The sequence below is a fragment of the Trichomycterus rosablanca genome, chromosome 20 (assembly GCF_030014385.1).
Source record: "Trichomycterus rosablanca isolate fTriRos1 chromosome 20, fTriRos1.hap1, whole genome shotgun sequence".
NCBI classification, from domain to species: domain Eukaryota; kingdom Metazoa; phylum Chordata; class Actinopteri; order Siluriformes; family Trichomycteridae; genus Trichomycterus; species Trichomycterus rosablanca.
In genome coordinates, this window is record NC_086007.1 from 7,500,503 (window position 1) to 7,567,500 (window position 66,998).

The 66,998-nt window shown below is 37.8% G+C and overlaps 1 protein-coding gene and 1 long non-coding RNA gene across 3 annotated transcripts; one reads left to right on the forward strand and one right to left on the reverse strand.

Moving 5' to 3' along the window:
• Window positions 1-29,434: 29,434 nt before the first annotated feature.
• Window positions 29,435-39,391, reverse strand: lhx1a (LIM homeobox 1a). Its single transcript, XM_063016853.1, has 5 exons — window positions 39,127-39,391; window positions 37,476-37,699; window positions 36,230-36,507; window positions 32,863-33,028; window positions 29,435-31,190 (listed from the first exon to the last, which is right to left on the reverse strand). Exons 1-5 carry the CDS (start codon window positions 39,294-39,296, stop codon window positions 30,811-30,813), a joined length of 1,218 nt encoding a protein of 405 aa, XP_062872923.1. The 5' UTR covers window positions 39,297-39,391; the 3' UTR covers window positions 29,435-30,810.
• A 713-nt stretch (window positions 39,392-40,104) lies between these two features.
• LOC134334682 (uncharacterized) lies at window positions 40,105-45,943 on the forward strand. 2 transcript variants are annotated; one of them, XR_010015508.1, is made up of 3 exons: window positions 40,105-40,212; window positions 40,582-40,622; window positions 45,702-45,943. It is a non-coding gene; the product is annotated as an uncharacterized LOC134334682 (long non-coding RNA). The 2 variants fall into 2 exon arrangements; XR_010015509.1 differs by having other exon boundaries at window positions 45,718-45,943.
• Window positions 45,944-66,998: the final 21,055 nt, after the last annotated feature.

Sequence of the window (66,998 nt, forward strand, 5' to 3'; positions counted from 1 at the left end):
TGGGTATAATATTTCCAAGACATTAAATCCCAAGTTTTTTTTGCATAGAAACAGATCCTGTATCCTTTTCTAGTGAAGAACTGAGAAATTATTCTGTTCATGTTCAGCCTGACCATTGCGTAAGCATTTGAATTTTAAGTAATAGTTAAATAGTTAAAGTGTCTATTGTAGTGCAATTTGTCTTGATTGTAATACTCTTGCTGAATCTTACTTTATAAGGTCTAGGGTTTCTTAAAAGCCTCAAACAATTTAGTGATAATAAGAATGTTTGCAAGCAATAAGAATTTAAATCTTAGTGTCTTTATTTTGGGAGGGGTAAGAGCGTTTTGTCCACATCTATGTGATAAACAGCGTACATCAACCCTGAGTAATTCCAGTAGGTCAGAGCCAGCAGTGAATGCTTGACGTTAGTGAGCAATGGCAATCAGATAAGAAGAGATGGAGGGTTGAGGAGCAGGTCAATAGCATTGTGGAGTCAGAAGCATGTCTGATCAAAGTTATTAATCTGCTTCTCTCTAACCATCATGCTTTGCATCGCTCTAGTCAGTGGTGGTGAGTAACTTCCACCTCTCATCTAAAGGACCTCTTTAAAGGCTCTGTGAAATAGAAAGAGGGTTCACAGTGGGTACCATGCACAAATTTTATTCACACCATGGTATAGTTTGTAGAATTTTTCCCCTCCACAGTGCAGTCTGCAGTTTAAAATTCGATATTGTTTTTAAGGCAGCTTTATCTGATGCTTTAAGGACACATTGGCTTCTTAGCATTTAAGCCATCTGAATACGCCTCTGTGGTACAAAGATGCTATAAAAGCTAAATTAATGGCGCTAAATATTCACAAACATTTGGTGTGCTGTAAATAGATGGATATTGAGCCTGCTCTCCCACGGAGGAAAGATACATTCCTACTCATACAGTGGTTATAAAAAGAAAAGAAAAAAAAGATACTAAGATAAACTTAAATTGCTTATCATTAGAACCACGACCACGAGTTTACTTTAGTAAACTGGATACAGTCGACCCCTGGGTTACGAATGGTTTACCATACGAACATTTCGGGTTACGAACGATCTTTTTCAACTTAACGTACGAACAAATTTCGGATTACGAACCGAAATTCGGGAAACACATGACGTCACGAACACATTCACTCCGAGCGTCTCTCTCTCTCTGTATATATACAGTGAGTGAACACTCGCACAGCGGACGGTGTTTTCAATATTAAAATGTCCCCAAATAAGGTGCAGAGAAAGCACAGAGCATTTGTTGTTGTATAATTACTCCTGCCAGTAGGTGTCACGATGTATCAGACAGAGGGGCAGGAAAACCTGTACACCTACAAAATACAACACTACTGAAATAAAGAAGGAAAGAATAGAGAAATATGAGAGTTATTGTTGTTTATGGTAGATAAAGTTTATATAAAAAGAAGGAAATGTATTATGGTGTATTATGTGGAGCATTTATTAGGAATGCATACCCTATTAGCACCTGGTATAGGTGCATAATTCGAGATTACAACTTTTTTTTCAGACACAAAGTATGTTGATCTCCCTTTAGCTTTTATTTTTTGGGCAAATTTCTTTTCACATTATGATGTCCTTATTGTTTTGGCTGGGACACGAGTACAAGTACAACACACTACCATTATTAGCACGTGGCATTGCAGTGCTGAGAATGGTCTACCACCCAAACAACATCTGGTCATTGGGGGTTCCATGGGAGTCTCTTGATTGGTAAATGGAGTATAGAGGAAGGGCAACAGTGCAACAGATTGGTTACAATTAGTAATTGTATACCTACAAAGTTTATCTGAACAGTAGTTGTAGCTTCCCAGATGTGTACTTAATAAAGTGCTCAGTGGGTGTATTGTGGAAAACTAATTATTTTGAAAAAACAAAAGCTTATTACTAAAAAAAAAACAAAAAACCAATATTTATTTTAGAAATTGTAATTAAAGTCTAGAAAAATGGTGTGGAAAGCAAGGGCAGATGTTCTGATAAACAGAGCACACACTCTATAGTAAGACAGAGGAGCTATTACAGTCACATAATGCTAAATGGGTTCATGCTGAACTTTTACCTTCGCAGCTGAAGGAACTGAGTGCGTGTTGCCACTCTATCTTTTCATTGCTTGCTGAGTTGCATTTAAAAAATCAATTAAAGAGGAAAACGAGAACACTGCCTCTGACCTTTCAGATGGCAAAATTAAAAGAGCAATTCTTGCTCATGGGAACAGGAGCAGAATGTTCCTCCTCACGCTGAATGGCAGCGCACAAGTTTTAATTATACGTACAGGGACTCCTCTGGAGCTGCCGCTGATTGAATGCAGCTACTAAATGAACTTGACTTGTTTACTCTGTACAGATGCACTGCATTCAGCTGCAGTCTATGAACTGTAATAATAGCCATTCATTTTCCACTCAGGAAAACATGGTCGATGGGTCAATGTGTTGTTTACGTGATGTATGGTGAATATATTGGTAAAACGTGTATGGCTGGTCAGTTGAACTGACACGAAAGCTTAGATGGAAATAGCAAACAGTAAAGTAAAGCATTCTGATATTTTTCCTATGGTTGGCATCTTGGGTTATTATTGTTATTTAAGGGGTTCTGTTGTCTTGTGACTATAATTTATTATGCTGTCAGTAAAGAATTACATGCAATCTGTAGCTGTTACATCAGTTACAGTAACGCCAGTTTTTTAATGGACACCTTAAAGGACGTTCTCTTAAGCATTTCATCATTAATTTTAATGGTTTTGTAAGACAATTAATAAGCAGTCACACTAGGGGTGGCCCAGTGGGTAGCATTGTTGCCTCACGGCAAGAAGGTCATGGGTTTGATCCCCAGGTGGGGCGGTCCGGGTCCTTTCTGTGTTGAGTTTGCATGTTCTCCCTGTGTCTGTGTGGGTTTCCTCTGGGATCTCCGGTTTCCTCCCACAGTCCAAAGACATGCAAGTGAGATGAATTGGAAATTCAAAATTGTCCGTGTCTGTGTTTGACATTAAACTTGTGAACTGATGAACCTTGTGTAATGAGTAACTACCGTTTCTGTCATGAATGTAACCAAAGTGTAAAACATGATGTTAAAGTCTTAATAAATAAATAATAAGTAAATCTAACTGTATTTGTGGTTGTCTTTGCATCTTTCTTGTCTCACATTTTCATGATATTAGATATTAGATGAGCTATGTAGAAGTGGTCGCGCAGGGAGATTTTAGGGGGCATATCTGCCATGACTCTGCGCAGGAAGAAGCGTTTAGTGAAAATGAATGAATTAATAAATGAATGAAGGACTCAAACAAAAGATGTCTCCTCCCACATGACTAATTAGTTTGCTTTGACACAATATTAAAAGCAAGTGCATTGTGTTTGATTTACAAAGAGATGCTAATGATTTTATCTTGCAGCTAATTTATTTTCCAGTGGATGTTAAGTATGGGAGTCTATAAAACAAGTTCAGTGTAGTGGCAAAGCTTGCACCGTTGATTTATTTAACAGGAGTGACGCCTCCTCCACGTACGTACGCGATACACTGACATCAGCTAATAATTTGTGAGTGAACAATCTGAAATCTCATCAGTCTTCAGGGTTAGCTTTAAAACCTGAAGGAGTTGGCAGCCTGATGTAATTCCAAATGGCAGAAAAGCTATTCCATGAGTAAAGCCCATTTCCTCTCTCACTCCCTCTCCCTGTCCCCTGTAGTTTCCTTAGTCTAATGTCCCCAAAGAATGAAGGTTTATTATCAGCAGAACGCTTTTCCTCTGCCATGTTTATCTGACCTACTACCAAAATCTCTCTAGCAGCCAATCTATCAGTTTATCACTGCTACTTCATCACCGTCACTCATGGCAGCTAAATACAAGCTCCAAATCTGCCACTACACACATCTGCGCCGTTGTCAAACCCGCACGGCAGGTTTGCCTAAGGCTAAACACAATATAGCTCGCCCTTCACCTACAGCCTGACTCATGATTTCCTGCAGGGACCACGGCACAATCACTGACGTGTTTTACCCATGGACTTAACTACATATAGATGGTTAAAAATTTCACATGGTAAAAAATAATAGGCACAAGTGCTGAATCAAAGTTCTGCCGTGGTTTGTGTCCGCTTGTTCCTTGAATAAAGAGTCACCGCAAATCAGTACAGATTCGTTCTAACACTCGACATTTATTCTTGTTGTAATTATGTACTCACTTGCATTTAAACAAACCATTTGTTTATTCATCTGTTCATTAAAACTTTACCAACCACTTGGGCTGGTAACTGGTCCGGTACATATTTACATCCTGATGTAAATCTTCTCACATGGAGTGACTGGAAGTGAGAATTGAACCCACTTCCTCAGGACACATGTTTCTGTGCTGCACCTTCTCAGCCTGCTGCGTTAACATGTTAAATTAAATCGGTTACTGTATATGGAAGAATTTATGTTTCCAACTTGACAAAGTGTGGTGAAAGTTTGGGGAAGGCCCCTGTTCCAGTATGACTGTTCTCCTGTGCTAAAGGTAAGATCCATAAAGATATGGTCTAAGGAAGTTGGTGTGGGGGTATTGTAATGAAGATGGCTTGGTGGGTAGCACTGTTGCCTCACAGCAAGAAGGTCCTGTGATTAAATCCCAGGTAGGAGGAGTCTGGGTCCTTTCTGTGTGGAGTTTGCATGTTCTTTCTGTGTCTGTTCTTTCTTTCTGTGACCAAGTACTCCGGTTGCCATGCAATCAGGTTAACTGGAGGTACAAAATTGTGTTAGCTATAAGTGTGTGTGAATGTGTGTATGTGTGTTTGGCCTGTAATGGACTGGCAACTTGTCTAGGGTGTTTTCTACCTTTTGCCTAGTGAATTGGACCAACAGCAACCCCTAACAAGATAAAGCGCTGGTAAAACATACAATGAATGAATGAATGGAACTATATATATATTAATTTTATGAATTACACTTATTTATACAGTTTATGAATTTATAAATTCACACTCGGGTGTTGCAGCAGACTACTGCACTAGCACGCTACTGCTGAGATTCTAATCTAAGCTGTGCTATAGACAGGCCAGGTGCCCACACAGACATGACTGGTCGTGTCTTGTAGGGTCAAACAGGTTCCTAGTTGCTGCTGCAATCGTGGCCTCTGCTTGGTGCTCAATTACCCCTTTTCCACCGGAAAAAAGAGGTTCCAGACAGCGAACTAGCGGGCCAATCTGGCACCACAGAATACTTGGTTTTTCAGCCCGAATCGTGTCGTCACCTGTGTGTGTGTCATGTTGTACAGCATAGCGACAGCAACAATGGCGTCAGCTGGTGTCTCGTATGGAACTTAATGCTGCATTTTTATCTTTTAAAGTTCACCTGATTAAATTTTGAGCCAGTTTGCCGCTGATATTTTCAAAGCACCTTTAAAAAGATGAACTGTGTGATGTGACGTAAAAGTGACCCGGACAGAACGAACACCGCTTAACGTGAAAAATAAAGCGTGAAGCTTTTTCAACTCCCCGAGCTGCATAAACACACATGAAGTAAATCCAGTTAAACACAAATACATGTTGTATTTTAGAGTGGGTTTGATGGTTATTTCACACAGATGGATGTTCGTGTTGTGGAACTTTAGTGATGTTTCACCGCTCGAGTCGAGCGCTGAGCAAATCGGTTATTTGCGCCGAGAGTCGCGGTGAAAGCGAAGCGCAAAACGCTTCTCACGTCAATGAACTAAAGAAAACAACAACTGAGACAAACACGTCTACATCTTCTTATCACCGATAGTTAGATCGCTGCTTTTTGCATAAAAACAAACATCTGTAACAACACAAATGCTCGCACATAATCTACACACTCCACCATGATAATACTACTCTTAACTTCGTTAAGTAACGCCCATCGTTAATGACGCTGCTTGGTTCTCAAAAACTGGTGGAAATGCGCGTCGGTTCTCTACAGAACACCAAGGTTCAGAGAAACCTGAACAGAACCGGTTCAAGAACCATGGTTTTTTTGGTGGAAAAGGGGTAAAAGTGCCAGTGTGAAAACGGGAAATTTTACAGATAGTAGTATATGACTCTTCGTACATGATACTGTGGTTAATGAGACCCCAGCTCTGGCAGGGGAAAAGAAGTGGACGGTGACTGTGTGTGTGTTGAAGGATGTGCATCTTAACTTGGTTGTGGTGGGGGTGTGCAGAAGCAAAGAAAGTTACAACCAATAACCTGAGAGTGACAATTAGAAAAAGGGGGAAATGCAAAAAACACAATAAAAAAATAATAAATAAATAATAGTATTTCACAATTGTGGTGGATGGAACTGTTCTGGTTTTGGGTTGGGTTTGAGAAACACTGTGGGTGTGGCTGCTCTCAATTTCAGCCAAATCTTTTTGTGAGTTTCTCCAAACACAAATATCTTTGAGAGTTATGGCTGGCCTTGTGAGTCTACATCCTTTGTTACGTGACTTTTACGCCAGATGTCGGATGGTGTGAATCCATTAAATATTAAAAACGCAAATAAGGTGAAATTTTGGGTTTGAAAAGGTTGAAATAGTGGACTAGTGATGAAAAAGTCAGAGGAAGTGCGTGGAAGAAAGAGAATGCCTGGCAGCGCTGCAGCTGTCTAGAGTGCGGCGAGAAGCAGCGTGTGGCATGGCTGGCAGACACTGGCTAAGTGATTAGGGAGTGCCAGGCTAACCCAGTGCCATATTTAGCTTCAGCAGGGGGTGCTCCTTCAGGGCCCTTCCAGATGTTAGAAACTGCTGTGGAGCGCGCGGAGAAGCACGTCAGCAGCAGTAAACACAGCAAGCCTGCCATCAGTTCGGAATCTGACTGCTTACACTGTTTCCACAAAACGCACACACATAAGTACACAGACTTTCAGCGCTCTCACAGCAGATGCTATGCTAACAAGTGTGCCCCCTACATATCTGAGAGCTCCTCTCCTCCTCCTCTTCACTTTGCTGGGACGTTCCGCAGGGGGTAGCCCGGATAAAGTTTTGACTGGCATGACCATTTGTTTTAATCAGGTGTTTGAAGCCACTTGTCTGACCTCCATTAGTTGAAATTTTAATTGAAATTAACCCCCACTACTACCCCAATTAACCCACTCCCCCTGCGTCACACTCCCGGCATCTGTTCAGAGGGTAGCAGGGCACCGGGAGAGCCAGTTACCACCAGGGGAACAGGACTGTACCTACACATACATACGGTAACTTCTGGCACCTACTAAATACAGACTTGTTATGGCTCTAGGCAGCAAAGATCTAGACAGAAAGATGTATGTATACTGAACTTGCATTTCCGTGCCTTCCGAGGTTGATTTATAACGCGCCCAATGGCTCACTGGCCGGAGCTTTCCGAGCATGGTGCCACCAAAGGTCCATTCAACCCCCTCTAATCCCCTTTGCGCACACACACATCACATCATGGCGTGAGGCTCGGCCAGCTGGGCACGGGGTTGAAAGATGTATCCGATACCCTCGATGAGGACAGAATGGCACAGTCCCAAGTCTGACACAGAACCATCCCTCATGTGGACGTCCTCCTTTTGCTGCTCGCACTCCAACACTCACCAGAGCTCGGCTCTGATCTAGAGGGTCTCACTAGAGGGTCAGAAGTACGAGTCCTGGTGGGCTAATGCCCTTGAGCAAGGGGTAAGCTGGCAAACGTAACCAAATATCATAGACCCTTCATAATGTGCAGAAACCCTTGTAGCACATAACAGGTTATAGCCTTTAAATTAAATGTCTGAAGTTCGAAGACAAAATCACAGCCTCAGTTTCTTGACCAACATCAGTGCCTAGCCATACAAACACTCTTTAGACTAATGGGCACAAATTCCCACAGGCATATTTTAAAGTCTCATGAGAGCATTTTCAGAAATGTGGCTATTACAGCCGATCATGTCGAGGTCAGTCTATTTTAATACCATTCGTTTTTGAAATAAGATGTGTAACATGCTCATGATCAGGTGTCCAATTACTTTTGCCCATATAGTGTATGTACATTTTGGGGGAACATACAGTAGTGTTCAAAAAAATAGCAGTGATTTTAAAAAAGTGAATAAAGCACAAAATCATTATAATAACTTTTATTTCCATAAATGCAAATGCACTGAAAATACTACACTTTTAATTCTAAATCAAAACATTAACAACATTTAGCCAGTTTTTGTTAATCCTTTACAGAAAGTTAAGAAAAATTAATATTAGGCTGTTCAAAATAATAGCAGTGCAGCATTTTTCTTTAAAAACTCAAAAAATGTATCTATAAACTGAAAATGTTTGAGGTTTCACTTTACTTTAAATTACTGAACTAATATTTAGTGGCATAACAATTGTTTCCAAGATCTGTGTTGCATGGCGTCGACCAACTTCTGGCACCTCTGAACAGGTATTCCAGTCCAGGATGATCAGACTACATTCCACAGTTCTTCTGCAATTTTGGGTTTTGCCTCAAAAAAACGTGTTTCAGACGTCAGCCCACAAGTTCTCTATGGGATTGAAGTCAGGGGATTGGGCTGGTCACTCTATTACCTCAATCTTGTTTGTCTGTAACCAAGATGTTTTGGGTCATTGTCATGTTAAAACACCCATTTTAAGGACATTTCTTCTTCGACATTGGGCAACATGATCTCCTCAAGTATTCTGATATATTTAAACTGATCCATGATCCCTCGTATGTGATAAATAGACGTAACACCATGGTATGAAAAACATCCTCATATCATAGTTTTGTACCACCGTGCTTTACTGTCTTCACAGTGAACTTTGGCTTGAATTTAGTGCTCGGGGGTCGTCTGACATACTGTCTATGGCCACTTGACCCAAAAAGAACAATTTTGCTTTCACCAGTCCACAAAATGTTGAGCCATTTCTCTTTGGACCGGTCAATGTGTTCTTTGGGAAATTTGAACCCATTCAGGACGTCTTTTTCTTAACAACGGGACTTTGCAAGGAGTTCTTGCTGGTAACTTGGCTTCACTTTATCATCTTCTGTACTCATTGGGAACTTCAGATGTTTCTTGATCTTTCTGGAGGTGATCACTGGCTGAACCTTTGCCATTCTGGCTATTCTTTGATCCATTCAAACAGTAGTTCCACGCTTCCTTCTGCGTCTTTCAGGTTTTGGTTGTCACTTTAAGGCATTTGAGATCATTTTAACTGAGCAGCCTATCATTTGCTGCACTTCTCTGTATGTTTTTTCCCTCTAAAATCAACTTTTTAATCAAAGTATGCTATTCATCAGAACAATGTCTGGAACAACTCATTTTACCCAGTATTTCAGAAGGAAATGCGCTATGACCAACCTGTGCAACATTTGCCACCCTCCTACCTTAAATAAGGGCCAAAATTGACACCCGTTCTTCTGCAGAATGAATGACTTCACCAATTGAACTCCTCACTGCTATTATTTTGAACAACCCCCTTTCAATCAATGCTTCGATTACTCAGAATGAGTGGCATGCATGTCCTAATTGTTGGGTTTGTTTTGTTTTCAATACTCTACTACACTTTCAAGTTAATTTTTTGCTATGTAGAAATAGCATTTCTACTAAAAACTTTGATTTATCAAGTTAATGGTGTTGGACTGCTATTTTTTTGAACATCACAGTATGCTGCCATCTAAATGATGTCTTTTCCGGGGATGTACCTGCTTGTTTCAGCAAAAAAAATGCCACATTCTGCATGTATTACAACAGTGGGACTTTAGAGGAGGAAAATGAAGCTGCTAGACTGGCCTGTCTGCAGTTCAGATCCAGTGAAAACAGAACTGGATTTTTGTTAAGCATCTGAAGCTGAACCTCAGACACCAAAGCAAATGCTGAGGGCCAGTTTGTAACCAAAGATGTCTTTTCTTTGGTTAAAACTAGATGCAATGCAAGAAAAAAATGTTGAAATGCCACAAGGAGTCTCAAACAAATGCACAAAAGCAAGCGTAGAAAACTTAAGGTGTGAATTGTTAATTTTGTTTAGCTTATATACAAATTATACAGTGATGAGGAATAAATGAACATTGTAATATTGTGCTGTAATTCTCCTACAGCACCATCATTGTCTGTGGTTGTAAAGTAAAATGAAGTCCTCTGTATGGTTTGTGTTGTAAGTCTGTAAATAAACCAGCTTGCAAAATACACTAAACTACCTGCAAATTCCTTCATTCATAAAAGCAGCCGGGAGCTTAGTGTGTGGGGATACATCTGCTGGGAACAAATTACCACCCGGATTAGGATTGGGATGAATAACCCAGTGTTTTATCAGTGAGGCCATGTTCGTCTGGCTTATATTTCAGGTAAACATAGCCCTGATGCTGCTGGTTGGGTGCAGATTCAATTAAGATACAGGACAACTTTGTTAATGCAGCCATATCTTAATACCCCTGCTGCAAGTGGTAATGAATCTGGCACCGAGAGCAGTGAGGAAGAGGAGTCAGGACAGGACTGTAAGTCTGCTGAAGAGTCCAGAAAATTGCCTCTTGCCTGGGATGGTGGGGTAAAAAAGAGCCAGACAGAATAATGTGGTGGATAACTATCTATCTTGTTATTTTACTTAAATTTAGATTGTGTGATATTATTGACAATTTGCTTTTCCAAGCTTGGCATAGTTATTTTATCCTGGTCAACACTATGCTAAATTCTTAATGTCATTCTTTAATAATGTACCATCTTTTAGTTTGTTCATTAAAGGTGTAGCAACAGACAAGACAAACTGACAGCCAAAAAAAAAAAAAAAAAAAAAGTGAAACATGGTGAAATGTGTCCTACATATACTTTCATACATATGGTCTGTATCTGCTGTAACTCTCAGCAAGAGTCTCTATTCTGTTATTTTGGGGAATGGTACCACAATGCCAGTATTGTCTTCAAGAAGCTATGGGTTGGTAACAGTGCTGGCCGAACCATTTTGTTTCATATTGAAACCATTCATTTATGCATTTTCTCACATTTTTCTCCTGATTTAGCATAGTCAATTTGTCTTCCGTGCCTGGGAATCCCTGATTTCATTCGAGGAAGGTATATGTCCTGCTCACGCCTCCTCTGACCCGTGCTCAGTCCTTAGCGGACCCTTTCTTTCTTCACTCGAGGACTTTGCACAGACGCCTCTATCTGCTAATCAGAGTCCTTGCACAGCATTAGAAGACCCCACCCACATAGTTCGGTCATCCCGCTTTAGCAGACACAGTTGCCAATTTGTGTCTGCTGCAAGCACTGTCAATTATGCCCACTAGATGGCGCCCAGCCGACCTGTGGCAACGCCGAATTTCGAACCGAGGAGTTCAGAAAAACTTTTGACTATCTTAACACATGAGCCACAATAGCTACTAAAATTTGCTTCATTAGTACAATGTGTTTTGTATTTTGTGATTTTCAGATATTTAATATTTTATTGTTATTGTTACTTCTCTCCTGGATGGCCAACTGTAGAAAGGTTTAACATTATGCCAAGCTTCTTCCATTTCAAAATGTGAGGGCACTGCAGTCCTGGGTCACCCAAAGCCCAAGATATTGTTTTATATCCTTGCCCTGATCTGTGCCCTGCACCAGTTTAATCACAGATCCGCAGACAGTTCCTTGGACTGCATGACTTAACTTTAGTCCTGACAATGTAATCTAAATTTGGGGGTTTTATAGACCCGGTGCCTTATAATGCCCCTCCAAACTATGTCCAATCAATTCAAATGGCAACAGGTGGACTTCAATTTAAATTGTTACACAGCCTCAGGGATCTGGATCTAATCTGGGCTTAATGTTCACTGTCCTTGTTTTTGGTGTCTGTTTTTTCTCCTCCAGGTATTATGCTTTATTTTTACCTCCCAAGAAACATGGTATGGTGGAGGTTAATGAAAACCTGTGGATGGCAGATAGCAAGAGCGAGCAGCAGAGACTCCACAGATTCAACACACAATGCTAACACCCCAACACACAGTGACAGCACACAGACAGAAAAGTGCTATACAGGGGAAAGAGATTTTAAGATTTATATAAATCCTATTTCCAGAAAAGTTAAGAACCAGGTTAAAACAATAGTCTATTTTTTGTTAATTACCTTGAATCTTTATTGAACTGCAGCAGATATACAGTATATATATAAACAAAAACGTGTACATAATACAGGAAGTATAAGGACAATGTTTATAATGTTAGTTTAATAAAATTATTGTAGACATTCTAATTCACTTAAATCTTGAGTTTTTTAACAAAACAATCAAACAAACAAAAAAACAGCAAATTTATGTACTGGACTAATAGGAAGGAACCAGAATAGCTAAATATTTTAGAAGCAAAAAATTTTATTATAGAGGATTGGATTTAGCAATACGTTCATTGTTCTATAATAAATACTGCATAGAATAAATGGCTTTCTCTTTCAATAAGTTCAGATTTAATTTCTTGTTGCAGTGCGGGACTGTGTTAAGTGACAATGTTTTTCAAAGTACTTCTGACCCTACATGCCTATATTTATCACTGTAGCATTTTCTCATGTGAAGTTGTGGTCTTATGGTAGTATGGTCCTACCAAATCCATGTAAGTTTCATTTAGGTCTGCATAGACATTCCTGTAGATGGTTTGAATAGATTAAATTACTCATAAAGAGAGTATGAACAGGTTAGTGTACAATGTGTTTTGATAGAATGGTATTGTCTTTATATTTTATTCCTGCCGTTCACACAGTGTTCTGACTGTGACCCCAACTCAACCCCTCTATGACCCTTATAAGAATAAAGCAGTTAGTAAAGATTAAACAAATGAAAGAATTATACATTTTTTCCTGAGTATTAACTGGGCGTACTTCCAATCCATTCCACTCCAAGCTTGCCCTTCATTAGTTTTGGTGGTACACATCTACACTGAGGCATGGTGAAAGTTAATGAAAGCTTGTGGATGGGGTTTTGGGGGGGGGGGGTAATCTACTATCCTAGATAGCAACAGGAAGCAGCAGAGGCTCTACGGTGCACTGACAGCATGCAGATAGAGAGGGTACAGGGGACCGAGATACATAGATAGATGGAGAGAGCGGAGAAAGTGTTCGGCTACAAATAAAAAGAGAATACAGATATGCAGCGAGGCTGCGGGGAGGGGTGGAGAGGTTGCTGTAACAATAATTCATTATTTGTCTTGTTTTACAAATGGTGTTTCTCCAGACATTCAATTTATTCAGACGCACAGAACGGCTCGTCTCGATGCGAGGAGATGTCAGCACCATGGAGAGAGCTCGTGTCTCCCTGTGTGACAGCACTCCAGCACCCGAGAGGGAGCCGTCAGCGGGGGGGCACCCACCCACACACACACACACACACACACACACACACACACACAAGGATGACAAATCGTGGATGGAGTGGGGGGCAACCTGTGTTCAACAGGGTCCCCCTCTTTACTAAACTCCACCCTTTTAAGTTTAAACCCAGAGAGGAATTCATTAAAATCCAAGTCCTGCTGAACTGCACCCGTAATCCGACAGATGAATGGCAGAGCATGAAATCTGCAGTTTACATTGACAAAAGTTACAAGTTGGGGGAGGGTCAGTGAGGCCTGCAGTGGATTAAACCGCGTAGCCCTTAATTCCGCAATAATATGATGTAGCTGCCAATTTGCTGCACACGCACTCCCCGGCACAAATCCCTCTTTCCATACACTTTGGTGGAAGTTTGTTGGGAGTGAGTGATGTTTTTGCAGACAACCAGACGCCTGTTCTAGTTACAAACTGCAATTCTCACACTTTACATGTACTGGTAAAAATAAAAAAGTGGTCATTTAAAATCTATTAAAAACAAAAGCATGTGTACATAATGTGCTTCAGGAAGCATGAGGACAATGTTCATAGTTTTAGTTGAATATAAACAGTGTAGCCACCTTAATTTAGTACAAGTGTTGTTTCCTAATTTTTAGTCTGTCTTCAGCAGAAACGAAAACATAAAATATATATACTGGACTAATAGGAGGAAAACAAAATATCTAAATAAGTTAGTGTAAAAAGGATAGAATTTATTAATAATTAATTGTTGTATAATAAATAAAACGTATGTCCTGCTATTGTCCTACATGACTGCAAAAGCAAAACCCAATATTCAGAATTATTGCTGCAATTAACCAACATTTTTAAAAGCCCTAGGTCTTCAAATTTCACTTAACAAATTGAGCTTAACCAGTAAAACGGAAGGATGGACTTTGCTGTCTGCTATATTGCTATATTTTAATTTGTGTAGCAATATAACATAAATAGAATTCTGCTACTTTTTAAAAATAATACTACTACTACTAATAATAACGATAATAATAATAGCCCTGGCGACCTGTCCAGGGTGTTTCCTACCTTTTGCCTAGTGAAATGCACCCACCACCACCACCCTGACCAGAATAAAGCGGTGGTAAAACAATAATTGAATGGATGAATGAATAATAATAATAATAATGATAATGTGTTATTGTCATACTCATCTTGTGGCAAGTTGGTTTTGTTAGTTTCTCTAAACTGGTTTTTAAGCTAGTTTGTTTCTTTAGGAACCAGAGACACTGAAACATTGTCTTCACTGCATATAGTGATCATCATGCTCAACACAGTACTAAATATTTACACTTTGAGCCTACATTATTTAGCCATTTTTAGAGAGGACATCGAGACCTGGGTTTGATCCCTACCTGAGGTCACCATATGTAAAGAGTTTTGTATGTAGGAAGTGACTTGGCTGCTCTTAATTGCCAACATTTACGAGTGAGTAAGTGAGAGTGTGGGTGCTTGTTGCTCTGTAATCGGTTTTTGTTCTTTTCAGGGGTGGCAAAATGTTTTTTTTTTTTTTTTTTTTGAGGAACTGCAATGCCTTGCTTCACCTGGCCCGGTTTTCTGTCTGAGCAAATGTCGGCACTCATTATCTTTTTTCCAGGCATCTCAATCTTAGTTGCAGCACTCTTGGTAGTCAGAACAGAACTGCCCTGAACAAGTAAGCTGCCTCTAGAGATGGCATGATTGCCCATTTGTGGATGGGCCTCTACGTATGGATCCATGCTGGGTGTGAACTTCACCACTTTTTTACTTTTTCACTTTTTTTTTTTTTATAGCTGCTCCTGGTTTAAACTTTCATCTTTTTTTGTTTTTTTCTGAGAACTTAGTTGTTTCACACTGGTGGATCAAGCAGCTGGCCCTATTGTGAAAATCAGCTTTTATTCTAATTCTGTCGACTGTCTCTGCTACAGGCTGCAGATTTTTGCAAATCTTGTAGGTAGGGTGCGACACCTACATCACCTCGGTGGCGAGGCACAACCCGTCCCGTTACAATAGACTTCACTAATGTTATTAATAAAAGCTTTAAGTTACACACCACATCTGTATTATTTGATAAGCATGGTCAGTTAGTCTTTGTAATAAAATTTTTGCCACAAAATTTGTTTAAAATCTTCATCTCTTTTTTGGGACGCCATAAGCTTTTTATTAATCTTTGACTATTACAATCTGTCAATGGTTAAAAAAAATATGTATCTCAAAATTTGCATCTACTGTAATGTCATATACAGCCAGATCCTCCACTAGAGTCTTTGTCTAATTCCATTCCTCTCCTGCATTAACACTGAACTCCCACACCACTCAGAAGCCATTTCCAAACTATTATCCAGTCTGACAATCAGTGCAGGTGACCACAGAAACAAGCGTCCCCCTCGTCCACCGCCTCCCCTTTCCCGCCCACAATTAATCCCAGCAAACAAATCTGATTGAATCTTTTCAAGCAAATCCTCTGCCTGGGCTTCTGTTAGTCAGCTTCTTGTCAACATCTATTAAAATATGTGTTTAAATCTTGTGCAGACATCTCAGAAAACACAGAGAAGAAAAGGCAGAGGAAACAAAAAAAAGATGCCTCCGATCCCACCGTCTTCAACTTTAATCAACTGTACTATGGCATTTCCCCCATCCAGCCCATAATAATATGCTGTTTGGAATTCAGGAGGCAGACTCCACATCAATCATCCGCCGTGATTTTTTTTTCCTGCTGCAATAAATATGCAAATGAGGTGAAGCCAGTCACTGGTAATTTCAAGCTCAGCTCACTAGTGTTAAAAAAGGACATGAATTTATTAATTGCCACCGGGCAAAGGAATCCTATTTCTGTGGGCATTGATTACAAAGCAACATCAGTGATTATGGATGCCGACGGCCCTCTGCCTGGCCAGGGATTTAAAGGGCGGGCATTTTGGGGGGAAATGGACAGATTATCACGATCACCACCACAAAGAAAGTCCTAATGCTCCTCAGCATGGAGGAAAGGCTGGGATGAAAGTCGGGTTGGAGGGGAGATTTAATTGTAAATTAGTTTAGTAATAAATGACTGATAGAGGACGGAACTGTGCATGTGTGCTGTGGTCATTAGCATGACTGTGCAGACAGGTCACCCGCTGTATCATTGTTTGCCATTATGTGAGATTGTGGGTCTGTTTCTACCCAAAGGTTCTGGCACCTTTGGCTTGTCTGGTGGCCAGTGATCCAGTACCAAAGGTTCCAGCTGTAAGGCTCAAGTCAGACATACCTTAAGTTGGTGTACTAGAACTTATTTTTGAAGGTACACTGAAAAACATGCTTTGCTATACATAGACCAGGTTATATTCTTCAGGGCAAAAAACTGGCAGCAGCTTAAATATCGAGACGCTGCCAGATTACCCATGAGAAAACTCTATAAAGAAGGGTGCCCGTGTCCGCTACAAAAACAGAAAGCTACTATTGTTTACTGACTGACTTTTCCAAAAAACAGATCTAAACAATGCTAGCATGAGAGCTGGCGAAATAAGCAAGTTAAGTCAGAGAGTGGGAACATTACAATTATCTTTAAACTCAAATGCAAGAAAAGTCATTATTTACTAAAATGCATGGAATGGAATGTATAGCAGGTAGGTTAGACTAGTCTGTGTTATTATAGGCACTTACAAATACATTTATAAAAGCTTAATTATCCTTTGAAATACAGTTAAACGTTAAAACGGAATATTCTCTGTGAGACTATGTAGATATCTTCTCGAGTGTGGTACATATTGTATTTAGATTAAATGTTGTATTCTGAGGAGCAGTACATGTCCATTCATGTCAGCTAGCAAGGAAAATATGCTGCATTTGCAATTACGGACATACAAGTACAAACCTGTCAAGAGAAATATACAACTGATAGAATATAAATTGACATCCAGAGACAAAAACAACCATAACAGAAAAAGTAGCAGGACAAAAAAAAGTGAAGCTTCTGTCCGAGAAATTTCATCTCCCATAAATAATGGTTGTAAACTTTTCCGGCAGTGCCAGCTAATTAATTCCAGTGCTATACACAAAAGGAAATGCTGGGTGACAAATGGGTCCAGGACTTGAAAGCTGCCAGGTCTGCAAAACATTTTCTACTTCAATTTATAAGCAATTTTGTTGTAAATCATCAACCAGAACTGGCCAGTTTAGGACACAGCATGTGATTCTGCAACATGAGCACTGTTTTACCATTAAAGAGAGTGAGAAATTGATGGATGTGGAGAAAATGTAAGAATGCTTAAGGAGTAAAGAAGAAAACTTCATGATTTTGACTGCTGGCACAAGCATTACTGGAGCATCTTCCATCCGCTTCTCCTGGTGAGGGCTACAGTGGCAGCAGGCTGAGAAGATTAGTCAGGAGTTTTTGCCAGAGATTTCTCCTGATGTTGAATTCGAATGTTGAGGTCATATTGAAGCCAGCTGTGAAAAACCATTTCTTCAGTGGAACTTTGGTCTGGCACATAAAACCGCCTACAACACCCCAAGTCTAGAAAATCTGGTTGGCTTTATAGCCACCACCACTCTGTGATGGGATACCTTCTTGTGGGCTTAATGGCTGCAAGGTTAAGTGAGGCCAGTCAGGCAGCAAAACAAATGCTGACTTGATCCCCAATAAATGATGCTTTGTGTTTAGTGGTGATATAAATAAAGGTTGAGACATTTCAGCAACAGGTGTTCACGTATGCAAACAACAAGGCATACAGCCGAACGGTCTCCAGAGACACACACTGGAAGTGGAATGGGTCATCCCAAAAAGCTTAATGACTCTTATTAATGGCATAAAAATAATAATGGCCTAAGTGTGAACATACTGTACTTGACCCAGACCATAATCACCGATATTGCCTTTTCAAAAGAGTGGACCAGAAACAAGAAATGTCCACTGGAATGAATGAGATTGGATTTGTTTTTATTTAAGTAGTTTCCACTTTATTTCACCATATTTAATTTTTACTTGTATACTCTGTTTACCGCTGGGCATGAGAATTCAATTCAGTCACACAAACATTACCGAAAAAAGACTGAAGGCAGAAATGACATCAAAACTCAGTCCCTCCGTTTCTCTCAATCACTCTTGGGCAAGGCTTCATGCATAATATCTAAACATTATTCTCTATGGGGGAAATAAATGACTGGGTAATGGGAGCACACCAGGGTGACAAGAAAACTCATTCATTTTGCGGTACAGTGGTAGAGCAGGGATAAAATGAGGACCAGGCTGAATGCTTTCCCTAAATTATCCGTTTCCACTGAGCTCCCTCTTTTGCGCTATTCTAACTTAACCGCAGCAAAATTGGCTCTGTGTGTTGCTCCCTGTTTAGACTGGAACAATAAGACAATGCCGCTTATAGTGTTCTGCTTCTTCTGTGTACTAATCAGCACTGTCCTGAGACCATATGAATCCATTCATGTTTCCCACCTGAAGAGACCGGTCCCCATTTCTTCTGAAGTAAGCAATTGAAATGATCACACATGGCAATAAACAACACGTCGTAGAATCCAGAGAGCAACATTCTCATAAATCGTTCTCCTTTTTTAAATGTTTTTATTATTTATTCTTTAGTGACTGCTTCATCTAGATTAAAGTCAAGTAGAGGAAACACCCTGAACAGTGCATCAATCCATTGCATCGCACATTCAGCCACAACACACTCATGCTTAGAGCAATTTGCATCATCTGCTTCTGTAGGAAACTGGCAACTTCTTACAAGGTTCAAACCCTGATCGAAATTTTTATTTTTCACATATTTGTTGCATTGCAGTATATACAGTATTTAATATATTAATATACAGTATTTTGTGCCATTTAGTATGGCAGGGCATTTTTATGACCAAATTATCACCACAGAGGTCCACAGTTTTTCCAGTCTCTGTACAAATGTTTGTGTTATGAGTTAAACACATGGGCTTAGTCTATTATTATGGCTTATATGATCAGATGACATGTGAATAATGCAATAAATATCTAAGCCTCATAAACAGTGGACTGGTTTAATTTAAGACTGGGTTTATGTTGTGTTGGAATTTGGACTCAGGTGTAAACACTGCCACAGTGTGGTGACCTTGCAGACCACATCCAAAATAATGGTAAACTTCAGACTGAGGGTTCCTCACTTATTTTACTTTTTCAGTACTGTATAAGTGCACCTTATTTAAAGATTCAATAAAGCCAAAACCTATCCAAGCAGAACTTAACCATTCGTCTTTCTGGCCTTTACCATCCCCAAGTTCATTAATTATGTCGCACAGATTTTCTCAACCCAGTCTTTTTGTAATAGGGGATTCCGACCTAATTCATTATTCCAGCTTTTGTTTTTAATTAACTGCATGGTTACTTCATGTTTGGGTGGCTGTGTGTGGGAGGTGTGAAGCCCCTTATAGTGGGAACCTTTTTGGGTTTTTTTTTGGTCCAGATGAAGTTTACTTAAACATAGGTAACAAACATCCTACAGATCTGACAACTGAAATGATAATTATTGTACTAAATTATTACTGCATATCAGTTTAGCAGATATAACATTTATATATAACATATAACATATAGCATTTTATAAACTTTACACAACGAATAACCAAAAATTTGTAATTTTTTCTTGTAAGCTGTGTGAAAAAATCCACAAAACACAAAATATTTCATAACCAATTCCAACAACTTAGAAACTAAATCTAAAAAAAACAACAAAATTATAAAAAAGAACATAATAGATTATCATTACACACACAAAAACATTATTAAATTACCTTTACAATAAATACTTTTTTAAATTTCATTTTTAAGTTTTACCACTACTTTTTGTCCTGGTCAGGCTTGTGGCTCTAGGTGCAATGCCTTGGGCACCCACTCAGATATAGCAAATCATGCCTTTATGTAGTAATAAAAAATACTAATTGTAATTAAGAAAAACAACAAACCAGGGTAAGTTGCCACAACAAAACAAAGACTTATTTAAGGAAAACAAATAATTAAAAACAACAACAACAAAACAAAGACTTATTTAAGAAAAAAAAAAAGAAAAAAAAAAAAGACAGCTGTCACCGGTGTAAAACTACATTTAATTTTGATAATTAACACTCAGCTAAACTACTTTTAAGAAACAAATTCTAATTTGAATAAACAACTATAACTTTACATTCTAAAATGTTTACTTAGGTAAGTTGCCATGTTGAGAAAAAAACCTAATAAAAAAAAAACAGCAGCAACAGGTTAAGATCAAGATCTTTTACTGAGCTTTTTAAATAAACATTAAGATAAACTTAAAATATTAAGTGAATTACACATTAAATTAAGACTAATTAAAAATATTGTATGTATAAATATGAAAAAAATACTCCTTTAGAGAAATTATTAAAAATTTTGCTGTATTAACTTTACAAGACAAAGGCTAATTCAGAGAAAGAACAGTCAGGTTATCACTGAAAATTAAGTCTAATTAAGGAAAAATGACAACTCAGGAAAGTTATTATTACAAAAGAAAGACTAATTTGAAATGTTTAGTTAGTTACCATTACAAGTTACATTACTTCTAAATTTCTCTTGAAAATGTTACATTTCTCCTATACTAAAAATATTACCATTACAAAACAAAGCCTAATTTATGCAAAATAATCAGGGTTATTTTATTACTTTTGTGACACAAAGACTAATTGAAAAAAAGAACCACTTGGCTGCTACAGAACAGAAGTAAGAAATAAATGTTAGCACATTGTTAACACATTTAACTAGCTTCATTATCTTCAATGTTTTATTAAGCAAGTCTAATTAAGAAAATCATCATTTCTTTTTATCTCGTTTTTAGCATCGTTTTATTTATCTACTGTAAGGAAATATTTCCACTGTCATTTTTCTACAGTTTTATTTTAATTCTCTTGTTTTTATACAGGTTTATATAAGTTAGGTAGCCAGGTATGTAAGACACTTGTGTCCACATCAAGTAATTCAACAAAAAGAATAACTGAATGAATTAATGAAAATAAATAAATAAATAAATAAATACTGTATTAATAGGTAGTATTGTAAAAGTGCTTTAGCTTCTTTTTATCCAACAGTTTTTTTCCCACCAGACCCACCAAAAGTAATCTTTTTGTATTGCAAAAAAAATCTTCTACGTTAAGTGTTTTTAAATGTTGTTTTTAGCTATAGTTTTTTTTAGTGATGTGCACAGACATACACTGCCTTTTATCAACATAGAAATAACAATACCAGAAATAAACAATTCCAGCACATACACAATCCCTCAATTTGGCTTTATTCTGCTCTGTTTGGTGGGCCAGAAAGCCTCCTCGTATGAGAACATTTTGTAAATCTGTGCAGAACACTTAAATAACTTTACACTACATACAGGTAATAACACAAAGACAAAGGCAAGCAGCCACCCACCCACACGCACCACTCAATTTTGTCTGTAATCTGTCATCTCGCCGCTACTTTTAATTCCTGTTAACTGCATGGTTGCATACCAGTGCTTCATTCATTTTAATGGAATTGAATAACAGCGCCGCTTGGCTGCACGCACACAAGGCTGCTTTAATTGGAATGAATGCTTAAAAAAAGTGAAAAATATTCACTGAGGAGGTTTTAGCAGAAAAAAACTGCATTTGTCTTGGGCAACTTTTGTCCAACACAAATGCATAAAAAGTTATGAGACTTTTCAATATGAGACTTAACACTATAAAACACTGATGTCTGCAAGTTTAGATCAGAGATCATCATACACACATACAGTGTATCACAGAAGTGAGTACACCCCTCACATTTCTGCAGATATTTAAGTATATCTTTTCATGGGACAACACTGACAAAATGACACTTTGACACAATGAAAGGTAGTCTGTGTGCAGCTTATATAACAGTGTAAATTTATTCTTCCCTCAAAATAACTCAATATACAGCCATTAATGTCTAAACCACCGGCAACAAAAGTGAGTACACCCCTTAGTGAAAGTTCCTGAAGTGTCAATATTTTGTGTGGCCACCATTATTTCCCAGAACTGCCTTAACTCTCCTGGGCATGGAGTTTACCAGAGCTTCACTGGTTGCCACTGGAATGCTTTTCCACTCCTCCATGACGACATCACGGAGCTGGCGGATATTCGAGACTTTGCGCTCCTCCACCTTCCGCTTGAGGATGCACCAAAGATGTTCTATTGGGTTTAGGTCTGGAGACATGCTTGGCCAGTCCATCACCTTTACCCTCAGCCTCTTCAATAAAGCAGTGGTCGTCTAAGAGGTGTGTTTGGGGTCATTATCATGCTGGAACACTGCCCTGCGACCCAGTTTCCGGAGGGAGGGGATCATGCTCTGCTTCAGTATTTCACAGTACATATTGGAGTTCATGTGTCCCTCAATGAAATGTAACTCCCCAACACCTGCTGCACTCATGCAGCCCCAGACCATGGCATTCCCACCACCATGCTTGATTGTAGGCATGACACACTTATCTTTGTACTCCTCACCTGATTGCCGCCACACATGCTTGAGACCATCTGAACCAAACAAATTAATCTTGGTCTCATCAGACCATAGGACATGGTTCCAGTAATCCATGTCCTTAGTTGACATGTCTTCAGCAAACTGTTTGCGGGCTTTCTTGTGTAGAGACTTCAGAAGAGGCTTCCTTCTGGGGTGACAGCCATGCAGACCAATTTGATGTAGTGTGCGGCGTATGGTCTGAGCACTGACAGGCTGACCCCCCACCTTTTCAATCACTGCAGCAATGCTGACAGCACTCCTGCGCCTATCTTTCAAAGACAGCAGTTGGATGTGACGCTGAGCACGTGCACTCAGCTTCTTTGGACGACCAACGCGAGGTGTGTTCTGAGTGGACCCTGCTCTTTTAAAACGCTGGATGATCTTGGCCACTGTGCTGCAGCTCAGTTTCAGGGTGTTGGCAATCTTCTTGTAGCCTTGGCCATCTTCATGTAGTGCAACAATTCGTCTTTTAAGATCCTCAGAGAGTTCTTTGCCATGAGGTGCCATGTTGGAACTTTCAGTGACCAGTATGAGAGAGTGTGAGAGCTGTACTACTAAATTGAACACACCTGCTCCCTATGCACACCTGAGACCTAGTAACACTAACGAGTCACATGACTTTTTGGAGGGAAAATGACAAGCAGTGCTCAATTTGGACATTTAGGGGTGTAGTCTCTTAGGGGTGTACTCACTTTTGTTGCCGGTGGTTTAGACATTAATGGCTGTATATTGAGTTATTTTGAGGGAAGAATAAATTTACACTGTTATATAAGCTGCACACAGACTACTTTTCATTGTGTCAAAGTGTCATTTTGTCAGTGTTGTCCCATGAAAAGATATACTTAAATATCTGCAGAAATGTGAGGGGTGTACTCACTTTTGTGATACACTGTACACTCTCACACACACACACACACACACAAGTATACATATTTTTGGTGAAACAATGTACATTATCACTAAACACTATCATACCAGTCAAGTGCTATTCTGCCATCTATCAGTAACAAATTGCATTTCAGTAACAGTAAAAAAAAATTATTTTTAAATAACATTGTAAATATATTAGTAATAATTTACAAATAACTGTGTACCACTTTAAAATTATCAGCAATGTCACCAGAACAACAAATCTGTTCTTCACTCCAAGTGCTGCCTTATTAACATAAACATGTTGTTTTTTTTGGAAATTAACTACAGTTTGCTTCTACAGTTTTATGCTGCTGTAGTCTAGTGTAACATTGCACATTTTATATCGTATTATTGGGGTAGTTGGGTGTGGTCATAATTTTTTGACTGACATTTACATGCATTGTATATATATCTTCTTAATATTGGTCACCTGAGGTAATGAATGTATGAAATGACCACTAGTGAAAATACTTCCATTTGTATTAATTTTTTTATAATTACAAATCATACAATCAGCATAACAATTTAAGTGAAAAGTAGAATTTTTTTGATAAATGTGTACACATTTCTGAATTTCGTAATATTTGGCACTACTCAAAAGTGAGTAAGCACATTTGTATTTGTATCCCTAATGCAAAAAAGAAGCATTTTCACAAGTGGTCTTATTTATATATATATAAAATGCATCTTTTTGTTTAAGTATTTACAGATTAAAAGCTTTCTTAATGGTCGTAATACTACACAGTAAAGCTTGTTAAAATCAAGAACAAAAATTAAGAACAAATAAGAACTTATAACATCTTTTAAGGATATTCATCAAGTTAAGCTGAAATAATGACTATGCTCATACACAAATCAGCTCCATGTATAATGGCTCTTCTATAAAAAAAATACATTAAAGATAATTTAATTCATGTACATAGTCCCCCTGTATAAAAAGCTAAGACTGAAAGGCTGGGTATTGTGGTCAGATCCCAGCATCGACTTTAAAGCACCATTTAAAAACATTCAATACGGTTAAGGTGCATTTATATTTAACGTGTATACAAGGTCAGGCAGGACCAATAGCCAATGTCCAATCAATCTGAGATTTGAATTTAAAGAGCTGCTGCCTCCTGGGTGGCGGAGAGCAGAGTCAGCGACGTGGCTAAGCCTCTGGCTCAGGAGGACCCCGGCAGGCCTGTTTAACTCCCAGGACCATGATTAATTCATAGTGGATTATGGCTGGGTGCAGTGGGGGCATTGCTGGGCTCCTTCAAACTAAAACCACACTGATAACGCATCGCCGCCTCCTGAGACACCAGGCTCAATTTGATGCCCGACTCTCCTTGCCTCTGCACCTATGTGGAAAATCTTTTCCCCCGCACATCCTGAGGGGATTGAATCTAATGTATCTGATTTTACTGTTTTGTTTTTCCCAGTCTATGAATTGAGATGTGAATTGAAGTAGGATTGTCACTCGGTGAATTTAAATATCTTTGTTTCTGTTTGTTCAGATGCGAAGGAGCTGCTCTGCATGTCTGATGAGGCTGTTTAATATTCCTCATCCAGAATCTGGGATGTGTTATCAACAATATCTGGTGCTGTATTTTTTATAATAATAAGTCAGCACTTTATTTTTAGATCTCTTATTAAATGGAAAACAAATCTACTTTTTTGTATTAGACTTTTTTTGTTTTATTTGCTATAACAGATGTCACCAATTCATGTATTCATTTATTCACTGTTTATTTTACTACCACTTTATCCTGTTTGGTGTTGCGCTGGGTCCGATTCATTGGGTGAAGGGCAGGAAGCACCATGGACAGGTCATCACTAATACATGTAGTACATATTGATAGTGGTGTGACTTCTGATCTCAGTAAATGCAATAAAACAGAAAGGAGTGGTTTATAGATCCACACTAAATTTAAACAATATAAAGACAAGATATGAAATGTTTTACTAATCAATGTTTTTCATATTTTTGGATAAATAAATATATAGTAAGTAAAAAAATAGTCAATAAAGCAAATAGAGCTTGTTTGTAATGTGCTATTTGTTAAGCTATAACTTCTATATTGATTAACTTTGTCGGTATACAATTACTGACTGTACTTCATCTGTTGCTCTGTATACCTTATAAACCCCCTCTACCCCGTTAATTAGTCAGAAGTCCCATAGGTCACCCACTGACCAGAGGTTATTTGGATTGTGTACCATTCTCAGCACTGCAATGACACCAATGGGGTAAAGATATGCTGAATAGATTGGATATAGTTTGGAAATGCACACACAATCCACAATTTCTGGGTCCACAACACCAAGCCATGAAGTTCAAGGAATTGTCTGTGGATCTCTGTTATCAAATTGCGGCAAAGTATAGAGACCAGGGCAAGGATACAAAACAATATCTAAGACTTTTTCCAAGGTCACAGTCGCCATAATAATATTGAAAAAAAGGAAGCTTGGTAGAACCTTGAACCTTTCTGGAGTTGACGGTCAGTATTTCGGACATCAGGGCCTGAAGGGTCTTGGTAAGAGATGTAAATAAGAACCCATTTGTCACTGTACATGAGATCCAAAAAGGAAAGCCTGTTGGATGGAGAACCATTTATACAGCACTTTATTTATCAGGCCTTTATGGAAGAGTGGGTGATGGAAGACACTGTTGACTAAAAGGCATATGACAGTCTGCTGTAAGTTTAGTAAACAGCATGTAAAGGACTTTGGGGAGAAGAAGGTGGTAGCTGTGGTGTGATGTTGCTTCTGACTGACAGTGTCAAAGAGACTGGTAAAAACTGAGAGATGAATGAAAACAGCCAAATACAGAAACACCCTTGAAGAAAACCTCCTCCAGAATGCATACACCTTTATACGTGACAATCACACTTAGCGGCCCAGCTTAATCCCAGAATTCATCATCACTGAATATCCTACAAAGAGTTCAGGGGTGTATATGGGAGGTATAGCTCATAAAAGGACCAGTAAATATACATTCAAGACATGTGTTCCAAATAAAGAAAAAGCTTAACACATGTAAATATGCTTAGTGCTATGTCTGAACCCATCGTGGCATTGTTATTATGAGTTTGCTGACAGTTTATGGTTGTATTTGCTAAATGAAAGTGTAAATGTTGCATTCTATAAATGTTACGCATAAACCAGGATGTGGTTGTTTAAATAATTCATCATTATTATTCAGAGAGATTAAAGTGTCCCCCAAAGTCTAAAAAGCAAGATATTTATTGATGGAGAGGTTTCCTTGCTTAAAACTTTACTACAAACCCAGTTACTGAGAACACCAATATTAACATTAGAAAATACTGCGAAAAAATGAACGCTAGGTAAAACACAGAAACTTAAACATGCTGCCAAAGCAAAACTATTTTTCATTTTCAAATTAAAAACTGTTTAAAATATTTTTCCTGCTAATGAGGACATAGATTTAGATGATGAAAATCGTTGAAGTATCCCTTTAATATCAGAAACTGTAATGCAGCCCTTCATCACCTCATATATTATTCAAATAACCATAAACCTTTAAGATGTCCTAACACATCGGCCAATTCAGTAAATGTGCTTCAGGTCAAATCATAATATTCAATTCATCCCATGAAATTAAATACTTAGGCTGATGCATTAAAACTGTACAAGGTGATGTTAAATAGATGCTAAAATAAATATGAACCAGTGTACGTGTTGGCAACCAAACCATGTACATGATCCTTCATCTGCTGCAACGATAACTGTTAGTAAAATGTATTCATTACTAAAACTGTAGCCATGAAGGAAATCAGCTATTCTGAATGTTAGATGTTTGAGTTAGAGTTGTTTGATCATAAAGGTAAAACAGAACGAATAATGGTAATTTAGGAACAATAGCACAGTATGGTAGTAGCATAATAATCCGGAACCTTTTGATAGAAAATTGGTGTCAAATGTAAAAAGTAAATGTAAACTTGGCTGTAGCCAAAAAAAGGATGATGTTTTACCACAACTTTAACCTGGTCAGGGTTGCAGTGGATCTAATTCAGTGGACGAAAAACAAAACACCCGGGACAGATCGGCAGTCCATTACAGGTCAGACACACAAACACATTTATAGACACACACTTACAATTAGGGCAATTTTAGTAGCTCCAGTTTTCCTGACTGCATGTCTTTGGACTTGTGGGAAGTAACTGGAGCACCCAGATGAAACCCAAGTGGACACAGGGAGAACATGCAAACTTCACACTGAAAGAAATCAAACCCAGGCCCTTTTCGCTGTGATACAACAGCACTACACTGCACCTAGTTCTGTATTACATTACAAATGATAACATTTTAAAAATTGTCCTAATAGAGCAAGCTTTATTACAGCAGGTAATGTTAAGGCCAAATTATAATTATGTTCCATCTTAGAAGTTCTGATCACCAATGGATCTAATTTATTGTGCCCAGTGATTCCGGGAAGCCAGACCCAGTGACCCTGACCAGGATAAAGTAGTGGTAACAACATGAAAATGAATTGAAATAACTAAAATATGCTTCGTCTGTCTACATTTTACTTTCAGCACCTCAGGGATATTATTTTGCAAGAATGTGGAAAAAAATCAGGCTGCACAGTAAACATGGATGAGACTTCATCAAATCTTGATGTAGAGAAGAGGTGGTTGAGCACGCTGCATAATATTCTGTTCACCCTCAGCAATTTCTGTTCCTAAATTTCAGCACTTAGTCTGAAATATGGTAGACCGTGCTTGCTTAAAACGAATACATCATAAAATAAATATGGTCGCCCACTAATAATGTCAGCAGGAAAATTGTACATTTCTGGTGTGTAATGTTTATGCTCAAAGACTGCATTAAAATATATTCAATAATATTCCTCATCCAGGCTTTAAAATGTGTCAGCAAGTTCTTGAATAGACGGCGCTTGCTAACATATTACATAGTGCTAGAAAGAGGGTGAGAAGAACTGTGACATCTTGGCTTATTCTCTGCACTTTTATGTCTTTCCATTTCTGACCTTTAGTACTAGCTACAAATATTTGCTGATGAGACTAAACATTAGGACTACTTTTTTAATATGCTGTCAAAACAGCTCTGACCCACCAGGACATGGACTTCCCAAATCATCTGAACTAAGTCTGTGGTACCTGGTAGCAGAAAAATACCAGCAGGTTCTTTAGCTTCTGCATGTTGCACAGTGGATCTGTCCAGTTCCAGTGCCTGCATGTCCATAGTAGATCTTTTTGCTGCTGGACAGGAGTTAGCATGGGCACTTTAACTGGTGATTACCTTATCACCAGTAATAAAATAAAATGCAATCTGAACCCCAGTAGCACTTCTGCTGGTTTTATAGATAGATAGATTTTTTTTTTTAATTTTAAGGTTGCATGTCGCTAAAGTTATATACGTACAATGTGCCCAGCTGTTATACATTTTCATCACAGGCAAATCCTGTCTCTAAAGTAGAAGTGTTCAAATAAGGAATAATTTATATAATTATTATTCATTTAAATACCTTTTTCCCATCATTGCATTGACAAAAAAGCCACAAAAACTAGAAGTTAGATGTTTTAACAAACCTGCAGAATGTGGTTGCAGAATGTGGTTGAGCTACTGCCAGAAATACTATCAGACTGTTTGATGTCGAGTGATATAAAGGCATTATATTTATGTCATCCTAAAACAAATCTGGTCCCGTCCCCCCCCCCCCCAAAAAAAAAAACAAAAAAAAAACTAATAAAATAATAATAATAATTTATAATGAATCTTTCTAGCATCCCAATATTATATTTGTACTTTTATTAAAAACTCACAAATTTGTTCAACATGTTGTATTTATACAGTGAATGGTCTAATAAGCACTGGAGGTCACATAAGCTTAGGTTTATTCGAACAATAAAAGACATACCATGAGAATTTGATATTTAAAGAAATTAGCAGCTGCTCACTGCACATTTGACCATTGATTTTAATTAATAGTTTGGATTTTCTTTCATTTAGAGACACAAAAATAAAACTTGTAGGTCTAAGTATGTTATATTAACAATTTATGAATATTTTTCAGCAGACTAAAAAAAATAAGAAGTAAATACTTCTTGTTTTTTAACACTTACACTTTGTTTCAACACGTTCTGCAGATAATGGTGCAAAGCACTTTTACAGTATTTGTGCTATGGTTTTATTTGGCAACTGTCTACTTACTTGTGTTTTTTTTCCTTTTTACATTTTTTGTAAATAACATCTTGTACAAACTAGCACAGTGAACCACAACCCCAGCAAACTCGTTTGTTCTTCATACAGTATAAATAAAGTCAATACAAAAGTTTGGTTGGTTGCTTGGAACTTTTTATCTGGATCAAGAGGTTCTAAAACATGGTTTATACTTTTTAACTCCTGAATTAAATATATTACGTAAACAGTTGACTGTTCTAATGTCCCTTTCAGACCCTTTTTAAAATAATTTTAGAAGGTAGACTTCATTTATCAACATTTCAAGTTCTTGTCCATTAAATAAAGGGTTCACAATCCACACATTTACTGTTTGCCTTTTGAAGGCCAACTCCGAAATTTGGTGGAATTCTTAAAAAAAGGATATGTCCAGATGAAGAAAAGCTTTTTTTCCTCCCTTGAATCCAGAAACATATTTAGTGTCAAAAAGGTTGTTTAAGTGTCAATATGGCAGAGCCTTGAAAGGCAAAGAGGTCTGAGGAGTTTTCAAATAAATAAATTAGTCTGGCGGCTCAGATCTTTCCCGGAGTCAACATCGCAGGTAAGCGTTAGGTACGCCGCTGTGGGTGTTTCTCTGTAAAGCTAAGTCTTTGACAGTAGCTGATGCTGTTAATATGTTATGGTCATTGTTTTGAGAGTGAAGGTTTTACCAGTGGTGCATGATGGGCTTTGGGGGGAAGTTGCTGTTCTAAACCTCACAGCGCCGTCCATAGCGATTAGGTCAACAGTAGCCATCAGTCATTTCTGTGCTCAAGTTCTGATTTTGATGAGGGGAAACAAATGTAAGTGAACTGCAACAAAATATGAAAGTAAAGCGTGTTCTTGGCCTCAGTCTGATGCCTTCTTTATACTCTCTTATCACAAGAAAATAAAATGTCAAATAATAAATACAAATAGCAAGAATGTGCAGTGTCCCTGTCGCCACAATATTCCTTCATATTGTCCCTAATTTCTCTTCAGAGAAACACCTTTAAAAGCTACCAGACTGTACCCTCATTCATTTCTGATGGGGGGTGGGAGAGGTGGTTGTTGTATCCGCTTCCGTTCAGAGACAGTGAGGTAAATGAGGGACTGGGACCAAACACGTCAGAAGACATACTGTGTAGAGGTCCGGGGATGCCCGGCTCCGGGCTGGGTGACTCTCCAGGATGATGAGACATTATGTCTGAAAAGCGCTGTACTTCACTGGATGGATGGTGTCCAGGAATGGGATGGTCCATGCCCCCTAGAGGGGTGCCAGTGGGTCCAGATGATGGGACAAAAGGAAGGTCTACTGGGGTCTGTGCCTGTGAGGATGGCGGCCCTTGTGGAAAGAAGTCATAATTCCCTCCAGGTCCATAGTAATCGCTCTGATAATCTGCGAAACAAAAAGCAAAATCAGATTCAGTTTCAACATTTAATGCTCAAAATTGCTTAAAAAAGTTATTGAATGTGCAGCATGTGGTTGTGTGGAACAAGTTCTGACTGTGCCACATTAGTCACAGAACATGTTCAAGTAAAATCACAGTGTGTGAAATTTATTATGAGGAGAAACGGTTGGTCTTTGAATTTATACGGTTCTTCTTAATGTGTAACAGCAAGATAATAGCAAAAAAATTAAATATGATATATGTGTGTGTAAATATGTGTATATATAATATCATCAAATGTGTAGGCATGTACACAATCAAATCTAGACATACAACATAACTTACTAGCTTTTTTAACTACAGTACAGCACTTCAGTACTTAGTACTAAAGTACAGCAAAGAAAACTGAAAAAAAAAGAAAAGAAAAAATATTGGGGAATACATCCTATCTATCTTACGATTTATTAAAAAATTGTGCCTATACAAATATATAACCCATAACTGATCTATTGTATATATTCATAACTGTAACCATATCTTTATTTCTATATATTTATACTTATATATATGTATATATAAATAGATACACTACTGCTCCTATTGTTGCATATACAATGTACATATGCACGTTGTACATCACTACACCTTACTTACTTTATTTGTATTTGTATTAGTTTCTCTTCTTTTGCTTGTTAAACTACTGGAGGCCAATAATTTCCCTTGGGATAAATAAAGTATCTATCTATCTATCTATCTATCTATCTATCTATCTATCTATCTATCTATCTATCTATCTATCTATCTATCTATCTATCTATCTATCTATCTATCTATCTATCTATCTATCTATCTAAGCCTTGGAGAGAAAAAAAATTCAAGATTTAAAAAAATCATTAAAAGAAAAAGAAAAGCAAGGCAAACTTTAATAACAAATGAAAGGGGACATGAGCACGAAAGTAAAATAAAGGAACAAATAAAGAAAAGTCGAATTATTTTTGTAAATAAATAAAAAATGTTGATGAAATTATCTACCGTTTACCTGTTTAGTGTAAAATTAAAAGTAGCATCAAAAATGTAGGAAACATCAAAACACGTCAGCAAGTAAAAATCAGATGAAAATAAAAAAAGTCTTGTGTGTTGTAGATGAGAGAAAGAGAAATACCAGCTGAATAAAATGTGTTGATGGAAATGACTAACCAGCTGACCTCAATTATGCTAAAGACTCACGCATGAATGGAAGCGGGGGAGGCTGAACACAGCTAGCGGAAATGTGTTGGTGATAACGGCAAAGATTAAACCAGCAGTAACACTAAACACTGTTTTGGTTGACTGAAAGCCAAGAGTTCACCAGCATGCACTACTGAATTCAAATCTGCATCTTCTTTCTATGTTTTTAGCATGCGGACCAATGCAAGGCACTGGATGTTGATTCAGGATGCACGGTTTTAATATTTTAAACAGCCAAAAATAATATGGCATTAAATACATAAGAAGCCGTTTTCGCCACAAATAGCTAAGATTACAGAATCAGATTACGATCAGAAACGATTCTCAGTGTTTCCAGTTGATAATCAGTGCGACTCTTCAAAGGCATCCAGCAGCGCCATACAAACACACATACGCGCAAAAGTGTCCGGCCTTATAGGACAAAAGTGCGAGGAAGATAAAACCGTTTCGTACCTCCATAGTAGGAAAATGGGCCGTTAGGAATGAGCTCTCCGGGTTCGAGCCGGTCCACCAATGTGCGCATCCGCCTTGGACTCCGGAAAAACGCGTGTCTCCGTGCGCCCAATGCGCTCAACTGCTTCATGCGCCGTTCCTTAGAGCGCCGGTTCTGGAACCATACCTAATGTACACAAACAAATAAATACACACTTTTACTGCACACTCCCAACACATACTTTATAAAAATAAAAAAAACAATAGAACAAATACACACAGTGGGGCAAAACCTTTAACCACTGAACCACTTTGTTTTTGTTATTTAATGTACTTTCAGAGCAAATATGTCTACATCAAATGCACACATATAATGCTTTTTTTTTTTACAAACCTTTTATTTATAAGGTAATAGGTAATTAATAATTATAACCGTATTTTTAAGTAAAAAAAAAACATACATACAAATGTTAATATCAAAATGAACGCGGTTATTCAGTCATTAGGCCTATAATAAAATATTTATTTAAAGCCACATAAAACACATGCTGCAAACTACAATATAAAAAAGTAAACTGGTTTACTTATTAAACAGCATTGTGTTTGGTTGAAAAGATTTTACACGAGTGGTAATCATTGCTCTAGGGCAAAATTATTACACAAAACGTGCGTGGACGAGCTGCAAACCCATAACCAGCACCATAAACATCACTGTCATTTTAGTGAAAATCGAAAATCGAAAATATGGAAGTACAAATTGTACCCAGACAGGTGAGCCACACAAGATTTTACAGCGTGCTCTGAGACTAATGATAAGAAACGTAAAAAAATTTTATAAGAGGAACTGAAGGAATCAAGAACAACAGTTACACACTAAACAATAACCAATGAACTGCGCCGCAACGATATCAGTTCTTATACCTCGTACACAACTCATCTGCTCATAAATACAGCACATGGGTGCAGATTTTACATTTGCGTATTTAAACATAAATACAAGTATTTAAATATATCTAAACAACGATCAGATAAAATAAATGTAGAACTCCAGGGAAATAATATAGCTTGGTCATGCCACAATGAAGTATGGAGGTAGAAAACATCATGATATGGAACTGCAGTCAAAGAAAATAGAAATAAAAAAATACCACAGGACCAAAGGACAGGACAACCGTCAAAACATGCCAAGACTGGTTTCTAAGCCTAAATATCGATGAAGGTTTTTGCAAGGCCAATCCTAATCTTCTGACATACATCTTACTGAAAATGTACATGTTTGAGTATTTTAAAACTGTGAGTCTATCAGAGAGATCCAAATAACCCTGGACAATTTTAAATAAGTAAAGTTTTATTAAGATTTTAAATATATTAATCTGTTCATATTTATAAATACTAAGTGAAAAAATAATATGTGAATACATAAGAAGTGAATAATGCTCTGGAGACATAAAAAAAACAAAACCATAAATGATACCCTAAATATATGCCCTCTTCTCCCTGTGTAACTGTATAACACACACCTTTTACAACCAAACCAAGTACACACTTATTATAGACTGCTTGCAAGTGTAAAGAACACAGTAATTGTCTGGGACTGTATATATCTGAAACTGCCTTAGAATGGCATAATAACATAATACATAAATTAAAACTTAAAAACATTAAAACTAATAAAACAGATATTATATTTTTATACACAATTAAAGGTACTAGAAAACCTAATATAATGGCAGTTTTTATTTTAATTTAAAAAATAGCACAACTGATTATTTAGATACAATTCTGCATTTTTTATTTTTTGGTGCTAGAATAAACTTATATAACTATATGCAGTACTACAATAAACATTTCACGCAATGTAAACATTTACATAAATTATTCAGTGAATTTTAGTAAAATGCAGCAAAATGACAAAAAAAATCTAAGGTGTGTTTAGGAAAAGTTTTTTTTTTATTATTATATTGCTTTATAATCTATTTAATTTTTTATTATTTTTTGAAACATAATAATGTATTTTTTCTCAGGACAGTTTCGCTTTTACAAAGTAAATTGATCATCCCTGCTGTATTTCAGGATTAATGTTAATAGATGGGTATCACTCAATGTTCTCCTGCCAGAACGTTTAAATATTATTTCATTTCTTCTCTTTGTTACTATGTTATGTAACATACTGAAGTACAGGTCGGGCAGAGGTGATGTACAGTGTTGATATTTTCAGTGAATTTCTAATGCAGAGGAACATTGCTTCAATTATCGCCACTTGGTGACTCGTATCTAACCTCAGTTTAATGATCTTTTAACCCTCCATTTAACTCGACTGAGGGGGCAGCAGTAGGGACCTGAAACCTCGAATTAATAAGCAATGATATTACCAATATTAGCCGTCTCTGTGGGGTTATTATTTATAGTAATCTATAAGACGACCCTTGAATTCGTTTGTGCTAATTAATATTTACTCTGGTGGACCTAAACAGCCGCTAAACCTCCCTGATCTGATATTCAGCCCTGTTAATAAATGATCCCAAGAGCATTTATTGAAACTGATTTTACTGACAAGACTCCATCCGTAATACAATATTTCATCTGTAAATCTGTTCTACCAGAAATTCAGTACATGTTATTGAAGGCGTTACAGCCATGAAGCACATACAAGCAAAACAGTCTTTGTTTCAAAACGGCCAAATTGACAATAACTGATTGGTGAGATTGTGCAAAAAAATCGAACAGGATCGGCAATTCTTTTTTTCAGACTTTCCACTTGAGTGAGAAGCGTCCCAGCATGGCTAAATGTGGGCGCTGAGCGTGATGATGCCGAGCTGCCAGGCTTCCCGTCGATCCTGCCAGCCTAACGCCAGTTGGCACATTTCTCCATCACTTGCGCCAAGGGGAAAAATAGGCAAAATGTATAAATACTACCTCGGAAAATTCTGCAATGCCAGCAAAAAAGATTTCCGTTCGAATGTTTTGACTTTGAAAGGTCGGTGCACTGGAAATGACGCACGCACAAGCCAAATCAAGCCAACAATGTTCATGGTTTATGACCCATATAGATATCTTTTAAGATTTCCATTTAGTCAAAGGGATTTAAATGAAAATAAATTAATGACGCCTATTTTAATTCCTAAAGAACATTTCTCTCTATATATTTGCTTTCTGTATATGCATATGCATTTATACACGTTGGAATATCAGCAGTTGCGCACCGTCACACACCAAGAAGATGAATGCTTTTATAAATCATAACATCAGTTATATGGCGTCATAATTATATTTAATATTAATATATAAATTATTTATATATAAATAATAAATACAATAATAAATATTATTATTTTACTGCAGCCACAAAAATTGCGTTTTACAGTCAGAAATCAGAAGGAATTTGTACCTGGATGACGCGCATGTTGAGGCCGGTCTCCTGAGCGAGCTGCTCCCGGATGTGGCGCGTGGGTTTGGGCGTGGCTGCGAACGCCGCTTTCAGCGTCTCCAGCTGTTTGGCTTTGATGGTGGTGCGGGGACCGCGGCGCTTCCCACCCAGGTTCTGATCATCGTTCTCGTTGTTCACTGTCTCTTTGTCAGATGAGTTAGCGATTTCCGAATCCTTCACGTCGTCCTGAAGCGGGTCTTGCGAGTCGGGCGACAAACTTGGATCACTGCAGGCTGTTACTGCAGACAGAAAGCAAAACAAAATGCTAGATTGTAAATAAACCTAAGCCTGGTTTTAACACCAATACAGTACAAACATTAGAGGGCACCGGCAGGTCATAATCTACAGCAGAAAGTGACCGGTTTGACACAATGCTTTAAAATGCGTTCATTACTGAATACCACATACTTGGGCTTACGTTCTTTTTCAGTGTCATATTCGGGTGATTGTAGGGGTCCAGTGTTTCAAATAATAAAATATTTTGTCTCTAAATCCATTTTTACTGACTGGTAAAACGATCTAATGCATCCAAACAATTCGACATCCCACACACAGACCAGAAATTATAGAAACATTTCAGAAATGGTCCATTTATGGAGGAAAAAGGAGGCAAATCAGTGCACCTGGCAACTTCGTGCGAGAAAAAAGATGTGTACTTAAAACTAACAACACAACCTTAATTAAAATGTCTCTTAACATTTCTTTACTGCCCAACCCTTCCATGTCCAATTTTAAAATCTTGGGGGAAAAAAGAAAACACATACATTATAGTATACTATTAAAATAAAGATATCAGGAATATTTTTTCAGTGCAATCACAGAATTCTTTTTTGTTTATAAAAAAAAACAATCACAGTGTAGAAAATAATATTACAGTTATTTTTAATAGTCATTGATGTTTTTTGACATATAAGGGACTTTAACAAAACAGGCTGGGATAAAATCCAACTCTAACTAAGATATAGATATTTACAGGCTAACATACTAACACATTCCTTTATGATCTGCTCCCTTTTATTAATTTAACCAAAAACATATTTAATTAATGGAGGAATTTTATGTTTTAGAGGAATTTAGTTACTAGTCTAGACTCAAACTTGCAAAACAACAAGCTTGATAAAGCAGAGTGGAAGAGAGGACGCCATGCAATCTAAACTCTGAATATTAACTGTAATAAATGTCATTGATTTTCAACTTAGTATCTTACCAGAGAGAAGGTTGGCGTCTTTTACAGATGCGTTATTTAAATAGTCGTCTTTGCAGACGAATTTGTTTTCATCTATGATGTAGAGTTCCTCTCCCGTAGACAGCTGTTTGTTGCACATCATGCAGGTAAAGCAGTTCAGGTGGAACACTTTGTTGCGCGCTCTGCGGACCAGGTCATTGGGCGAGATGCCCTGTGCACAACCTGCGCACTTAGTGCCAAACCGCCTGAAAAACAAACAAATAAACAAAAAACCCAAAAGGTTTAATGCATTTTATATGAAAATAAGAAAGAGAGAAAGTACGAAAATAAAAATAAAAAAAATAAAAACGTAATATATATATATATATATATATATATATATATATATATATATATATATATATATATATATATATATAAAGACATTTTATTAACCGGAGATCAACTCGAATTAATTATACAAAATATTTTATTTAACATTCAGCCTCATTAAATCCTGTTAAAATATATATTTTTTATTATTTCCTGTTTTTTTAAGTATAATTGCAGTTACAAAATGATTTTAATTTTAGTTTTAATTTTATTACAATACATAAAAATAAACAAAAGAAAAATGTCTATTCAAGTAGTCCTGACCAGTACCCACACTGACAAGGGATGTAATTAATGTTGTGTATTGAGATGGTGTTCAATGATTGTTGATTCAAATTCTATTGTGTTGTCTGCGGATTTCCATCTTAGAGTGTTTTTTATTCAAATCCACTTATCACATGTACATTCGACCTGGGGCAAACACACAGCACATTCGGGCCTAGCACTGATCCCTGCTGCTCCTCGGCCAGCACGAAGTGTGATTTCCTTACACACCTCACAATGTGCAAGAGTATACAGAGCATTAGTGGAGCTGCTCTTCGTTTTACATGACAATTCAAATTAACAAGCCTTTAATTATCGGGTGTGCTAATCAAGGAATCCTGCATGCTAACCTAGTTGACAAGTCTTACTTTCACACTCCGATGTGGGAATTTTAGTTGGTTGTAAATCAAAAGCGAGGCATTACCAATTATCTTCTGTCAGCCGAGTTTTAAAATAAAGAATACATATTTGATCTTGTTTGCAAAACGCTTCTTTTTAACTTAGAAGAAATATTGTGATAAAATACTTTACTAAAGTTTATATTAAGGTTATAATAAGGTTATATGTTACCTTTTAAGTTAACACTTTAAGTGAACGAAAAAAATACAAATATAGCCATAGACATTTGTTAAAAAATGTGTAATAAAATGTAAAACATGCAGCTCACATACAACGTATGCATGTATTCTATTAAAATGTTGAGAAAATGTATTTTATAAATAAAACAATTACGAAAAAACAATAAGCACATAATGTGCAGTATTTATACACATATATAGCAAGAAAATTTCGCTGTAGCCTATTCTTATATATAGATTTACGAAATACAGCTAGATATTATTTCATGAGTAATATATATTTTCCCCAGCTCCATTACTTTTGTCACAAACTGTGTTAATTATATTTATTTTATTCATGAAAATTTAGTGGAACCCTTTATCCGGCGCTTAACAGGGGGTCCAATGACGGTCCAGTTTATCCCAACACAGTAATCAATAGTGAACATGGTAAAACATGTAGTCTTCTTGTCACTCACCTGAAGAAGTCATTTTTGCAGTAGAGTTTCCCTTCTCTTGAGAAGCATTTCTCAGTCAGATTGCATTTGCACTCGCAGCACTGCACACACTTGATGTGCCACGCTCTGTCCAGCACATTGAGCAGGAACCTGTCCAGTATAGGCCTCTCGCAGCCCGCACAGTGGACCATCGTCTTTGGATGCGCTCCCACAACCACCGCTGCGTGTTTGTCCGCAACCTGAGAGCCTTTTGTAGTATCTCACAAGCACACAACAAGAGAAGGTTAGTCCAAGTCCCAGCGAGTCGTTGTTAACAGTTGTTGTTGGACGAACACTCAGATGTCAGCAAAAGGTGTCCAAAGGAGATTCTCATGCTTCAAATGTCCATCATGTCCGTCCCACATTTGAAGTAAACGCCAGCAGGTGCACGTGGGTAACGTTAAATCACCAACAGGATGTTGGCTACAAGGTGTGCACCATCACGGATGCTGTCAAGGTAAAGAAGCATCGGAGAAGCAACAGCAGCGAAAAAAAAGTCTTTAAAGCATTTAACGTAGCCGAGCTTGAAAAGAACCACAAGACAGATTAGATCAAAACAAGAGCGCACTTCATCCCGTCCATGTGTCCACTAAAGCAACCAAAAAGAAACCATCAAGCCAGCTCAGATGCGTGTCCTTCAGGCTGGGTTGTCTCCCGTCAGTGAGCTGAAAGATGCTAGAAAGGACAGGATGTGTATGACATGACGTGATCAGTGCGGTACTGGAGCTCCTCACGCAGCCTTCAGTGATCTGAATGTTCCCGCAAAGCGCACCAGCCAGACTTATTCACAGCCCCGTGACGTCACACCGGGCTGAGACCAATCAGCGTCTATCCGTTCAAGTGACCATTAGCTGTGCGCTCGCCGCTGCGCCCGCGCACTCGCTCCTATTTATAGGGAACACAGCAAAGCAATTGTCAAAAAAGTGTCATATCTTGGTAAATGTTGGGGATAGCCCGATAGACGCAGATCAATGATGTATTTATAACAGCGCTTATAACAGTAGTAGTCTTATAATCCAAAAGTCTTATTCTCGACTGGGCAAAGAAGACGGAGAATATGATATAAAGGTAGGCATTTTAAGGCTTTATGCTTTCCTTATCTATACACTAGATGTGCTACTAGATGTTTTGAGTACTCATGTCGTATGAATTAAGGTTGTAATGATTTATGTTATTAAAAAAGCTAAAAAATCTACATTTGCAAATGAGACACATATAAATGTATAATATTACGAAAATATATAATATTACCAATAATTGGACCAAGTTCACTGACAGCTGCAATGCTTCATTCTATATTTGGTAATTCCTGACAGAAATCTATGAACCCTTTGCGTAATCGCTATCAGAAAAACAACATATTGTTGAAAAAAACCTGTTGTATTTTATTAACTGATAAAGATAGCGTTTCTTTTTTTTTTTTTTTTTTTAATGTAGTGACCAACTGGGTGAGAAAGACGAGAGGATATTTTTGTAAGGTGGGTATTTCTTTTGTGCGCTTTTTTTAAAATATCAACTAAATATTGTAATATTGTGATATATATATATTTTGTGTTTGTGTCCAAATACGATATGTAAAATGTTGTTGAATGTACCTTTAATCAGCAAGGTTTGTCACTAAAATAAATTAGTTGCAAACTGATTCAATAGATTTGCCATTTTAGGATTCTAATATGTATTACATTTTAACAGTTTATTTGGTCAAGCAATTTAAGTCAGGTTTTATCCAAATAAATAAGTCTAAACCATTGTAAACTTTGTAAACTTTCAGTTCTTTGGAATACACAGTGCCTTTCAGATTGGCACACGTGCCTCCTGATAAGATGCAGTTCAAAGCAATCGTGTGGATCACTTCAGAGCTGAATCAGCAAAGTGTAAAGAACATTTACTGACTGGTGTCGTCCTTTGGTCCTTTTGTTAAAAGAGAGAAAGCGAAAGACGAAAAGGCTCTAAAGTTAACAGGAAGGCTGAATCATCTTAGTATCTCCTAATGGCCCGCACACACTTTGGTTAGACCAATAAACATCAAGACACGTTTATTCCCTAACTCTCCAGCATCTTTAATTCCACTATTAAACAGCGTGTATTATGTAAAAAAAGCAGATATTTTTAACACCACAGTATTATTTTAAACAGTTATACCAAAGTAGCTTTAATTTTGCTTGCTTATTATTTTAGTAAATAATTACATTTAGTAATAGTTTCAACTGTAAGGTCTTTTATGTATCAGCTGTATTTAGCTCACAAAATATTTATTCTTTTAAGGTAACTAGATAAAGCTGATCTACAATCTCCTACACCTTTAAAGCATAAAACGTTTTGTGAGGTTCATTACAATGTTAATTACAATTACAATAAAAAAAAGTCAGAAGAGCATTTGCTCACTGAAAAGCCTAAGTCTGGAAAGCAACACTAAATCATTTAAACTCACAACATGTACCCTGAAAATAATATGAAACTGCAGCCACTTTTGGGACACTAACTGTTATACTCGACTAACTGTACCTGGGTTGCAGAAAGTGGCAGTGACTAAAGGCTGCATGGATAAACCACATCCAAGGTGTTCCAAAGAACTTTAATGGAAAAGTCACACGAAAGATACACTTACATAGGATAATATAATAATAAGATATCTCTCCTAGATTACTTACTTAAAACTTTAAAAGCCAACTTTAAAAGCCCCCCCCCCCCCCCCCCATACACACACACTGTAAAATATAGTGGTGAAAGGCGCTTAGTGGAAAGCACACTGGAAAAAAATAATCGTTGACGTTTTATTATTTCTTAAATGTTCTTTTTAAAGCAGAGTACAGTTTTCCTTTTAGTATTTAGTAAGACAATTAGTGTTTGATTTAAATAGGCTAATAAGTTCATAATCAAAACGATTGATTTCCCTGGTTGTGACAAACATTTCTTCCCACCAACTGTCCAAACATACGCACACGCAGCACTTTTTTCTGTTATCTTTCTCCCATGGCAGCCGGTACAAGTTGTAATGATTGGAACTGAATCTGAATCAATAAGGATTCTCTCAGTTCTCTGTACACACGCGCTGATTCTCATGTAAAGTGGAACCCAGTTGGGTTCGGTGAGAGGGTCACTGACGGCTGACTGTGTGGGGAGAGCCCGTCTTTACTGGGATATGACTGTGTGGGGAGAGCCCGTCTTTACTGGGATATGACTGTGTGGGGAGAGCCCGTCTTTACTGGGGGATAACTGGAGGGCCTGTGGTGTTTAAAAAATGAGAACATTTCCGTACTTGGGCTTTATCCACAATTTAAAATACACTCATTAAAAAATAAAACAGCATAAAAATACGAGAAAAACAACAACAGTAATTTATATTTACGTATGTATTTTATTATGTTTATTTATTTAAAATTAAAACGGTAATAAACGAAAGTTGATAATTTTGTGTTTAGTGCTTCTTTATAAAAGTTCTTGTCATAACAGACCGCGTTGATCTTGATTTTGGAAAAGGGACAGTGCTAGAGGTAAGGGACAGTGCGAGAGGGAAGGGACAGTGCGAGAGGGAAGGGACAGTGCGAGAGGGAAGGGACAGTGCGAGAGGGGCGAGAGGGAAGGGACAGTGCGAGAGGGGCGAGAGGGAAGGGACAGTGCGAGAGGGGCGAGAGGGAAGGGACAGTGCGAGAGGGGCGAGAGGGAAGGGACAGTGCTAGAGGGAGCTATCGATCGAGAAAATGCCTCTCGACACCGATCCGCTCCCCCAGCTCTGTAGTACGCATGCTCACAGCAGGATATGAACTGAAGCTTCAACAGCATAAACATGATAGTAAACAGAATAAATTAACAGTACTTTTAAAATGATTACCGTAAATATCGTACTATTTCCTACTATTTTATTATGTTAACATAGACCTACACTATTTGGTAAAAAAACATAGTTAATAGCCTGCACAATTAAAAAAATCTCTCTATATAGGCCTATATTTAAAAAGGATTCGTTAATTTATTAATGTATTCATTAATAATTTATTTATTAATAATGATGCATATATTGTACATATACATTACAGTACGCTCACTAGACAACTCCTTAATACTTTGTTTGTTTTAGTTTTGCTATTCCGCTATAAAAACTTAACTTTTTAAGTAAAGATGGAGATAAAAATATTAGTTTAAAACAATCCTTAAAGGTGTTAAACCAAAATATTATCAAATAAATCATTTAATAGATTGGCAAGCGTAGGTTTCCCCATCATATCAATTATTTGAGTTATCAGGTGCAACAAATAAACAAACAACAGCAACAACAAATAATAATTAATACTTTATTTTCAGTTTCAAATACCGTAAAATAATTAAAATATAAAATAATATCGACTTTTTAATTTACACAGCAGTGTGACAGCAGAACAGCTAAATCTGTGTCCTTAATCACGACAGAAAATTGAGCAACATTTAATTTTTTAGCAAATCAAAATCCACTGCCTGCCTCACAGATAGAGGAATCGTTCATATAGTGCCAGCTAATGTAGTTTTTCCATGAGCATGAATACAAAATGTGATGTTTTGGTGATGTTTTATTGTATTTAATTTAACTGCTCATAGACATTCTTCCAGTACTCACTCGTATTATTTTAGCAAAGATTTAAAGTTTCGTTTAAACAAACAAGAAGAAAAGTTTTTATATGCAGTGATATTTATTTATCTGACCTGCCTGTATATAATTTATACAATTTAATGATACCAAGCTTTTAAAATTTGCAAAATACCATGATCTCAGATAGTGCAGGTTTGAGTTGACACTATTTAGTGTCAATAATTTTATTAAAAATGCTTAATGCTAAAAAATAACACCACCACTACAAACAATACAAATACGTTGTACTACCTATCAGAGACAAACATGCTGTTGAGATCATTTAAAATACTGTTTGTTTTCTATTCTGACGTTTTTATGTAACTTTATGCACTATGTATAATTTGATGAACTATGCTATGTAACTAATAATTAGATAATTATCTGAATTAGCCAATGCCGCTGTTTCTAAAAAATAAACAATAACTTTATGTTTACAGTATGACTATATGTATATTAATATATATCTATGTAACATAACATTTGTTAATACAACGTTGTGCAATATGTATTTTATTATTTATAATTCGGAAATTTCGTTTTCTTTTTCATTGTTCAGATTTTGACCTCCCTTTTGTTACTAGATCTATAGGTGTGTCACATTAACCCGTTGACACTGGGTGAGATGGGCATTACAGGGCAGTATGTGATTTTGGACTGTGCGGCCAGGCTGCGACTTCAGTAATAAAGTGAGAAATATTAGTTCTGACTCGAGCTTTGATCAGCTGAGCGCACCGCGAGCGCCCGGAGCTCGTGCAGACGGAGGGGTGGGGGATTTGGACCACGAGCTCGTGTGTGTGTGTGTGTGTGTGTGTGTGTGTGTGTGTGTGTGTGTGTGTGTGTGTGTGTGTGTGTTAGCTTTTTTTTATTCATGAGACTGACGTTAGTGCAGTGGTCTGCATTATGGGTCCAAATGTCGAATTGCAAGATTGGAGAGCCGTGCAAAGTGTGTTTTTTTAGATCTCGTGAGGGGAAATGACCAAACAATCCGAGCATGTCGCGCTTTTGATGGAAATCAAACATCACACGTGGCGTTTGATTCAGTGTTATTGCTTATTTGCGCTCAGTTTTGTACTTTTTGAAAGACAAATACAGATTCTGTCATTTAAAATTAATATGATATAAAGCAACAAGAGCAAATCAATTAATAAAACTGTTATTTCACTTGTCACAGAATGTATCAAGTCAGTTGCAATAATGCATCAGCAGTATTTAAATAAGATGTCTTAAGTCTAAGTCTATAGGTGTGTTACATTAACCGGTTGACACAGGGTGAGATGGGCTTTGCAGAGCAATGGGCATGGGCATTGCAATGGGCATGCGGAGCAGTAGCTTATCGTTATCTTTTTGTTAGTATTTATTAAAGCAGCACTTTCTCTGATTTCGTTGAAAGATGTAGCTTAATTGAGTCAGCAAAGATAATACACTCAAACCAAATCACAAACTGCACTGGAAAGCCCAAAAGAATCATTTAAAATTAAAACCTGATCAGATTTTGCAGTTTTTTTTTTGTTTTTTTTACAATAAATGAATCCTAACAATCAGCATATTAATCGCAACACATACAAACAAAATGTGGTATAACAGTGTCAAACATTTAAGCAAATATTTTATATATTTATTTATTTATTAGGATTTTAACGTCATGTTTTAAACTTTGGTTACATTCATGACTAAAACAGTAGTTACTCATTACACAAGATTCATCAGTTTACAAGTTTATTGTCAAACACAGTCATGGACAATTTTGTATCTTCAAATCACCTGACCTGCATGTTTTTGGACTGTGGGAGGTAACCAGAGCGCCCGGAGGAAACCTATTTGAGTCGACAGTGCTACCCACTGAGCCACCCACAAATTATTTAAAAATATAATGCAATAGTGATAAAAAATTATATATAAAAAAAATAACATGTATATTCTTCACTGTTTATGCGATGAACACTCCTGCAAGGCTACTTTGACTGCAGACTGCGCATCCGAAGACCACGTGATCCAGAGAGGCCGCGACCTGTCAATCACCGGCTCTGTGATGCTGGTGAGGAAGCCTGCAGCATGCCCAAACCCATTACAGAGTGAAGCACGACTCAGGCAAGAGTACTGCAATATTTCACCAATTGCACTGCCTTCCCATCATGCTTTGTAGTGTTTTCTGCACATTTGACAGCGCTCAAATAAAGAGATCCTTAAACAGAAGTGCAATGGTTTCTTCTCTCTGTTAAGTAGCTGTTTTAATGAATCCAAAATCCCTGTTCGATCTCAAAACAACACATTCACCAAAGTCTGGCACTTCTGCCAACTAGTGCGAGACTGTGTAAGAGGACCAAACAAACACGTCAGGGTGTTTCACTATTGACCAACAGCTCAACATAAACATTTTCCTGACTTTCCAACTTTGCTGCAGACTGGCAAGAGAAATTCAATAGAGTCTATAGATCCGTTCGATCAGTGGAACACTCATTCATTGCCTAAGACCAATAAGCACACACTGAAATAAGAAGAAATCTGGATTATAACTAATGTCATTTAAAAGTTTGGAGTTTGGGATTGGTTGGCATGTGTCACAAAAACATTCTTAATCTCATTACATCTGCAGAAATGTGAATTCAGCTAAATAGGGGGAGAACAGTGTTTGTTGGCACTGTTCCTTTTATGTAGGTAATGGGGGTGGTAAGTAGTGATGCAGCATTACTTTTATTACTATTTATCAAAACACCCCATTGTTTTAATCTGCTAGACTGCTGGATATTATAAAATAGAACTAGAGGGGAGAATGAGCTTGTCTGGCGATGTGTTCATTTTAAAGATCATTAAAGTCACTGTTACAAACATGTAACATTACAGCATTTGCCCCCTTGAACTACAGTGATCAGTATTTAGGCTTATAATCCAGTGATTTAAAGATGGGGTTTTTCTATGTTTGTGTTAAAATGAACCATATTAATAAAGAAAAAAACTGAATAGAGCCTATTGATCTACTCAATTATCAGACTTTTTTTGTTGTTTGCTGTGCCATGACCATGGTCAGTAGGTATCTTATAAGGATACAACATGAGGAAATATGCTACTATATCCAAGCAATATGTCCTTTGTTGTATCGCTGGGAACTAAACTGGATGGAACTAAACTGGAGGCATTAAAGAGAAATGGGCTTGATTAGGAAGCATGGGAAGCATGTATTAAAAAAAAAAAATTACGTTAATAAATAAAAAGCCCAATTAAATATGGTATTATTCCTAATCGGTTACAACATTATTTCATGGTAAACCTGCATTATCTTCAGCCAACCTGCTGTATACCAATATATTCATATTGCCATAGGAACAATTCTCCATAAACATTGCTTCCACCATCATTTACATTTACGGCTTTTAGCAAACACTTTTATCCAAAGCGACTTACAATTATGACAGAATACAGTGCAAGCAACTGAAGATTAAGGGTTTTGCTCAGGGATTCAACAGTGGTAACCTGGTGGTGTTGGGGCTTGATCACTTGATCACTAGTCCAGTATCTTAACAACTAAGCTACCATTGCCATGTATCTATCACCCCCCACCTTTTATGTTTAAATTCTACTGACGTCAGTGCTACTAAAATATAGTATTAAGATCTATAAACCTAACCTTATTTATTTCATTTTAATTAACACACAAGTCAAATATTCTGTTTAACATGCTCCAAATGTAAAGACAATGTTTAAATGTTATTTGTGTTATTATAATACAAGATCTAAACACTCCTGACTAATTTAAAGAATTAAAAATGTTGTTTAATTCAGATGGATGAGCTGTACAATCACATTCATTTAGGGACAGTGTGGTTGCAAGTGTTTTTATTACAGATAAATTCTTGCCTGATACGACTAATTACTCAACTGAGACCAGCAAATGAAACAAGTGGATTAAGGTGTATGAAAACCTGTAGCCTCCCTGGCACTTTATGGATGAGATTGGACACCAGTGTGCTAATAAATGGAATTTCTGTGATATATGATTAAACTAAAAGACTAAAAACTCTGCCAGCCAGCTCTCCCTTATGCCCTTTATTTTAAAATATCTCTTCAATCTGCAGAAATTTGCATTTAACTGAAAAGATTACATAAATTGAGATTTATCCATTAGTGTCTATATCCAACTATTTAAACTCCCATTTGCACTTTATATCTAACAAGCTGGGACGTCTCTTTCAAGTAAAAGCTGGCCAGGATATTAATACAACATAGACTGGCACAAATGAACACTAAATGGTCTAATAGTTTTTCATGGTAAGCTCGGTACAATAAAAAGTTTGGAGTATCTACCATCATGCCAGCTCACTGATTAGATCTAGCTCTATTATTATATTATTCCCTGTTGGGCAAGAATGGAAAGGAGCAGCACTGGGCTGTAGTTTAGATTAATGGATCCCCGCACTTCTCCTGCAGCATGGGTGAAAGGGCCACAATCACTAATGATTATAATATAATGGTAGGCGATAAGCACTCGCTTTGTGATGGAATCACACACTGGGCCATGCTCAAGGGACTCACAGCAAAACAAACACACAAGCTTCATGTGTAGCTCCTATCAAACATGCCAGAACTGGAACACAGTGCATGGATTTTGTCCTTTATACATTTTTCTTTTTTGTAACAGCAGAAAATATATATACACTAGCTACAATGGGCACATCATACCTGTATAAAGAACCTAGCAACAAATGAAGGTTCCTAATTTAAATGTGCTCAGTGGCCACCTGGCCTGGCACTCAATAGACACAGTTGGTCGTGTCTGAGGGAGGAGAGACCAAACAGGCTTTTACCTCATTGACACTGCAGCAGATTCTCCTAAAGTCTGGTTGATGGGCCAACAAAAGTAATAGAGGTAACACACATAGCCTAATCTTTAATCTACCCAAATTTCAAAAACATGTCCCTATTGTATTTGGGTAAAGTTACACTGGATAACATTTAATCATGCTTACTATTACAAATAAGGTAGGGATAACGAAACAAATTGTTAACACTGAGAAAACAGGATCTAAAAAACACAGAGTCGGACTGGCTTGTTAATGTTTCTTCTGTTAGTAATGTTATAGAGCCCTTTGCTCCACCACAATCTCAAGCTCACCAATAAAAACATTGCAGACTACTGTTCTAGCATTTTATGAGTCTTTGGTTACAAATAGAAAACTTTTTAGTTGAGCTGCTGCTGTACTTCACCTTATAACCATGACAGCAAAAATTACAGCAAAAAAATCTGTGCTTTGGGCCTTTGAAATTGTTTTACTGTTTCCACAATTTAAAAGCATTTATGAGCAGTTTTCAGTGATTATGTTGTGATACTTATTTTAAAGAATGCTTGCTGTTGAGCTGATTGGGCATTCATTAGCTAAGAGAGAACAAGATAGAGGGAGGTTGATGGGACTTATTATTGGTGCTGGAATTACCACTCTTGCTGGCTGTTTGAGGGGTGGGGAAATCGCGGAGGAGCATAGTGTGTCTTTCCATACGTGATTCAGCTCTGATGGGTGGAATTAAGTGTCTGGTAACTGCATGCAAATCAGAGGGGGTGTGTGATACTATAAGCACCATGCTTATAAACATATATAAATGTAATTGTAAATAAAAATCAATTTTTAGCAAACTGACTAGCTTCGATCTGATGTAATTTATTGATTGCCAGAACCACAAATACAGTAATACAGTAATGTGGTAAATTACTTTACCACACTTTACATATTATAACCCAATCAGCATCAAATAAAAACGTAACTTAAAAGGTAATCTAGCAAAAAGTCTGTTACTTTTAATGGCATAAATAAAGTCATGTTGTGCACTTTTTGTTATTCTAGTCTTCCCATTCAGTCAAATTAGCATAGGTGAGGTAAAGCACTAATATTGGAACAGAAAACCTGGTGTACAACTGTCATTCCAATCAGTGGCAAAACTAGGAGCTCATGGGCCCCAGTGCAAAAAAAAATTTGGGCCCCCTCAACAAATTTCATATATATATATATATATATATATATATATATATATACTCACTCAGAAGTTCATGTGGTCTGCCTGGTGCTAAGCAAAATAATCTACAATAGACTTCTAGTCCAAATTCCTGGCTCTGGTATTTTTAATGCTCAGTTTTAGTTATTTTAATTTTACTTGTGGTTGAGTTCATGTCGTGGAGACCCCCCCCCTTCCTGCCTTGGGCCCCAGTGCACCTGCCCCCCCTGTATTTACGCCCCTGATTCCAATTCATCCCAAAAGTTTTTAATGGAACTGTGGAAGAAGTTCTTTCACATCAAACTTGTGAAATCATGTATTTATGGACCTCGCTTTGTGTATAGTGGCAGTCATGCTGGAATAGAAAAGGGCCCTCAACCTGTGTGTGTGTGTGTGTGTGTGTGTGTGTGTTCGGGTTCTGTATTAGCCTATAACGAAATACAGGACAGGAGGGTCGGGTTTTCCCTCTATTCATCTTTATCACATTCTGTGCGCAGCGCAAAGAAAAAAGAGAGGAAAAGCACGCAGAAGGCAGAGGCACCGGCAGAGCCGCGGCTTTGTTTTATATCCTATAGATCAGGAGGGGGACAAAGCTTTATTTTCGCCTGGAGAGAGATATTTCACCTTCCGCAGTGCGCTTTTATGTCGCTGACTTGTCAGCCGGTTTGGATGGATGGCTAATGCATAGGCAACACACGCATGGTGCCCGTCCGTGGGAGAGAGAGACCGAAATTTAGGGCACAACACGCAGGACAGAAATGCAGGATCGGTTCACCTTTCCTTTCTCATACCCTCATTAAATAACATGTCAAAAAAGCACTCCACCACGGGTTGGCATTAAACATGGACAATGCATAAGATCAATCTAACAACCACTGTATTCAGATCTTCTGCATATGAATGAGCATGCGTGTCACACATGGGCTAGTTTGCTATAGAGGCTGTGCATGTATTAGAATGCCCTGGTAATAATTTTATTACCCTTTTTATGTATAGGGGTGTGCAATTGCCAATACTCACATACAACACATGATGTATCATAATATTTAATATGATATTTTGCAAACTTGTGTTGTGTGGCAGTACAACATTTAAAAGGTTGACACAACTTAATTTTAAAAGCACACCTGAATAACTGCTTCTAAACCAACATGCCTTGTACTGTTGGTTTTCGAGACACTCCTATAAAGCCTGTGCATACATAACAATGACCTGGAAATAAAATGTTTTTTTTATTTTTTTTATCTTATTTTCCCCCTACAATACGCTATATTATTTATACTTGATTTTGAATGTTAAGAATGTTATTATTTAATGTCTATTAATTTAATGTCACACCTAATGCCAACAGGTGTAAAAAAATCTATTACATAAAATAAAAAATGTGCCTCCAGCTTTGTGGCAACAATTTGGGAAAAGTTTTTTTTTAACCTAGACCAAGGTCCATAAAGATGTGACAAGTTTGGTGTGACCTGCACACATTAATTGCAAGCCAGACCTTCTCAGGCTAACATCTGTGTCTGATGCTGTTTTCACTGATTTGACACAAATTTTAATGGAAAAACTGAATTTTGTGGTAAGAAGAGCAGAGGTTGTTACAGCTGCAAAGGAAGCCAACACAATGAAATAGCAGGTGTCTACATACTACAAAAAATATTTGTATTATGCTTTTCATACATGCATTTTAATTCACTGTGAATAATCATATTTTACTGTGTAATTGTGGTCGATACTTGAAAACATTACACTACACAATGCATAGAAATATTTGGACATGGTAAAAACAAAAGTGCATGTAACATAGCATCAATAATGATCCTTTGGAACGCCTTTAAAAAAAATTAAAACGTACTACAAAAAATACATTTTACAATGCACTGACATTTTTATGATACACATTATGTATGTGATACACTTTCCTCCTATAAAGCTTACACATGATTTATAATGCAGCTCATTTTACTGGATGTGGTGGGTGATATGGCCAAAATAATATATCTGAATACCTAATATTGCTATAATATGCATTATTGTTATATTTAGGGTCTTTAACAAAATGAGCAGAATGATAAACCACACATGAAAAGTGTCAGTTTGATAAAACATCTACAATAATAACTGTAAAGTCACTACATTTCTGTATACAGATTCATGCATTTTACTGGGGGCAAAATGGAAACACTCCTATTATGTCTGTCCAAACATTAAATTGATTTACAAATAATATATATATATATTTTTGTAGAGGGTGGGGTAATATGGCCAAATATCATATCATATTACAAGACATATTTTCACAATAATGCTACATGTTTATAATGCACAATATGAATTATGGTAGGAAAAATGAGGACAGGAAAGGACAGGACAGAGGACAGGAAAAATTAGTATCCATAAGTATGCATGAGTATCCTCAGTTACTGTTTGTTTCTTTTCTATTATTGTGAACCTCACTTTGTTGTACACTATGGCCAAAATTATGTGTAATTATAGAGTTTATGTGTTTTAGCTACACCAGCTGCTAATAAATGTTTAACATGAATTTTTTCCTTCATTTATATATTTTCTTTGAGACATTTGAGACATTTCATGACCTTTTGTTACCAACTGTTAACAAGTCATGTCCTATTCAGGGTCACAATGGGTCCAATTCACTGGGCTAAAGGTAGGAAACACCCTGGACAAGTCACCAGTCTATCACACACACACACACACACGCACACACACACACACACACACACACACACACACACACACACAGAGCAACTTTGTATCTCCAATTAACCTGACTGCATGTCTTTGGAATGTGGGCGGAAACCAGAGCTCCAAAAGGAAACCCACAAAAAGGACCCGGGCTGCTCCACCTGGCAATCGAACCAGTGCTACCCACTTTGCGCTGCCCCCAAATCAACTGACATGCTGATTATATCTTTAGACAACTGTATCTGCAAAGACATACACAAACATGCACATGCTCCACACACACATGTCCAAGTGTATAAGTTTTACATCACCTAGTTTTCCATGCCAACTGTACTACATCATTAGGTTAAGTTCCTTATGAAAGCTCATTTTTGTGCTACTGCCAAGCTCACTGATAAAACACTGTCATCTAAAAACAGTTCTAGTTTGTGCTCTATTCCAGCTTGTCAACCTCTCACTCCCAGTCCAAATATAAATCTGAAGAATTAACACAAATGTACTGCATACCTAAATATCTGCATATAAACAAGCCCACATTTCACTGGTGGCTGCAGTTACGCTGGCTGGCATTATAAAACTTGTGCCTGCATTATAATGAAGCGCATACAATCCTGTTATGCATGAGCCATGTCATGTAGTTGGGACCTCTCCACACTTTGCAGGCTTAAAGCCATCATTTTCACTTCATTAAATCCGTCCAGGCAACATTTTATTTTAATTAGACAGCTTGTTTCACGAAGTGGCTTATCAGCAGTGTCTGAGGTTCTACCAGTGTAGAGAACACAGAGTGTCCACAATCAGCTCTCAGTCCGGATATGCTGCTGGCTGTAAGTAGCCTACGAACCAGCCACTCAGTGACAGACAGTGTCATTGAATTTGGCCATGAATCACAGAGGAATGCCTTCATTTCAGAATGGCTAATCATCTTTGCACATGCTGATGGAATTTCAACAAGGACAAGCCCAAACCAGCCACCTGGATTTGCAGTCATGCACAGTGTTTCAGGGCTCTGATATGATGTGATGTGAAGTGGCCATTGCTGCTTCTGCAGCCTGATCGAAGGGGCTGGGAAAGATTGTTAGATAATGACATTGGTGTTTCTGGTAACCCCTTCCAACCACTTCAAGAAGAACAGGTCACCTGGGCCACATATAATCACCCCCGTACGTCCGAGCACAAGAAAAACCACATCTAGGTCTTAAACAAGGAGTAAATCCATTGCAATGCATCAGTCACTCATGTACTTACATAATTCATACCTAGGATCAAAATGATGCAGGAAGAGACGAGTGAGGATTGGACCCCACCTTCAAATCCTGATGTCTGTGCATCACCCACTGAACTAACTGTGCCACCAAGCCCCATATGTCAATTTCCATTAATATACCATATATCATGCCTATGACACTGTCAGGGATTCACTTAAAGGAATTGGTGTTGGGTGGCTCAGCGGTCTATTACGCCAGTCCACCACTACTGTGGCCTGGGTTCAAATCTCGGCGATGCTATCGGCCAGCTGGGAGTCCACACAGACACGACTGGCTATGTCTCAGAGGTGGCCAAAGCTCTTTGATAGATTGGCGTCCTGTCCAGGGTATTCCTACCTGCAACCCTGACCAGGATAAAGCAATTATTTAAAATCATATTTTATTTTATTTTCATGTTTTATCACCACATTTATTACCTGGCCAGGGTTGCAATGATTCCTGTTTTTCTAAAATCACTGCATGCTATATGTATTTATATATGCAATATAAGTAATTAAGGGACATAAAAATTAGGTTACCATGTTAATAAAGTTAGGGTATTTTTTATTTAATTATTTATTTATTTTATTTTTTGGACCTTCTATTCACTACAGTTAGATGGAGCTTTGCTCTACACTCCGAGCAAATTATGTTGCTTTACTCAAATACTACACCCATTTATGATCACCTGCTGCGTCCCCTGAGCCAAAACAGAAAGTGGACATGCTAATGGTTTTCGGTATACAGCAGTGTACAGCAAGCTTCAACGAGACAGCCACCCTGCTCCATTTCCCCTGTGAGCACATCCCATCAGGTATGCACTGCGGGAAGCTGGGCTCAAGACGAGGGGGGGGGGGTATGTGCCTCTGCAGTAGTGAGGAGTTGAAAAGGTGAGGAGGTCGTGACCTGTGCATGTTTTATGAGGGAACGGGGCTGATTTGTCTTCAGCGAAGCATGCTGCTGGCATCTTCACACCCTTGAGTTTCTGGCCAGTAGGTCCGAGGCTGCCGGCTATAAATTAGTACCCTGGCATCCTGACAGCCAGTCAGGGCCACGGGAACAGCACACACCTTCACCCCTTTTTGGCTCGGCTGGGTCCAGATGGCAGAAAGCACTGAAGCAGGTCTTAAGCTTGAAATGACCAAATAGCACACCTCTCCAAAAGAGCATGCAATCAAACTGTCATAGTCATATAGAAGTGTGTATGTGTGGGTCACAGTGTTTATAAAAGAGGGCTTTCCACAAGGCTTGGTAGTGTGGCTGTGGGAATTTGTGACTTGTGGCAATAATAGATTTGAAGGAATTTTGTTATTTGGACCAAATATAGTTTGATGTGCTTTGCTTCTGTAGCTGTTTTCTTCTGTGACTTTATGTCTGAAACACAAAACACAAGGATTAAGAGTCATAAGAATACAACCAGTACCAAAGCTAAGATTTTTCACATCACTGAACTTTGTGGCATGACCTCTTTATTATGAATGGCTGCTGACCTGTTTGTGCCCATATAATTAAGGCTAGTTTGGTCCAAAAACAGGTTGCCATGAATTATAATCCTCTGAAACATTGGTAAAACTGTCCACAGTCGTGGGATTTACATCACTATGTTCAAAGGTTGCCATGCAAAAAAAGAAACCCCTGCTTTGTTTTTGGTTATGTGATGAGGAACCAAATTCAGTCAAGCTTTAAGGTACTGATTTCAGATGAGGGAATTTCCTTCTTGCACTGAAGCCTTTACACAGACGGCAATGTGAAGCTTGCCTTACTGTGCATTAGTAAACCTTTACATTAATAGACCACCAATGGCATGGACAGTACATTCCCAAACTGTTTAATATGCAGTCAAGTTGCATTTTCACATGTGCATTGTACAAATATAAATAAGATCAGGTTGTACTGTCATACAGCCCTAATGTCTGGGGATTGAATTTGATTCTTGTTTTTTTTTTACCGTGTAGGTCAGTGGTTAAAGTACTGGACTAATAATCAGAAGGTTGCTGGTTCAAACCCCATCAATGCCAAGTGGCCACTACTGGGCCCCAGAGCAAGGCCTCAGTTTCTCTAATAGTATGCCGTCATACTTGTAAGTCACTTTGCATAAATACATCTAATAAATGCTGCAAATGTAAAGGTTTATGTACTCTGGCTTACCTTCTACAACATTGGATAGTAATGGACTTGCATATAGACAAAGCTAAATGTCTTTATGTTCATGATTTCATGAGTAAATGAATTTGAGAATGAATGAATAAATAAAAGAATAAAAGAACAAATCTCAATGCTGTGTTATTTTTGATGACAAGAGAATGCTTGATAAGTTGTGTGTAACTGCCAAGCTAAAATATATACACAAGTTCATCACTTTTTAAGCAGTGGTTAGTATGTGACATGTTAGGCATTAAAAAGCAAGACATTTGACATTTTAGTCACATGACATTTGTGACTAGAATTATTACACTGTAAGCCTCATGAACTTAAGACTGCTGCTCCATGAACCAGTGCTTCATGGTGGGCAATGTGTTAACAAGTAAATCCCAATCAATTAATACAGGAACTAATGCAAACTACTTTCCCCAGTTACTTAATACTTGCCATAAGTTTGCCACAAACTACTACCCGTTTTAGTAGTTTTCCAATTGATCTCAGCATCATTAGATGTGCTTTGCATAATGTTAATTGTTCTCTATCTGAATACACTTGCTTTTTAGGATTCATACCCTCTGGAATCTTCGTTCTGGCTGCTGGAGGGAATAAACAACCAATTCTGCCAAAAAAACAGGCTTTCTAATAAATCATATGTAATTCTTGTTACTGGAAGACAAACATGATGCTGATCACGCCTTCAGGAATTTCCTTATCAGCGCATCACAGTTTGATCACACTGTTCCCTGCTTCTACAAAACACACAACAGTGCAGAGATGCCCATTAGAGAGATTCAACCTCATGTGTATGCATTAGTTTGCGGAATAAATCTTGCCTTGCTTCTAGATAACTGTATATCTCTTTTAGATAGATGGACAGATGATACAGTTTCCTGGGTATTGCAAAAAAATATGGAGAGGCTTCATGAATCAGGTACACAGGGGAACCATCACTTTAAATATATTCCAGTGGCTGGGTTAGTTTGTATTTTAATAGATGCATTGTGCATGTTTCATATCAGTGTTTATCAAAAGGTGCTACAAAATAAATAACAAAAAAATGGAATTATTATTATTAATAAAATAATAATAATAATAATAATAATAATAATAATGACAATAATAATAAAAAACAGCGATAGTACTCAATAATAATAATATTATTAATAATAATAATAATAATAAAACAACAAAACAACAGCAACAGTGCTCAATAATAATAATAATAATAATAATAATAATAATACAATCTAGGAAACTAGATTAAATACAAATTAACATACATTTCAACATATAAACATATATTTAATAATTATATTTTTAGGAGGACTTTAATCTCACTGTGTAAAAGAGAAAGAGGACTGAGTGTCTCATTATCAGTCCAGAGTCACATCAGACCAAGAACAGGACATCAAGATTTGAACCGAATGATTGATTGATTGCTGATAGAATCCTTGAGAACTACCTTGTGCACGAGACAATCTAATTGAGATAGCTCCATGGTGATCACCCAAGCAGACAAATACCCCTCTCAGACGTGTAGTGCTACACAGACAAAGCCTCTGTGATAGATATTTCTCTCACTGGCTGTGTTCACAATAGGGTGAAGTGCTTCTACTCAGGTCCACAGGTGTGCAGCACGCCGCCATCAGTGTGTCAGCTCTGAGAGATGGGACATGCTATTCACTTGTGCCTGATCCTCTGGGTAAAAGCTGATTGTGTTTCTGTTATCGACTTCTGAGCCTAATTCTCAACTAAAAAAAAAAGGAAAAGGGGAAAAGTTTTATCTCGGCTTGGCAGCAGGAGGACAGGTGAGAGTTCAGTCTCCTTCAGGCTCAAACACAGAGAACATTAGGAACAAGTGATGCTTTGTGTTCACACAGACACATATTGAGCTCTGTGTTGCTACAATGGTTTCTCATTGCTGTTTGATTGCTGTATACAATAGTTTAGGAAGATTTATGTTCATAAAAGGAAAACTTATTCCAAAAGAATTAAATAGTACAATTACATTATGTTGGATGTTGTGTAAATCTGCAATTACAAGACAAAACACTAAAGTAATGCAGTATTTATGTTTCATATATATGGTTTACAAATCCACAGTTCTTGCAGGGTTTTAGGGTTTAAATCCACAGTGGTGCTCTTGTCCAGTCGGGTGTCTATGTACAGACATGATTGGCTATTTATAAGGGTGGAGGGTAGTGGGTCAAGGTCCCGTAAAGGATTGGCTTCCTATCCAGTTTGTGTTACTGCATTGTGCCCACTGGTTTCTGGGGAAATGGGACCCACACGTCAGTCCCTGACAAGGAATAAAGTGCTGGTGAAACAAGAAAATGAAATAAATTAAATGAAATATTTCAGGCTGGTACTTTGGTGGAACATTGGTAACACACACAACTTTACAGTATTTGTGACCTTGCCATCCATGTCAAACCATAGTGCCAAAGTTTTCACTGCAAAAATATATATTTACCTCCAACTCTCTCTGCAAAACAGACAATCCATGCTGGTTGCGTTGCCCAATCCACTCATTCACCCAGATTCTTTTCTTTTTCCTCCTTGATTTTTCATCAGCGCACAAACAACTTGGATCACTTGCTGACGCTGTCTTACACATGGTATCATTACACCACACCATCACTTCTTGCAAGTGTTTTCGTGACAAATCATAGTTTTGGAAGACCAGACAGACTTCTCCTGATTCCTCCTGAAGATAGATTGTGTGGTGTGTGACCTCCTATTAACGATCAATCGTGTAATGTGAAAACCACAGCGACTTAAAGCCCCCCGATTACAAGAGATCCAGTTGTGTAGTGTAACAGTACAGCAATCTGAACACTTTGAAAGTCGTGTAGTCTAAACTTAGCATAAAACACATCCAACAAGTGGTGCTGCTTTCGAATTTACAGAATATTGTTATTTAATGCTAATTTAGCTAAAGGTCATAGGTTCTTATTTTGATAAAGGTTCACTTAAATAACTTTAAAATAAACTGAACATAATTTGTAACATCTGGAAGCTGCAACAAACAAACTTTTTATATTATATAAGCTGCGTAGAAACCTTACAGGTGACAGATAACCTCCCTTGTCTAGCACATTGCAAACACTTTTCTGATTGTCAGTTATTGCCTAGAAATGTGTTAGTCTTTGCTTAGCCAACAGTCCTTCATTATGAATGAACATCTCAGACAGTACATGTTAGGGCTAAAGTTTCTATTACAGAGCCTTTGCTATTTCTTCCATTTGCACTTTAATTTCCTCTCTTCCTTGAATCTTTAATTCCATCCCACTGGCACAGTCGTTCCCTCTCCCTTTCCCTGTACACTCCTTCTTTTGTGCTCCTCTTCAAATACAGCAAGTCCATAAAATAAGAAACAGCAAATCCGCTGCCTCTTGCTCACAGACGTGTTTACCATCCCATAATGCCACCCGCAGATTTGTTCAGCCTTACAGATTGCCTTTTCTCAGCGTGTATTTCTCTCTTCTCTTATCACCATACAAAGCGGGTTCTCCCCCTGCCGCCCAGCTCAGAAACCCTGTGATTGTTACAATGGTAAGTATCTAAGATGCTCTCCATTTCCACTGTAAAACCTGGAGACTAATGCAGACGACGCTGAGCCAGATTGCTGTCGACACCCACTGAAACTTCGAGCGCAGATTAGGCACTGCTGATTCCAGCCTGCTTTTCAGATATTCAGGCTGAAATACAGTGTATCACAAAAGTGAGTACACCCCTCACATTTCTGCAGATATTTAAGTATATCTTTTCATGGGACAACACTGACAAAATGACACTTTGACACAATGAAAAGTAGTCTGTGTGCAGCTTATATAACAGTGTAAATTTATTCTTCCCTCAAAATAACTCAATATACAGCCATTAATGTCTAAACCACCGGCAACAAAAGTGAGTACACTCCTAAGAGACTACACCCCTAAATGTCCAAATTGAGCACTGCTTGTCATTTTCCCTCCAAAATGTCATGTGACTCGCTAGTGTTACTAGGTCTCGGGTGTGCATAGGGAGCAGGTGTGTTCAATTTAGTAGTACAGCTCTCACACTCTCTCATACTGGTCACTGAAAGTTCCAACATGGCACCTCATGGCAAAGAACTCTCTGAGGATCTTAAAAGACGAATTGTTGCGCTACATGAAGATGGCCAAGGCTACAATAAGATTGCCAACACCCTGAAACTGAGCTGCAGCACAGTGGCCAAGATCATCCAGCGTTTTAAAAGAGCAGGGTCCACTCAGAACAGACCTCACGTTGGTCGTCCAAAGAAGCTGAGTGCACGTGCTCAGCGTCACATCCAACTGCTGTCTTTGAAAGATAGGTGCAGGAGTGCTGTCAGCATTGCTGCAGAGATTGAAAAGGTGGGGGGTCAGCCTGTCAGTGCTCAGACCATACGCCGCACACTACATCAAATTGGTCTGCATGGCTGTCACCCCAGAAGGAAGCCTCTTCTGAAGTCTCTACACAAGAAAGCCCGCAAACAGTTTGCTGAAGACATGTCAACAAAGGACATGGATTACTGGAACCATGTCCTATGGTCTGATGAGACCAAGATTAATTTGTTTGGTTCAGATGGTCTCAAGCATGTGTGGCGGCAATCAGGTGAGGAGTACAAAGATAAGTGTGTCATGCCTACAGTCAAGCATGGTGGTGGGAATGCCATGGTCTGGGGCTGCATGAGTGCAGCAGGTGTTGGGGAGTTACATTTCATTGAGGGACACATGAACTCCAATATGTACTGTGAAATACTGAAGCAGAGCATGATCCCCTCCCTCCGGAAACTGGGTCGCAGGACAGTGTTCCAGCACGATAATGACCCCAAACACACCTCTAAGACGACCACTGCTTTATTGAAGAGGCTGAGGGTAAAGGTGATGGACTGGCCAAGCATGTCTCCAGACCTAAACCCAATAGAACATCTTTGGGGCATCCTCAAGCGGAAGGTGGAGGAGCGCAAAGTCTCGAATATCCGCCAGCTCCGTGATGTCGTCATGCAGGAGTGGAAAAGCATTCCAGTGGCAACCTGTGAAGCTCTGGTAAACTCCATGCCCAGGAGAGTTAAGGCAGTTCTGGGAAATAATGGTGGCCACACAAAATATTGACACTTCAGGAACTTTCACTTAGGGGTGTACTCACTTTTGTTGCCGGTGGTTTAGACATTAATGGCTGTATATTGAGTTATTTTGAGGGAAGAATAAATTTACACTGTTATATAAGCTGCACACAGACTACTTTTCATTGTGTCAAAGTGTCATTTTGTCAGTGTTGTCCCATGAAAAGATATACTTAAATATCTGCAGAAATGTGAGGGGTGTACTCACTTTTGTGATACACTGTATACAGAACTAAATCAAATGAATTAATCTGCACTTATTCAGAAAGAAAGAACTTCTTGATTGTATATTGGTGTAGAGCCTGCATCCCTAGAAAACTCATTTCTATTGAGTTCTAATATTCAGGAAGAGAAACTGAAAGAAAAGGAAGAAAAATATACAGTATATTTTAAGGAATAATATTGGACTTTTGTATAATAACACAATGCTTGGTAAATATGACATTTTATTGTACCTAACTAGACGTAATTGCATGTTTACAACAGGTGAAAATACTGTATTTTTGGTGGCATCACCAGCATAGAACACAATTGGTAATTTCGTATATAAAAGAATAATATAAAATATGTGGTAAAAAATGTAAATATTGTTTCAAGTCTTGGATGCATTCTGACAGCTGGACAGAGTGGTTAGCATAAGAAAAGACACAACCTGCGCTTTTTAAAATAATGCCAAACCCTTAAACCCTTGTGTTTTAGTAAAAATAACTTTACCGCCTTGATATTTATTATCAGTTTTTATAACATTAGGAAAAGTCATGACATATCTAGCTGATTGACCACACCAAACATAACATGAGGGTTAAAGGAAAGTTGCTAAAAAGTCAACATCTGGCTACAGAGTTCCGTCAGGAACAATCAAGTCTTTCCCTTGTTTTAAGTACTGCTGTTCTTAGTTAACCATCAGGGTGGCATGGTGGCTCAGTGGGTAGCACTGTTGCCTCACAGCAAGAAGGTCCAGTGTTCCAGATGGAGCGGCCAGGGTCCTTTCTGTGTGGAGTTTGCATGTTCTTCATGTGTCTGTGTGGGTTTCCTCCAGGAGCTCCGGTCTCCTTCCACAGTCCAAATACATGCAAGTGAGATGCTTTGGAGATACACAAATGACATTAAACTTGTGAACTGATAAATCTTGTGTAACGAGTAACTACCGTTTCTATCATGAATGTAACCAAAGTGTAAAACATGATGTTAAAATCCTGATAAATAAATAGTTAACCAACACTGTCAATGCCACTGACAAAATAACCAAATCAACAGGCACGTGCACAGACATTTTTGGGGGCAGGTGCTCAAGCCAAAAAAAAGGGCACCCATCGCCAAAATTATTAATAAAAAAAAAAAAAAAAAAACACAGTAGAATATTTAACTTATATATTTATTTTTGTTAACACAATCAATACACATCAAATCAAATAACTCAAATTATCAAATTGCATAAATAAATGAAAAACAGGCAAAAACACGGCCATATTGTGCACGCTTTTTAATAACCAAACAACTGATACTGATACATCTTCCTCATTTGCTTTACTGGTAGATGGCCTAATCCAGGATAAAAGAGAGCTGCTACCCTGAGCTGCTTGCTGTAGTTCCTTTTCTTTCTGCTTTTGTAACCTTTCTTTTCTTGGCATTATGCTGCAAAATTTGTAAATGAGATAAATCAATGTTGTGCATAATAATCAAGAGTGACTTACTGAATCTCTATAAAGCGGAGAACACAGTATACATCATTTTACTGTTTTCTGACAGAGTTGAAGCATTACACTAATAATATACCATTACTAGTATCAATTTACCTTACCAGACTGTCATGAAGCTCAACTTAAGACCTACCTTTGATTTCAAATCAGAAACCCACTTTGGGTAGTTAATGTTAACGATGGGCCTATTATTATGCCAATAAAATTAAATTGACAGCTAAATAACTATTTCCTATTTATTCATAATTTTTTGTATGCTGTTCTATATCATAGAGCATTATATTTAGTCTTCTACATACTGTATATTAGTTTGTAATGTCAATTACCTAGCAAAATTGTTCCTCATTTGTAAACCTCAACGGTTGAAGTATAAAGTATAACTCCTTGACTAAAGGTGACTTTTCCTACACAGCATTTTGGCCAGGAGGCTGTAATTATAAAACATTGTATGTTTGTATCTATTTGCAACACTTTACTGTGAGAGCTACTTGACATTCTCCTGCAAAATGTTTGTGCTCATGCTTTTTTTTCTTCAGGCTTTCACATCAAAATAAGTAAGATTTTAAATGAAACAAAACTAGTGAACTTGTCTAATTTGTAAAACAGTAAAACTGTCTTTAAATTATCTGTCTGTCTGCTGCAGTTTGACCCCCTACCCCTTCATTAAACATGAAACATGACAAATGTCAGTAAACAGCTGGACAAGGCTTTGAAATAACGTATTTCATGACTCATGAGTACAAAACGTGTAGGCTATGTGTTATGCATGCTCTTTGTATGAAACACTGTCATTACCTGTGTGTCTGATGCTGCGGGTCAGGGAAGAAGTGTGTAGCAGCGGTTTGGCCTGGCGCTCAGCACTGCATGAGTGCTAACCGGAGGAGGATAAGGGAGGAGCAAGGCGGGAGCTTGTGCGCGCCGCTGATCAGATCGGGGCAGAATTCTCACAGGAACTCAAATAAATGCCCCTCAGATATCAAAACACTTTTGGGGGGAATTGATAATTACAGAGAGGGTAATTTTTATTTTTAAATATTGATGAATGTAGAAAAAAATTGGGCTCTAGAAGAAAGGGCACTTTTCTCATCCAGGGCAAAAGGGCAGGTGCTTGAGCACCACTAGGGGCCTATCTGTGCATGTGCCTGCAAATCAATATTATATGTTAATTTACTCTAGTACTAATTTGTTCTGCATTACATTACATACATTATATTGCCCAAAATATTCACACCTGACTTTCAGTTTGTTGGATGATTCATGCCAAAACCATGGGCTAATATGTAGTTAACCACTCGTCCCCAACCCTTTGTTATGGCTACAACAGACTTTAGTCATCTAGGAATGTGTGTCTGTGGAAATTTGTACTTATTTAGTCAAGAACAGCATTTGCAATGTCAGGCACTGATGCTGGACTCAGACGGTCTGGGTCCTTTCTGTGTGGAGTTTGCTTGTTCTCCCACTTGGGTTTCCTCCGGGTGCTCCGGTATCCTCCCACAGTCCAAAGACATGCAAGTGAGGTGAATTGGGGATACTAAATTGTCCATGACTGTGTTTGATATAACCTTGTGAACTAACGAACCTTGTGTAATGAGTAACTACCGTTCCTGTCATGAATGTAACCAAAGTGTAAAACATGACTTTAAAATCCTAATAAACAAACAAACAAACAATCAGTGTTCTAATTCATTCCGATGTGTGTTCATGTGTGGCTCTGTGCAGGTCATATCCACATTTCTGTGCATTGGGTTTAGGAAATGTGCAGCTGATTGGTCATAGTTATCACTATGCCTCCATGTTTTTTTCTGCAGCCTAAAACAAACAAAGAAAGATTAAATATAGTTTTCCTTCCTGTATTGTACATTGTAAATAAATTATAGCTTTACACTGTTATGATCACTGGTTTGTTCCATAAAAAATCTGTCTGTCTGTCTGTCTGTCTGTCTGTCTGTCTCTCTCTCTCTCTCTCTCTCTCTCTCTCTCTCTCTCTCTCTCTCTCTATATATATATATATATATATATATATATATGAGATATATATATATTCTCTGAATATCAGCTGTATTATTATTTAAAAAAAATTAAATAATATAAAATATTTTTATTAATATTATTAATTTATTTTTTAATCGGAGACCTCATTAACAAATAAAAAATAATAAAAATCAACTGCATGTTATTAATTTGCCAGCAGTATGATGTGCAAGAGTTACATTATCAATCTGTTGTGAGATGAAACAAAGAAACAAAAACAAGCTGCTGAGTGTCAGATGGTACAAGCTCAAAATCCTGGCCATGGATCTGCCAACCTGCCCTTATTTCAACAGCTAGTGTGTGTATGTGTGTATGTGTGTGTGTGTGTGTGTGCAATGCGAGGCTCATGCCACTCCACCACACACACACGGCCCAGGTTAAACTGCATGGGAATCGGGCAGGCTGCACACTGTTTGTTTTGGACTCAATAGCATCTCATTTACACGTGTTAATTGCAGCTAATTGGTTCTAATTAGATGAACAGGAAACCCTCTGGGACCATTCATACCTTTAATTTGAAGTAAATATCATTAATTAACATATGCTAACCGGGACCAATTAACATTGATTAAGAGATGCCAGCAACGGGGAAAAGTACAACTATCAAAATTCAGTCTAGTCAGCAGAAAGCAGACGTATGCAGGAGGACGTTGCATTTAGGACGAGGATGGTAATGCGAAGCAACATCTGGCTTGCTGCTGTTTGGGTGACATGGGGAGAAAGGAACATGAAGCTTTGTGGCCCCCGGCTCATCCTGGCACGCTCACGTGGCACCCTGAGCTGTCCCTGCCCCATGCCACACCTGCGCAGGAAGTGCCCCTGCAGACAGGAGGCATCTGTGGGCCCATGAGGGGCCAGTGTGTGCCACGCTGCCCGAGCACAAAAGATTATAAGACCCGGCCAGGCAGGGAAAGAGAAGAAGGAGAGGAAGGGGAGGAGATGGTGAGGGAGGGAGATATCAGGAGGGAAGGATAGAGACGGGAAAGAGGAGATATGAAACAACACAGGCAGGATTTGGGCACCAGAAAGCATTTAATCCGAATGATTCAATGTGATAACAAGACCTCATTTAGCATAGCTTAAACTAGATTGTCTGAACAAGAACAAAGACGTGCTCGGGTACAAAATAAATAAAGGGTTAAAATATGTCTCATATTGTGATTAAAAATGGAAATTATGTCCAAAATGGCACGCTACTTTACCAGCCCTGTCAGATCGAATGTTAGAGACAGGCTTTGGGCATATGGGCAGGCAGACTGTTGGAAACTGTTGCTACGTCAGTGATTTGGCTGGCAAGTCTAGGTGATTCCCAGTTGGTTGGTTTGTGGAGAGAAAGAGAAACAGTATTTTACCCCCTTTTTGATATTGTTATTGATGCTCACAACATAAAATGTGTAATAATTTGACCAGGAACTTTAGGTTTAATATCATGCTTTTTTTAAATGTTGAATTATGGCTGTAATTATAATACGCAAACAATGGTGGCAAACTACAAATGTGCTTACTTGCTTCAGCAGTGCCAAATATTACAAAATTGCTCAAAAGATGCTGATTATATGATTAATAATAACAATAATAATAATATTAATAATAATAATAAAAATAATAATAACAATAATAATAATATTAATAATGATAATAATACTAATAATAGTAATAATAATACTGATAATAATAATAATAAAAATAATAACAATAACAATACTGATAATAATAATAATATTATTAATACAATAATAATATTAATAATAATAATATTATTAATAATAATAATAATAATAATAATAATAATAATAATAATAATAATAATAAAAGCCTTTTGTATGAAATTTGACAAAAATGTGGGTGGCACAGTGGCTTAGTGGGTGACACTGTTGCCTCAAAGCAGGAAGGTCCTTGGTTTGATTCCCATGTTGAGTGGCCAGGGTCGTTTCTGTGTGGATTTTACATGTTGGGTGCAGTTCACTGGGTGAAAGGTAGGAAACACCTTGGACAGATCGCCAGTCCATCACAGGGCAAACACTCACACACATGGGAAATTTTGACTTTGGGAACAAACCAGAGCACCCACACAGACATGGAAAGAACATGCAAAATCCACACCTAAAGGACCCAGAATGCTTCACCTGGGAATCAAACCATGGATGTTCCTGCTGTGAGGCAACAGTGCTACCCACTGAACCACCACGCCGCCCTTCATGAATAATGTTCTAAGCTAATATATGAATTTTTTTGTATGAGCTTCTTCCTTGCAGCTTTCTATACATGTACTTAATCCATGAAATGTGTATTAAAGAATTTGCCTGACCTAGCTGTGT

Excerpts from the sequence above, each read along its gene's own strand:
- lhx1a (XM_063016853.1), bottom strand. The coding sequence starts at position 39,296 with ATGGTCCACTGTGCGGGCTGCGAGAGGCCTATACTGGACAGGTTCCTG. Across the intron at positions 37,700-39,126 it reads TGCAAAAATGACTTCTTCAG|GCGGTTTGGCACTAAGTGCG; the intron begins GTGAGTGACAAG and ends TTTGTTTTTCAG. Across the intron at positions 36,508-37,475 it reads AGACGCCAACCTTCTCTCTG|TAACAGCCTGCAGTGATCCA; the intron begins GTAAGATACTAA and ends TTCTGTCTGCAG.